The 72,089-nt window shown below is 39.8% G+C and overlaps 3 protein-coding genes and 1 long non-coding RNA gene across 4 annotated transcripts; 2 read left to right on the top strand and 2 right to left on the bottom strand.

Annotated features, from left to right (window-relative positions):
- Nucleotides 1-6,779: 6,779 nt before the first annotated feature.
- Nucleotides 6,780-9,194, bottom strand: LOC104120220 (uncharacterized). The gene is made up of 2 exons (XR_691612.4): nt 8,706-9,194; nt 6,780-7,060 (listed from the first exon to the last, which is right to left on the bottom strand). It is a non-coding gene; the product is annotated as an uncharacterized lncRNA (long non-coding RNA).
- A 5,991-nt stretch (nt 9,195-15,185) lies between these two features.
- On the bottom strand, nt 15,186-15,910 carry LOC104120221 (14 kDa proline-rich protein DC2.15-like). Its single transcript, XM_018779056.3, has one exon. It carries the CDS (start codon nt 15,837-15,839, stop codon nt 15,363-15,365), a length of 477 nt encoding a protein of 158 aa, XP_018634572.1. The 5' UTR covers nt 15,840-15,910; the 3' UTR covers nt 15,186-15,362.
- An 11,033-nt stretch (nt 15,911-26,943) lies between these two features.
- Nucleotides 26,944-44,537, top strand: LOC138908013 (uncharacterized). The gene is made up of 3 exons (XM_070198643.1): nt 26,944-27,104; nt 27,696-27,837; nt 43,359-44,537. The coding sequence occupies exons 1-3, from the start codon at nt 26,944-26,946 to the stop codon at nt 44,535-44,537; spliced, it is 1,482 nt and encodes a 493-aa protein (XP_070054744.1).
- Nucleotides 44,538-46,098: 1,561 nt separating this feature from the next.
- Nucleotides 46,099-46,662, top strand: LOC138908012 (uncharacterized). The gene has a single exon (XM_070198642.1). It carries the CDS (start codon nt 46,099-46,101, stop codon nt 46,660-46,662), a length of 564 nt encoding a protein of 187 aa, XP_070054743.1.
- The last annotated feature ends 25,427 nt before the right edge of the window (nt 46,663-72,089 follow it).

The following is a 72,089-nucleotide window of genomic DNA, read 5'->3' as shown; positions in this document are numbered from 1 at the left end:
AATATAGCTTCTGCCCAGGCAGGTCGCATCTTCAAAATGCGACCTACTTCAACTTATTTCCAACCAGAAATTGCAGTGAAAACTGCAGTACCAGGATTCAGTAAATCGATCATAACTTTCTGTACAAATGTCTAAATGATGAATGGTTTAACGTTGTGGAAACTAGACACCAACGGTTATAACTTTTATGTTTTGCTCATCTCCCATATCCTTACAGATTGCGAGATATAAGCTCCCAAAGTCATCCCTGTGCAGCAGAAATTTTTGGCGCTGCACACTGTTGTAGCCAAAATCTGCAGTACCAGCCTTTAGCCAATCGATCATAATTCTTTATACAAATGTCAAAATGATGAATGGGTTATCATTCTAGAAACTTAAACCAAAGAGCTACAACTTTCATGTTTTGATACTTTCCAGATTCCTTATAGATTTCGAGATATAAGCTTCCAAAGTGAGCTCTGCGCATCAAAACTTTCGCACATTGTTGTCAAAAACCAGCAGTTAAAAATGATCCGAAACCACTCTGGAACTCACCCGAGCCCCTCGGGACCCCGTCCGAACACACCACCAAATCTCCAAACATATTATGGACTTAGTCGAGGTCTCAAATCACATCAAGTAACGCTAAAACACAAATCACACCCCAATTCAAGCTTAAGAAAAACTAACGAATTCTAAATTCTACATTTGATGTTGAATCCTATCAAATCAATCCGGAATGACCCCAAATTTTGCATGACACTCATAAATGACATAATGGAGCTGTTTCAATTTTCAGAATTAAATTTTGACCCCGATATCAATAAAGTCAACTCCCGAACAAACTTTTCAAAAATATTCTATTTTCCAACTTTCGTCAAAATACGCCGAATTGTCCTACGGACATCCAAATCCAAATCCGGACATGCGCCTAAATCTGAAATTACCATACAAAACTATTGGAATCATCAAAATTCCATTCTGGAGTTGTTTGCTCAAAAGTCACATTTCGGTCAAACTTTAGAAATTCAAGCTTTATAAAATCGAACCTTTTGTTTGTTTTTCAAAAACTAACGAAAAACGTGCCTACACAACTCAAAATAACTTCAAATTTTGTACATAAGTCATAAATATTGTTACAAAGCTGATCGAACTGTCAGAATCCAAATCGGGACTCGGTATCAATAAAAATCCAATTATGGTCAAATTTAGGAATTCTTTAAACCTTTAAATTTTTAGTTTCCTTCAAATGGCGATAATTCAAGCTAGGGACTTCCAAAATTGATTCTGGGCATATGCCCAAGTCTCAAATCACGATACGGACTCACCGGAACTGTCAAAATACTAATCCAAGTTCGTTTGCTTAAAATATTGACCGAAGTCAACTCAAATGAGTTTTAAAGGAAAAATTTCACATTTTCTTTGGTTTTTCACATAAAAAGTTTTCGGAAAAATATACGGATTGTGCATGTAAATCGAGGAAGGCTGAATGGAGCTATTCGAGGTCTCGGAATACATCAATGAAGGTTAAAATTAAAAATGACCTATCAGATCATCACTTAAAGATGACAGGAAAAGCACAAGTGAAACTTGTCAACTACTTGGAAAATTGCTTATTTCCTGAAATAGTAAGAAACATGGATCAGTTGCATTATCTACAATTGAAGCTGAATACATTGCCATGGACAACTTGTAATGACCCGACCGGTCGTTTTGAGTATCACAACCTTGTTTTCCCATTTACTGCTCAACTTATGCTTTACAGTTGTTTTATGACTTACTGGGTTAATTGGTTCGGCTCCGATGAGATTTTGGAATGAATTGGAACACTTAGTTCCAAGGTTAAAAGCTTAAGTTGAAAATGTTGACTTATGTGTAACGACCCCGGAGAATCTTTGCTAAGAAAATTAAGGTTTTGTGGTGCCGAGGTAGATCAATTAGTACAATGCACTGGGAAGTAAAGAAAATGTTTTGCTGGAAAAAGTCATTTCTGCGGCTCACTATGCGGTCGCAGAATCACTCTGCGGATCGCATAATGTCCACAGAGTGAAGCATGTGAGGCGAGTTTGGAGACCAGGTTTGCGGCGCATTATGCGATCGCAGACCAGTTCTGCGGTGCATTATGCGATAGCAGAATAGGTCTGTGGGCCGCATAATCACTGTAGACCTAACCAGGCGACTCCCGTTTTTGGAGCTTCAATTATGCGGTCAGTTTGAGGATCGCATACGTGTTATGCGACCGCAAATCTGCGTCGGGGTTTCAATTCTTTCTAATTTTTGACCCGACCCAATTTATAGCCCTTAAAGCTTATTTTAGAGAAAAAATATGACATTTTTAGAGAGAAGGGAGAGTGTTCTAGAGAGAGGAAGAAGCTCAAGTGCTTTGTTCATCAAGATCTTGTTCAAGCTTTGAAATCCAACAAGGAAATATCACAAGATCTTCACCCAAGAGGTAAGGTTCTAACCCCTATTCTTCAATTTTTAGTTTGGGTAAAGATGGATGATTAAGAGTATGATTCTTGGGTATAAGAGTATTATTTATACGTATTAATAAGGTTTATGGAAAGATTGTTGAGTTCAAATGGGTAAAGATTGGGTTGAAAATGGTAGAAATCTTCAAAGGTTTTAATTGAAGATTTGAAGGTCGAGTTGATGTCGGAATTTGGTGAAATTTATATGGTTGGACTCGTGGTTGGATGGGCGTTCATATTTTATAACTTTTGTGGGGTTCTGAGACATGGTCCCCACAGGAAATTTTTGAGTTAATTTCAGATTTTTATTGGAAAATTAGTATTTTCTTGTGGAATTAATTACAATAATTGGTATTGACTGAATCAAATTAATTGTAGCTAGATACGAGGCTTTCGGAGACCAATTCTCGTGGCAAGGGCATAGCGGAGTAAATAATTACACGGTCTGAGGTAAGTAACACATCTAAACTTGGTTCTGAGTATATGAATTCCCGAAATTTGGTATGATATAAATTGTTTGGAGGTAACACACACGATAGGTGACGAGCATGACCACAGAAATTGTGTCTTGAATAAATCCTGTGAAATTGTAAAATTAATGAATCATGTTATTATCTGAACATGTTCCACGTGTTAGATAAATTGAGCCGAAGTTCTTATTAAATATCATGTTTAGGCTATGTGCCAATATTTTGGGACCCATGGTGGTCATGTTGTTGTTGAATTAATTGTTTCAAAAATATACATTTCACACTCAGTCATATTCGTCCATTGTGAGGATATTTATGGGATCGAGCTGCACGCTGCAGCAGGCCATATTGGCTTTATATATGTTATCATTAAATGGATCGGGGATGCCCGCCTGCAGCAGACAAGAATGGCTTTATACATTATTATTATTGGAACAGGGTTGCCCGTCTGCGGTAGGCCTTATAGGCTTTACTATTTTATGGATCGGGGTTGCCAGCCTGCAGTATGCCTTATAGGCTTTGTTATTATACGGATCGAGACTGCCCGCCTGCAGTAGGACATATCAGCTTTATTACACGCTTGGGCTGTAGGAGCCCCTCCGGAGTCTGTACACACCCCTAGTGAGCGTAGATGATTATATATATTCGGGATCAATTTTCCTAGGGCATGAACTTGCCTTACTTATTTATATTATAATGAATTTTGCCTGGACATGGATCTTGTCCGTATTATTTACATTTGAGGATAAATTACCCCAGGGCTGAATTGGCCTTATACGGTACTGAGTGACTGACTGTTAGTCGATGTGTATTTATATACGGATTGGAACACCCCTGGGATGGATTGGCCATAAACAGTACCGAGTGACCGAATAATTTGTGACCAATATTTACATGAGGTCTTTCTACTGAGATGCCATATTCCTCATATCATGCAGTATTGATCTATTTCACTTGTACTGAGTTTAACTGTTGAATTTGAAAGCATGCCTACATTTTTGTACCATTATTTATACTGGACTGTACCTGCGTAGCTCGTCACTACTTTCAGCCCAGAGGTTAGCCTTGTTACTTATTGAGTTAGTTTAACTCATACTACACTCTGCACCTCGTGTGCAGATCCAGGTGCTCCCGGATACAGCGGCTACTAGATTTCGAAGTTAATTCTATTGGGGACTATCAAGGTAGCTGCTTGACGTCCGCAGACTTGATTTCTTTCATGTTTAATTATTGTACTTTTCTATATTTTCAAACAGTGATTTTTATCCGTCAGACTTTGTATTCATATTAGATGCTCATGTACTCAGTGACATCGGGTTTTGGGAGTATTATATTTGAAATTGTAAGTTTCTTCCGCTGAATTTAATTATTATGTTTTTAAATTTAAAAGATATGATGGTTTGTTAAGATTCTTGGCTTGTCTAGTATTGAGATAGGCGCCATCACGACATGTGAGATTTTAGGTCGTGACACAACTACTTTGGATGACTCATCAACTAAGTGACTATGATCTTTTCGTTAAGCCTGTTAAAATTTTCTATGATAATTCTCGTGTCATCGGTCTATCAAAAAATCTAGTGCATCATTCTAGGGAAAAGCATATAGATATCAAGCATCATTTTATTAGAGATCATGTTCTTAAGGGTGACATTAAATTGTCATTTGTTAGCACTGAAAATCAATTAGCTGATATTTTTACTAAGCCACTTCTAGAGGTCAGATTTCAAAATCTTAGGGATTTACTTGGCATTATTACTTTTTCGAAATAAGGCAATTTTGGTACTTTTCAAAGATTGCGTGTTTTTATGATTTTGGTAAAAAAATAATTTACACCGTGTATCTCATTATTATTGCCTGTAGCATTAATTAAGTGGCTCCGTTTTTAGCACTTCTTTCCACCTTTTTGGTTTATCGAGATGGAAACTGAATCAATTAGTCGTGCATGTTGCCTTTCTCTGCCCCATCAATCACGTCGGTTCAGTCCCGTCTCTTCACTCCTCCCTCCATCTCTATAAGTCTGCCTCTTCTCTTAGTTTACTCTATGCAATCTCCACTCAAACACTCTAATAGATAAAGCTTCGAAAACCCCCTCTGCTTCCACTCGTAAAAGCACCCGGTCCAAAGGGAAACCCCCTTCTCAACCGTCAGAACCAGTCACTATAGGCTCTGACCACTTTGAGGGTTTCTCATCTTCTCAAGAAAACCTCTCTGACGATGCTCAAAAGACACTAGGAAAGCGCCCTATAGAAGAAGGAGTAGAAGCGTTCACCCCAAAGAAAATGAAGATAGACCTGGACAGTCAATCAATTGCTCATGGAAGAATCATCATCCTGGAAGAGATGGAAGCCCTAAACTACAAGGTAAAAGATTTCTTCACTTTTCAAGGATGGAAAAATTTCTTTGCCCTAACCCCTCTAAAAGTCTATGAAGATCCGGTTCGTATGTTCTATGCAAATCTTCATTCCCATAAATTTGATAAATGGAATCACTCGTGCTAGGTCAGTGTATCATTCTAGATTGTTCTACTTTTGATTCTTTATTTAAGTGTAAGAGTTCTGGCTACTCTGCTCAGTTGAAAAACTCCTGGCCTGATGATTTTGAAGTGTCATTTGAACAAGCCAAACAATGTCTTATTGATTCCCTGTCTGATCCTCTGCCAAATCAATTAGGACCTACCGTCTTCCCAAAACAATGCCTTCCCAGAACATGTTCCTACTGTCACACTTTCTTTTTCCGAAGAATAGGGAGTTTTTTCAATTAAAGTGACATTATCGAAATGAGATTATTTATTTAATTAGAGTCGCCACTTGAAATAATTATTATGGTGTCCCAAGTCACTGATTTATTTTAAAATCTCAAATCGAGAAAATTGACTCTATTTATGGTCCGTAAACATAGAAGACCGGGTAAGGAATCCTGTTAACCCGGAAGAAAGTGTGAGATACTCCTGGATACCGTAGTTTTAGCACGGTCGCTTTACAATTACACCTTGCTTAATTATCTAAATCATTACATGTTTAAAACCTTTTATGCATTACCGCTTTTAATGATTTTTAAACAATTATGGAATTTATTTAAACAAGTCGTGGTGTCACACACTTGTTATTTTTGTACACATCGCAAATCACGCCACGTGAAACGTACCCGTGATTCACAACATGTTTATTTAATTATTTGAAGTCAGGGTCAAGTCGCGTGAAACGCACACTTGAATTTGGAGTTACGTATCGTGACTATGCCACGGGAACCGTACCCATAATCACGATAACTTATTAATCGCGCCTCAAACAAGCTACGAGTGTTCGGAGGTTTCTTCATTTCCAAGATTTGTGATTGTTTATGAGGTCACTGATTATGGATAAACATTGTGAGAGAAGGATTATGGTTGTCGATAATATACCAATTTGCTAACTCGGGTATCTGGTCTATGTACATCTATAGCATTTGATATCTATCTGTTACGGAAAGAATATGGCCGAGCACATTTGTTTTAGGCCTAATGCTAACGGTCCATTTTAAGATGACAAAGATAAGAGTAACCTAAGGCCCAAACTTCAACACTCTTTTTGCATTATACTTGCATGTTCAAAAAAAACCCAACGCAACTGACATGTCAAATTACTACTACCTCAGCACCCCCCTCTTTTTGAATTATGACAACATCTAGTGATTATAAGAAATGGGCTAGGTGAAGGGCCCAGTACGATGAGGAAAAAGTTTAACCCACATATGTTATACATGAATAATTGTCATTAAACCCATTTCTACACCCGCTTCAAATTCATATATTAATGCAAAATTGAATTAATCAAACAAACATAGTCAATCATTTCTGAAAAATCACAGCACGAGCATCCACTACTGTCGAAGAACTAAATTAAACCAAACCCAGTTTTCAGTTTAACACAAAAGCATCCGTTTGTCAAATGATTCTCATATTACAAACCAAATTGTATTAAATAAAATCAAACATTACATAAAGACTACTTTCAAACTCTGTGAAATTCCTGCATTACGCCACAAGCGCGGGTCGTAGCTCCAAACTTATCACAAACACCTCAGTATTTCGTCTCTAATGACAGATTTAGCAATGAAACTTTGAAAATCTCACACGCGACCCTGATTAAGCTAGGGACAGTTCTGATAACAAGAAATCACATGTATCATAAGTTCAATTATCATACAAATTTGTGATTCGAGTTTTAATGCCATGCTTTTAGATGTCAGTTGTATCGAACCAATCAACACTAACTAGGAAATGTGACCAACATGAAAGAACACACAACAGACATGTAAATGAACATATTACAGCAGATTATGACATTTAATTAACAATTATAGCAATTACATTGTTGGAGACTTGAAGTAAATAGCTTAATCGGCAGTAAAACAATTAGAAAACCAAGCAGGAGCTGAAATCAATGAACTGGAACAATCAGCTGCAGCAAAAGACAGTGAATCAACCAGCAATGAAATTTTTCAGCGCTCCACTGAATTCGAACATGTCCAGAGAATATAAAAAGAAACCCAAACTGTGAATCAGCCCTGTAACCTTTTATTTCAGCTTTTGTTGTGTTGTTTTCTTAAAGGATTTTGAAACTCTGATCTGGAATTTGAGAGTTTCAGCTGCCCTCTTTTTTAGGCGTCTAGTGAAAATGTGAGAATGAAGACTAATAGACTTTTTTTCAAAAGCGCTTTTCAAACATGTAATTTTGATGAAAATCGGTTTGTGTTTGGCTAATTATTTTAAAAAGTAATTTTAAACAGTAATTAGTGTTTGACCAAGCTTTTGAAAACTGCTTCTAAGTGTATTTTTTTCAAAAGTGCTTATGGTGAGAAGCTATATTCTTCTGCTTCTCAAAATCTGCTTCTACTTCTCCTCAAAAGCACTATTTTTCCTTCTAAAAGCTTGGCCAAACCCCTCAATTTTTGGCCAAAAACACTTTTGACAAAATAATAATAATAATAATTTTTAGCCCAAAAAAAAGCTTGCCCAAATAGGCTATAATTCTCTGGAAAAAAAATCGAATGAGTGTGTGTTTTTCTCTAGAGTGCAAAGATATAAGTTTCCCTCGTAAGAGACTGTGTGTGCACTTTTATACAGAAAAAATCAAGAAATGTGTGAGAGAATTTGTTAGCCCTGTAAAATAGGGGAAAACATCTTCCTTAACATAATTGGACAGTTGTCCATTCAAATTATTCCTTCCTCTTTAAACAGCCCCTTTAACTTCTGAATTTATCCCTTTTTACCCCAAATTTGACCCATTTTTTCTCGTTTTATTACATTTTAATCCCTTCTATTCCATTCTAGATCATTCAGGTTGTTACGAAAGATTATTTCACATTTGATTCCCAATTGACCCCTTTATCTTCTACTATTTACCATTTTTCTTTTACTTTCTTTTTTTACCTCTTCCTAATTTCAGAAATCCTAAACTGGGCTTAAATCAAAAGGACTCCAAACCCGCTGCCCGGGCCCAAGTTTTCATTTCTTTCAATTAAAACAAATCAAACTATCCTAAAGTGATTAATCAACAATAAAACCTTATCTTAATCAACTATGGGTATGACAAAACAAATAAAACAAAAAATCACTTAAGTGACTAGCAAATCAGCGATTAACAATAAGCAATCAAGCAATTAACACCTAAAAATGCATGTACGAGTTTGATTATCTACCAATTGAAGAAAACTAAGAAATAGTAGAATTGACGGACCAGCAGACATGAGGCAACGAAAGATCAATAACAAACAATTGTAAGCAGAATGGGGCATAGAAATATACCTATTGAACCAAACGAGACAGTGAAGCGATTTCTGGAAAACAACGGGGATTGTAACACGAGCACTGGCCGGAATCTCTTCACATGGCTAATGCTACGTGTAGCAATTCTCATCGCATACCTGAAAAGCGAAAGAGACGGAGGTTCGAGGTGGTTCTGGCCGGATTCTGATAGCTTCAAAATGAGCTAAAACTTACATTAATCTATTACTATTGATAAGAGCAATCGATCAATGTCAATTTCAAGTCAAAACGATCAAGGGCCACTGAAGAAATCAAAGAGTAATGAAACTAGGTTTTTGAAATTTCTTAGATCTGAAACTCAAGGAAATCTAGGGTGTTTTGAATGAAATTGAAAGGGGATATGGGATGGGAGAGGACGGGGATTGTAGGGTATTAATTTGGGTTTATTTGGTGGTGATGTTTCACCATGGGCGATTTTCGGCGCCGGCTGGTGAGAGAATGAAAGAGATGATAAAGTGAGAGATCTATAGGGTTTTGGGGGGGGGGGGGGGGGAAGCTTTACGGACAGTTATATGACGGGTGAGAGCTTAGGCGGATCCAGGATTTGAAGAGGATGAGTGCACTATTATGAAGAGGTGGATCTAGAATTTACACTTGACTTGACGGGTTTAACTTTAGTCTCTTACCATGAACCCACTACACTTTTGAAATTATAGGTTCAAAATTATATTCTTTTTAAAAAATTTCGTAAGCTTCACATATATATATCTATACTCCGTATCGAAAACAAGACCGTTTGAAGTGGGATTTAAACTGCCAATATCACTTGTAGAGGTGCACCCAATAATAGTTGCATCATATGAGTCTTTGAGCATGGGTGCACACACATATATTTAAATAATTTTGAAGAAATATGACATTATTATATATGGTTAAGGGAGAGGAGTATGGGTTCACGTATCCCTTAACCTAGATATGCCTCTGGGTGAGAGATGAGTTCCGGTCCGTTAGATCTGAGGTGATCAACGGTGGAGATGGAATAACGTCATACAGCATCGTTTGGACATCAACGAGGCTGGACCGGATTTATGGATTGGGTTTGGGCTGGGGTGGATTTGATTAACTTGGCTGCTGAGATGTTTGGCCCATTTTGAATATAGCAACCCTATTTTCCTTTTCTATCTTCCTTCACTTTAATTTTCAAATTTAACCATTTTTATTCTTAATTCAAACTAATTTGCACCATTAACCTAAACTGTAGTTTTGGGAATTTCATTTGACAATGCATTTGATATATAATTAAATCCTAAAAAATGTAATTAAAACCTAAAATGCTATTAAATAAAGATTTGAATATTTTTATGGATTTTCTATAATTTTAAAATATTAAATATGCACAAAAATGCAAATAAATGCAAACAAACAAATAAAGAGAAATTCTATAAAAATAAAAAATAACTAGAAAACTATATTTTTTTTTGTGGATTTTGTAGCAGTATTTTTGTAGGACGAAAATTACGTTCTCACACCTACACTACACTATCTCAAAGGGACACCTTTTTGGTCTACTGTCTTCTCACCAAGCACAAGGTGAAATTGTCCTCCTGGATAATCAATTTTATGATTGAATGTGATAAAGATCCTTCAAGTCTACCTTACGAGATGGTCATCACTCACCTCTTCGAGACCTTCAATATCTCTCTCTCAAACTATCCTTATGTATGTATTTGTAACGACCCGACCGGTCGTTTTGAGAATTTATGCTCCTTTCAACTATTTGAGGTCTTGCATAACTTCTTACAAGGTATTATGACTTGTGTGAATTATCATTGGTTTTAAGGTATTTCGGAGGTTAGCTTGAAAGAATGAATTTCATGTTGGAAGCTTAAGTTGAAATAGTTGACCGGATGTTGACTTATATGTAAACGACCCCGGAATAGAGTTTTGATGATTCCAATAGCTCCATATGGTGATTATGGACTTAGGAGCGTGTCCGAAAAATTATTTTGAGGTCCGTAGTAGAATTAGGCTTGAAATGACAAAAGTTAAATTTTTGGAAAGTTTGACCGGGGGTTGACTTTTTGATATCGGGATTGGAATCCGATTTCGGAAATTGAAAAATATTCATTATGTCATTTATGACTTGTGTGAAAATTTTGAGATCAATCGGACTTGATTCGATAGGTTTCGGCATCGAATGTAGAAGTTGGAAATTTCATAATAGACTAAAGTTCAAGTGAGTTCGCACAAGACCCAACTTCAAATGAGCATAACTCTTATGATACAAAGTGTTATATGGTGTATTACCTATCAAATGAAAGATATTTGAATTTAGTTTCTAACTCTTCATACCGTTCATCATTTGGACATTCCTACAAGACATTATGACCAAATTACCAAAGGCTGGGAAAATCCAATTCTGCAACCAATTATGCGATCGCAAAACTACTTTTGCGACCGCAAACTGGTCGCAGAATGGACCAGAAGAGCCTAGTTCTGGGCACCAATTTTGCGATTAACTTTGCGGCCCGCATACCCATTTTGCGGTCCATTATGCGATCGCAGACCCGTTTTCGAATGGTTAATTTTTTCTATTTTTATAACCCGATCCCATTTTGATAAATAGGCTTTGGGACTCATTTTGGAGCAAAAATATAACATTTTTAGAGAGAAGGGAGAGTGTTCTAGAGAGAGGAAGAAGCTCAAGTGATTTGTTCATCAAGATCTTATTCAAGCTTTGAAATCCAACAAGAAAATATCACAAGATCTTCACCCAAGAGGTAAGGTTCTAACCCCTAGTCTTCAATTTCGAGTTTGGGTAAAGATGGATGATTAAGAGTATGATTCTTGGGTGTAATAGTATTATTTATACATATCAATAAGGTTTATGGAAAGATTGTTGAGTTCAAATGGGTAAAGATTGGGTTGAAAATGGTAGAAATCTTCAAAGACTTTAATTAAAGATTTGAGGGTCGAGTTGATGTCGAAATTTGGTGGAATTTGTATGGTTAGACTCGTGATTGGATGGGCGTTCATATTTTATAACTTTTATCAGGTTCCGAGACGTGGGCCTCACGGGCAATTTTTGAGTTAATTTTGAATTTTATTGGAAAATTAGTATCTCCTTATGGAATTAATTACAATAATTGGTATTGACTGAATCGAATTAATTGTGACTAGATACGAGGATTTCGGAGACCAATTCTCATAGCAAGGGCATAGCGGAATAATGAATTACACGGTTTGAGGTAAGTAACAATTATAAATCTGGTCTTGAGGGTATGAAACCCCGAATTTTGATATCATGTGATTATTTTGGAGGTGACGCACATGCTAGCTGACGGGCGTATGGGCGTGCACCGAGGGAATTGTGACTTGGTCCATCCCGGAAAACTGTAAAGTTGAATAATTTATTGTTAGCTATATGATCTCTATGTGTTGATAAAATTTGACTGTAAATCATGTTAGAAATCATGCTTAGGCTATGTGATAGCACCGTTGGGATCCACAGAGGTCGCGTACTTGTTGAATTGCCTGCTAAATGCTATATGTACTCAGTCTCAATTTTTACTTGCATATTTTATTTCAGTCTCTGTTATTATTATTGATACATCATATCATTGTTGTTTGGACTGATTTCATGATTATTGAGAGCCCGAAAGACTGGAGAGATTTATGACTGAGTGAGGCCGAGGGCCTGATTGTGAGATATTGATATTATAGCACGTGAGTTGTCCGTGCAGCACATGAGTTGGCCGTGCAGATCCTTATATTATACTATAGCATGTGAGTTGGCCGTAGAGATCCTTATATTATACTATAGCATATGAGTTGGTCGTGCAGCACGTGAGTTGGCCGTGCAGATCCAGATATTTATATTATGGCACGTGAGTTGTCCGTGCAATATGTGAGTTATCCGTACAGATTATAGCGCTTAGACTGTAGGTGCCCCTCCGGAGTCTGTACACCCCCAGTGAGCGCGGGTACCCATTGAGTATGAGTGATGAGGGTTGGGAGCCCAACGAGTGATGAGGATTGGGAGCCCAGTAAGTGATTGTTGTCTTGAGAGGTTGTACTTGATTTTCATTTGTTGTTACACCTAGTTGCTATCTGTCATTGTTGTGAAATCTCTGAAAGATTTTATATACGGATTACATGAATATGAACTGTATAAAAATTGATTTGACATTAAACTGCAGATTTGAAAGCATGTCTATTCTTTGATGGAACTACTGAATATGAACTGTAGTTGTGTAGCTCGTCACTATCTTCAGTTCTTTATTTATTATTATTACTTACTGAGTTGGTTGTACTCATACTATACCCTACACTTCGTGTGCAGATCCAGGTGTTCCCAGTCATAGCGGGTGTTGATTCTCTCGCACAATTGACTTTTTTTTGGAGATTCAGAGGTAGCTGTCGTGTTTCGCAGACCTTGTCTCTTCTTCCCTATCTCCTTGTTTATTGTATTTGATCTCAGACTATTATAGACCATATTTTTCAGACTTGTATTCAGATTAGATGCTCATATACTCAGTGACACAAGGTTTTGGAAGTGGTTGTATTAGTAATTGTAAGATTTGTGAATTTTATTGAAATATTATATTTTCAAACTTAAGAGAAATTGTAGTTTATTGAGATTTTCGGCTTGCCTAGTATTGAGATAGGCGCCATCACGACGGGTGAGATTTTAGGTCGTGACAGTATTTCCAAGTGTTATAACAATAAGGCATTTGTTAGCATGGGATATGTTGTTGTGGATGGTACTTGGATAAAGGAGCAGGAAATTGAAGCCAGAGTGATTCCCTCCGGTTCCAAGGTAAAGGTTGATACCTCTTAGGCTGTTGTCAATAATTCGGAGTTGTTTGCAAAGATAGCTGCACTTGATGACAAGCTGACTACCATCAAAGACCTACTCCTGGCCACCCAGACCTCAGTTGGATATATCTATGCAGTTGCAAAGGAAACAAGATCTAACGTGTCCAAGCTAAGAGTCATGGTTCTGAAAACCGCAGAAAAGCCAGTGAAAGCTTTCGAGAAAGTTCATGATCGTGTTGATGGAATCTCAGTCAAAATGAATGCAAGTTTTGATCGCCTCAAAGAAGCTATCTGCAACACCCTTACCTATTTCCTTCATTGATGATATGTGTTGGTTGCTTAGACAATTTCTTTTGATTTCTCTAGATATTTTTTTTTCTTGCATATTTTTTTTGGATACTCTATGGATGACTGTAATTAAGCTTAATATCTACTAATCTTATTTACTAGTAGTTAAACTTGTTTAAACCTCTTTTTGATTGATGCCAAAGAGGGAGAATAGAGTACCACTAACTTGCAAGTAAGGTTCAGTCAACTAACTGAACAAAAGTCAACTACTAGGCAACTAAATGAGGGGGAATCGACTCAAAGTACCTGACAACAAGTTGAGGGGGAGCCGACTAAAGCCACGAAAATCTCTGACAGCAAGAGGGGTCTATAAATAGGGAAGTGTAATGAATTAAGTTTTTTTGTCATCATCAAAAATGGGGAGATTGTTAGATATATGTTTTAACGATGGAAAATAACTTAATTCTAATTGTAGGAAATCAATCCCAAATAAGGAAGCATAAGAATTAGAAAGATTCTAGTAAAAGATCTGAAAGCAAGAATCAAGGAGTCAAACGTGCAAGTCAAGATCCAGAAGCAAGAATCAAGGAGTAAATATGTTGTGATTGCGAGCTTCATGGAAAACAAATATTCGATTCAGTTATTTACGGAAGGCATCAATCAATGAGTGTAGAAGATCTACAGAGAATATTTAATCATGCATCAAAGAGAATATTCAATCACAATGGCTTGCGAAGAAAAGGAAATCACGGAAGCAACAGTTCAGTAAAGGAAGTCCCATTCTATTCTTGGAAGCAAATCATCTTGATTGATACTGAGGATCAACTCCCTTAGGTTGCCCTACGGCAATGGAACTGTCACGCCGTGAAGAATGGAGCCCAATTCTTATATATACAATAAAAGATGCAAGTGAAGAATATACTTTGATCGAACCAATATCAATCTCTTTGTTCTACTCCAAATAAACATTGTAGTCTACTCTAGATTTATTATGTTACTAGGGAGAGAAGAAATAGAGAAAAATTACTAGTGAGGCATTGTATCAAGAAGAGAAGAAAGAACAAATCTAGTGACGAAGTTGTTGGTGTATAACAATACCAACCAACCTGTACCAAGAAACTTCATACTTGAAAAAGAACACCCTTGCAACCCAAGAGGACTGGACATAGGAGATCATTCTGAATCCGAACCTATATAAAACATTCCGTGTCATTTACTTTCTACAGTTTACTTTTCTGTATTTAGTTTACATCTCATATCAAAAGTCTAGTCGACTAAAAAGCAATTTAGTCGACTACCTCGTAAAAGAAAAGAAAAATTATAATTCACCCCTCCCCTCTTGCACTTTCACAAATATGCTTATGAAACAGAAAATGATGGTACATATATTAATAAACCTCCAAAGTACACATATAAAATCAACTGTGCTTCATGACCGTGCTATTTAATTTTGCTAGTTCTCTTATTAATTAGAACCGTTAGCATAACACAATTGACAAAGTGATCATAAAAAAAATTCATGCAAACGCCAAAATGACTGACATAACAAAAGCAGAATGAGGATTAATATAATTAATCGCGTACTTCGGCTTAGCAAATGAAGCCAGTAGGAGGATTCCTTCCACAGTTGTTGAGAACAAGGCTAAGAGAGAGTGGCACGTTGAGATTTATTCCCAACACATTTGCTCTTATGGCTGTGCACAAGCAAACTGCCGCCTCTAAATCCGCCAGCCCCGCGATCAAGCTGCAGCATGGCAAAGTTGGTGGAGAACCCACTATCGCTCCCACTAATCCACCAACTAAATTTGCACATACCCCCAACTTCAGAGCATCTCTCGGGCACCTGCATTGTCTATTGCCACCTCCGCCGCCATTGCCCGAACCACCTCCATTGCCGGAGCCGCCACCATTGCCCGAGCCACCAGTGTTACCTCCATTGCCACCACCATTACCGGTGCTAGGAGGATTATGATGACAAGATCCACAATCAGTTCCACTGACTATGACAAAGAAAAGGAGATTCAAGGGGAGGAAAAGGGCAACTGAGGCTCTTGTTTTGGAAGCCATGATATAAGGAATCCAAGGCAGAATTTCCTCCCTACAAAAATTGTAAAGAGAAGTAATTGCAAAGATGAGATGGTATAAGTCTGGTACTAATGTAGGCTATTTATACTGCTAGGAGGATGAGTAATTTACTAACAATCCCTCTTAAGCTTAGGAAGAAATATTAAACTAGTAACGCGCATGCGGTGCATGGTGTTGAAAATAAGTTTGTCATTCTTACCAACCCTTAACTCTTAGCTGATTTACTACTTTTGTTGTTTACAGCTCCTCTTTCACCTAGGTAACTAGGGAACCTTCTATTATAGTATCTAAATTACGGGTTCGCCCCGACCAACAACTACTAGGTTTCCTCATCTCTTCTAATTACTTTTCTGGTCTTCTGACCGTGAAGATGTGGAATTTTGCCAAGGTGGAGATTTGTTGAAATTGGCAAAAGTACCACATCGGTGGATGACAATTTTGAATGAGAATTTCACCCTATAAAAGGAGGCCTAATGTTTAGGATTTAAATACACCTCTCATTTGCCTTTTATCTTCTTAAGGCATTTGTATCTTCTCTCTTTAGTATTATTTCACTTGTAATTTTGGAGTGGAATAAAATATTGATTGTGTCCGAGGAAGTAGGCAAAATTGGCCGAACCTCGTAAATTCTGGTGTTCTTTTATTGTTGTCTTATTGTCTTGTTTATTATTTAGTGGTTGTCATAATTTTTGGTATAGTAGTTGTGACTCATTCACACTATATACATTTGGCTTCCGCAACAATTGGTATCAGAGCCAAGGTACTGTCTAAGTATGCTCTGTGGTTGCAGCATAGTCTGATCTTCCACATCAGAAAAGATCTATCTTGGTAACTGAGTCAAGGTTCTGTCTGAGTATGCTCTGTGGTTGCAGCTTAGTCTGATCTTCCACACCAGAAAGGAAATAATCTTGATTTGTGTCGTCAGCTACTAAATAATATTTGTGTCAAAATGGGAGACAGTAAACAAGAAGAATCTACATCAAGTGTCAATAATACGTCATCGTTGGCATCTTCGCTTATGACAAGAATTGTGTCAAATGCGAAATTTGCGGTAGAAATTTTTGACGGGTCAGGACATTTTGGGATGTGGCAAGGCGAGGTTCTAGATGTTCTTTTTCAACAAGGGCTAGATCTTGCCATTGAAGAAAAGAAGCCAGATGTTATTGGAGAAGAAGATTGGAAAATTATCAATCGTGTTGCTTGCGGTACCATTCGATCCTACCTTGCTAGAGAGCAGAAATATCCATACACAAAGAAAACTTCTGCAAGTAAATTATGGAAAGCACTGGAGGATAAATTTTTGAAGAAAAATAGTCAAAATAAATTGTACTTGAAGAAGAGACTGTTTCGCTTTACCTATGTTCCTGGTACCACAATGAATGAACATATTACCAGTTTCAATAAGTTGGTCACAGATTTGCAAAATATAGATGCAACTTTTGATGATGGTGACTTGGCCTTGATGTTGTTGGGGTCACTTCCTAATGAGTACGAGTACCTTGAAACTACTCTACTCCATGGAAATGACGAAATTTCTCTCAGAGAAGTTTGTTCGGCTTTGTACAGCTATGAACAAAGAAAGGGAGAAAAACAGAAGGGCGGAGAAGGAGAAGCACTAATTGTGAGGGGTCGTCCTCAAAATCAAACGAGGACTAAGAAGGGAAGATCCAAGTCGAGATCTAGACCCAGCAAAGATGAATGTGCCTTTTGTCGAGAAAAGGGGCACTGGAAGAAAGACTGTCCGAAGTTGAAGAATAAGGCCAGACATAACAATGGAAAGGCCATTATGGATTCAAATGTAGCTGATTGTGATGATTCAGACTTCTCATTAGTTACAACAGAGTTATCAACATCATCAGACATATGGTTGATGGACTCGGCTTGTAGCTACCATATGTGTCCCAACAAGGACTGGTTCGTGAATTTTCAAGAAGGAGAATATGGAGTCATCCACACAGCGGATAACAGCCCTCTTACCTCATATGGCATTGGTTCAATAAGATTAAGGAACCATGAAGGAATGATCAAAACATTAACAGATGTTCGATATGTATCGGGTTTGAAGAAGAATCTTATCTCTGTGGGAGCCCTAGAATCAAAAGGGTTCAAAATCATTGCAGAAAATGGAGTGATGAGAATATACTCCGGTGCACTAGTGGTAATGAAGGCCAATCGGAAGAACAATAACATGTACCGCTATCGTGGTAGTACAGTTATTGGGACAACAATAGTGACATCCAGTGATGACAAAGAGGCAGAAGCAACCAAGCTATGGCACATGCGCTTGGGACATGCTGGAGGAAGATCCTTGAAAGCTCTATTTAATCAAGGGTTGTTAAAAGGCGTAAAGACTTGCAACTTGGAGTTTTGCGAGCATTGTGTCAAAGGGAAACAGACAAGGGTTAAATTTGGTACAGCGATCCATAATACTAAAGGCATTTTGGATTATGTACACTCTGATGTTTGGGGTTCTTCCAAAACACCTTCATTGGGTGGGAAGCACTATTTTCTAACCTTTGTTGATGATTTTTCCCGAAGAGTGTGGGTGTATACAATGAAGAGGAAAGATGAAGTGTTGGAAATTTTTCTCAAATGGAAGACGATGGTGGAGAATCAAACAGGCAGGAGGATCAAGTATATTCACACAGACAATGGAGGTGAATACAAAAATGATCATTTCAATAAGGTCTGTGAAAATGATGGCATCGTCCGACACTTCACTGTCAGAAATACACCACAACAGAATGGAGTGGCAGAACGTATGAACCGGACTTTACTGGAGAAGGTACGGTGTATGTTGTCCAATGCTGGCTTGGGCAAAGAATTTTGGGCTGAGGCAATTACATATGCATGCCACCTCATTAATCGTCTACCATCTGCTGCTATTGATGGCAAGACACCATTTGAAAAATGGTATGGAAAACCTGCTGTAGATTATGATTCTTTGCACGTGTTTGGCTCAATTGCATACTATCATGTGAAAGAGTCAAAATTGGATCCGAGAGCAAAGAAGGCTATATTTATGGGGATTACTTCTGGAGTCAAAGGATACCGCTTATGGTGTCCAGAGACAAGGAATATTATATTCATCAGAGATATTACCTTTGATGAATCTGCCATAACAGATAAGGTGACAGTTGAAGATGTCAAACAAACTGGTGGTGCATCAAAGCAGGTGGAGTTTGAGGGAAAATTTATTTTTCCTACACAAGAAGCAGATGAGGAAACTCATGAAGATTACCCTCTGGAAGAAGAGCTAGTAGAGAGGGAGATTCCAACTCAGGAACCTCGATAACAACTTGAATCAATAGCAACAAACAGGCCAAAAAGGATAATAACGAAACCTGTTCGTCTCATAGAGATGGTTGCTTGTGCAACTTTAATTGTAGCTGATGGTGTTCCTACCACTTATAAAGACGCAATCCAAAGTTCAAAAGAAGATAAGCGGAGGATTGCCATGAATGAAGAAATGCAGTCCCTTCATCAGAATCATACATAGAAATTGGCCAATCTCCCGAAGGGAAAGAAAACAATTAGGTACAAATGGGTATTTGCAAAGAAAGAAGGATTTCCTAACCAAGAAGATGTTCGTTACAAAGCAAGACTGGTGGCCAAAGGATATGCTCAGAAGGAGGGAATTGATTACAATGAAGTATTTTCTCCAGTTGTAAAACATTCCTCCATTAGAATTATGTTGGCTTTGGTAGCACAGTTGGATTTGGAACTAGTTCAGATGGATGTAAAAACTGCGTTTTTACATGGAAACTTGGAGGAGGAAATCTACATGAATCAGCCAGAAGGATTCAAAGTTGTTGGAAAAGAAAATATGGTATGCAAACTTGAAAAATCATTGTACGGATTGAAATAATCTTCTAGACAATGGTACAAGCGATTTGACAAGTTTATGTTGCGGCAAGGGTACAAGAGAAGCAAATACGATCATTGTGTTTATTTGCGCAAACTTAATGATGGTTCCTTTGTATATCTTCTCCTATATATTGATGATATGTTGATAACTTCCAAGAATTCGGAAGAAATTGATAAGTTAAAGATTCAATTGAAGGAGGAGTTCGAGATGAAGGATCTGGGTGAGGCAAAGAAAATTCTTGGCATGGAGATAATAAGAGATAGACGTTCAAAGAAACTCTGTTTATCTCAGAAAGAATATTTGAAGATAGTACTACAGCGTTTTGGAATAGATAAGAAGACTAAGCCAATTAGTACACCACTTGCTCCCCATTTTAAGCTAAGTACTACTATGTCGCCAAAGGATGAAACTGAACAGGAGTATATGTCAAGGGTACCATACGCAAATGTTATTGGTAGCTTGATGTATGCAATGGTTTGTACGAGACCTGATATTTCACAAGCCGTTAGAGTTATTAGCAGATATATGCATAATCCAGGAAAGGAGCATTGACAAGCTGTGAAATGGATTCTACGGTATATTCATAGTACTGTAGATGTTGGGTTAGTTTTTGAGCAGGAAGGCAATCGGTCTGTAGTTGGATATTGTGACTCAGATTTTGCGGGTGATCTGGAAAAACGAAGGTCAACTACTGGTTATGTGTTTACTTTTGCAAAGGCACCAGTTAGTTGGAAGTCTACTTTGCATTCAACAGTTGCTTTGTCTACAACAGAGGCAGAGTACATGGCTATTACAGAGGCTGTGAAGGAGGCAATTTGGCTTCAGGGGTTGCTAAAGGAGCTTGGTATTGAACAAAATAATATTATAATTTTTTGTGATAGTCAAAGTGCTATTCAATTAGCGAAGAACCAAGTTTATCATGCAAGGACGAAGCACATTAATGTTCGGTATCATTTCGTAAGAGAAATCATAGAAGAAGGTGGAGTCACGGTGAAGAAAATTCATACTACGGAGAACCCTGCTGATATGCTGACAAAAGTGGTGACTGCGGTCAAGTTTCAACATTGTTTAGATTTGATCAACATTGTTGAACACTAAAGATTGAAGATGAAGACACAACCAAAATTTGTTATTGAGAGAAAATTGAAGATATGGAATTTTGCCAAGGTGGAGATTTGTTGAAATTGTCAAAAGTCTCACATCGGTGGATGACAATTTTGAATGGGAATTTCACCCTATAAAAGGAGGCCTAATGTTTAGGATTTAGACACACCTCTCATTTGCCTTTTTTATCTTCTTAAGGCATTTGTATCTTCTCTCTTTAGTATTATTTCACTTATAATATTGGAGTGAAATAAAATATTAATTGTGTCCGAGGAAGTAGGTAAAATTGGCCGAACCTCGTAAATTCTGGTGTTTTTTTATTGTTGTCTTATTGTCTTATTTATTATTTAGTGGTTGTCATAATTTTTGGTATAGTAGTTGTGACTCATTCACACTATATACATTTGGCTTCCGTAACAATACAATTCAGAGGTCAAGCCCTACTAGGAGAAAGGGTGCGATTTATGTCAACTAACACAAAAAAGATACAGTTCACTCAATGATTGTCTTTGGGTTACAAACTTCTCAAGGCTTAAGGGGAAGGGCCTGAATCAATAACTTTGCTTCAAATTTTATATTTATCTTAATAAATTTATTGAATAATTATTTATTTAGACACTGGTAATTTAATGGGACTAAAATCCCGAATGCATAAGGTTTAGCTCCGCCTATGCAAGCTATATATTGTAACTCCTATAATTATTACGTTCATTTCTGATTTCTCTCTTCTTTATTATAATTTATAGTTACTTTACTACGTCTGTTCAATATTCCTCTGTTCCCTTCTTTCTTTTAGTGTAGCTTCCGCAACCCATGTAAACCGACATTATTTTCTCGATGAAGACAAACATCTTATGCTACGAAAGTTCATGTTAAATAAATCAAACACTGCAACTTTATTACGAAAATTCATGGTAAATAAATCAAACATTGCAACTTGATTACGAAAGTTCTCTCTGATTTGATTTATTTGCAGTACCGACTAAAAACGTTTTTGGTGTTTGAATAAACAATAATAATGAGACAAATTTTGGCGTTGATTTCATGTGGTTGAATAACAAATTATCAATCTTGTTACTGAGAGCGATTTCTGCGTCCATCACCATCTTCGACTCTCATGTGAAGTTTGGAATGTAAAGGCCATCATTAGATAGGAAACAACCTAACTATACACTTAGATATTTATACTAAACCAACTAATGCAAAATATAATCTACCTTATCACCTTCCGGATAATTTAATATCCGTAGAATTTGTAATAACTATATAGCCTTGAACATTCACCTAATACATTTCATTAGTCCTAGCCAGTGCGGAGCCACATTCAACCAAGGGATGTCAATCGATACCCATTCGTCAGAAAATTACATTATATTACTAGATAATTTTTTTTATTTTATGTATATTTACTATATGTTGACTTCTCTTGACTTTTTGATGTATCTAATTTTTTATATTATGACACTCCTTGATAAAAATTCTGGCTCCGCTACTCATATCGCATGTGCACGGAACATATATAATTGGAGGGTCATAATTATCAAACAGAGGTCTCAGCAGTAATTCATCTATATAAACCACTTGTACATCTTCTGACTTTAAATAATCTCCATATAATGATCCGACCGGTCGTTTTGCCTTCTAGATTCCCGTTCCCCTAATTAAGACTCCCCATATGTACTTTTACTGCTTTATGACTTACGGGGATAGTTAGTTCGGATTTGGAAGGGTTCGGGTTGAAATCAGAACACTTAGTTACTTAATATTGGCTTAAAATGGTTAAGTTTGACTTGAGTCAACGTTTTGAGCAAACGACCTCAGAACCGGGATTTGACAGTCCCAATAGGTTTGTATGATGATTTTGGATTTGGGCGTATGTTCGGATCGAGTTTCGAATGACCGAGATTTTTTCGCCGCTTAATATTGAAAGTTGGCGCATTAAAGATTTTTCAAGTACTTTGAGTTTGGTTTGGAGTAGAATTTGGTGTTATCGAGGTCCATTTGGTATTTCGAGTCTAGGAATAATTCTGTATGGTCATTTATGACTTGTATGCAAAATTTAGCATCATTCTGAGTTGATTTGATAGAAATCGAACGCGCGAAAGTATTTCTAGAAGTTCTTGAATTTCATAATTTAATTCGTGGATTTTAGCATCTGATTCATGATTTTAGATGTTATTTTGATGTTTTAATCGCGCGAGCGAGTTCGTACGGTATTTTTATACTTGTGTAGATGTTTGGTGTGGAGCCCCGGGGGCTCGGGTGAGTTTTGAGCGCGGTTCGGAGTGTTTTGAAGAACTTCAGTTCTGCTGGTTTTTGGCTGGTTCTTCAGGTCTCGCAAATCCGAGATATTTTTCGCATTTGCGAACCTTGCATTTGCGAGAATGGCTGCGCATTTTCAAGGTTGGGGTGGAACTGATGGATTAGCATTTGCGAAGGATTTTATCGCATTTGCGAAGTCACCCCGGGCGTAGCATTTTTCGCATTTGCAAGTTTTCTTCCGCTTTTGCGAGATGCCATGCTTTGCATTTGCAAGCCTTGTGTCGCATTTGCGACTGAGGCAGAGTTGGTCACGCTTCGCATTTGCGATGCTTTTGTCGCATTTGCGACCTCCGCATTTGCGAACCAGATGTCGCAAATACAACATCTGCGACTGGTGCATGGGCTATTTATTACGGGACTTAGCTTTATTTCCCTCATTTTTTACTTGGTCTTAGGCGATTTTGAGAGCATTTTGTGGGGAAATTTCATCAACATCAAGAGGTAAGTGATCCCTATCTAATCTTTAGCTAAATACGCGAATCATGGGTAGATTTAATATGAAAAACTCTTGAAATTAAAGGCGATTTGTGGAAAAACCTAAGATTTTGGTAAAACTGAGATTTGACCACGTAATTGGTTATGAAATTAAGTAAAAATTATATATTTGAGTTCGTGAGGCTATGTATAACATTTATCTTCAAATATTTCCGAAATTCGGGCACGTGGGCCCGGAGATGAATTTTAAGAATCTTCCAATTCGGTTTGGGTAATTTCTCTAATAACTAAATTATGAACTTGTGAGTGTATATTGATTAATTTATATTATATTTGGCTAGTTTTGGGTTGTTTGGCACTAAGTTGAGGCTTTAGAGCGGATTTGGGACCGGAAGTGAGCTTGAGAATGAGGTAAGCTCCTTTCCTAACCTTGTAAGAGAGAACTCCTCCCCTTACATTTTTCTTGTTGTGTATTTCTTGTTTGGGGAGCTACGTACGCACTAGGTGACGAGAGCCCGTGCGTAGCTATATTCCATGATATGTCCGGGTAGTCTTAGATCACATCATGCTTTAATGGTACTATTGTGTTCATTGTGCATATTAATTGTCTTGAATAGAGATGAGACTAGGGATTTAAAAGTTTCAAAATTTTAATTTAGATTTCTTAATTTTTGGAAGAATCGGAGAAATACATAATAACTCTGAGAAACCCATGTCCTCTCGCGTCGCAAGTACTTCCGCGAGCGAGGTAAACTTTTCTACTCTCATGAGAGCGGGCCGTTCGCCTTGGCAGTTTAATAGATGCATCTATGGTTCGTATCGTTCGACCCTCGGCAGTACACACAATATTTTAGATCGGGTCGTACGACCTCGACATAAATCGTGCGTGATAAAACTCAGAGCCCGATTTCACTTGATATTATTTTACGGCTTGAGAGGTTATAATTTATTTAATGGCCTGAAATTGTTGGAGTTAGCATGTGTCAAGTGGATACTTTTAAATTGACTATTAGTTAAAAAAACTATTTATTCATTGGTGATTATTGTGTTGTTATTATTATTCTTGTACTCCATGCCTGTCTAGAATTTCTGTATTTTTGTTATTGGCCCGTAGTAAGTGTCGATGTTGACCCCTTGTCACCACTTCTTTGAGGTTAGACTGGATACTTACTGGTTACATATTGTTTATGTACTCACGCTACACTTCTGCACTAATCGTGCAAGATATGAGGCAGGTGCATCTGGTATTCATTCAGGCGTGCATCCCCCGTTATCCTGAGGCATAGTGGTGAGCTGCTCTCTGATTCCGTTTTGCAGCACCCGCAATCTCTCTTTTATATTTACTTTCTGTCTATCATATTTCAGACAATGGCTTAGGTATTTTGTATATTCTTCTAGTTGCTCATACACTTGTGACACCGGGTCTTGGAAATATTCTAGTAGACACTTTATGGCTTTGAGTATTTATTTCATCATATTTCCTCTTATATTAGTTTACGCTTTACTTTATTCAATTTTTCACTTTTCATTTACTTAATAAATAAAAATCAACTACTTTAAAATTATTAAAAGGAATAAATACATGGCTAGTTCATCGTTGTCTTGCCTAGCGATGACATTGGGAGCCATCACGGCCTAAATGAGAAATTGGGCTGTGACAATATGGTATCAGAGCACTAGGTTCACGTAGGTCTCACAAGTCATGAGCATGCCTCATAGAGTCTTGCGGATCAGTGCGGAGACGTTCGTACTTATCTTCGAGAGGCAATAAGGTGTTAGGAAAATACTCTTTCTTCATTTCCTATCGTGCAGTTGATGTTGTGCTAAGTATCCTTCTCTTATTCTCTCACATATGGTGAGAACGCATGTGACAGATGTACCCGACCGTGGAGGAGCTGCTCCCCTTGTTGCTAGAGGCTGAGGGAAGGCTCCAGCTCGTGGTAGAGGACGAGGACGTCCTAGAGTTTCCCCAGTTGTGCCACCAGTGGATCCAGTTATTGTGGAGCAGGGCGAGGTGCCTGCAGTGGAGCCAGCACCAGTGAGCGACATGAGAACCCCCAGAACTTTATTGATCGTTGCAGGGACAGGCTGCACAACATGAGGATATTGGAGTCCCATAGGGTGGACTTTACCACCTTTCAGCTGGAGGGCAGGGCCTGTAGATGGTGGTAGTCCTATATTCTCGGTAGTCCAACAGGTTCTCCTCCCTTGACTTGGGACCAGTTCACATGTCTCTTTCTGGATATATATATTCCACCATCTTAGAGGGAAGAGTTGCGATTTCAGTTTGAGCAGCTCCAGCAAGGTCAGATGTTAGTGACAGACTATGAGGCAAAATTCTCTGAGTTATCTCGCCATGTACTTATGATACTCCCCACTGATGCAGAGAGAGTGCGAAGGTTTGTTGCGGATTTGCACTCTGGCATCCAGGCCATTATGGCCCAAGAGGTTGAGATGGGGACTTCTTACGAGCTGGTTGTAGAGGTAGCTCGGAGGATCGAGGGTGTTCGTCAGCGAAGCCGAGAGCAGATGCCAAGGGACAAGCAGTTTTGATATTCTGGAGGGTTCAATGGTGCCTTTTCTAGGGGCAGAGGTCAGTTTGTGAGGGGTCAGTCTAGTAGGACCACAGATCCAACACCGCTGCCTTCTTGGGGGTGCTCCAGTGTGGCCCTATTTCAGCGCCATTCCAGAGAGCTCCTACCGCCCGCCAGCTACTCAGGGTTCCTCCAGTGGGTATTCAGGCCATCAGGGTCAGATGTCAGGTCAGCAGTCCGCCGTTCCGAGGGGTTGTTTCTAGTGCGGGGATCTTGGCCTCATGAAGAGGTTTTGTAACTTCGGTATAAGGCAGTACAACAGGGTCATCAGCCTATGATTACTGCACCAGCTGCCGCACCAGCCGTCCGGCCGCCCAGAGATGGATGGAAGGTGGGTAGGGGTCGTCCTAGAGGTGGAGGCTAGTCAGGTGGAGCTCCAGCTAGGTTCTATACTTTTCCAGCCAGACCAGATGCAGTAGCCTTAGATGCTGTGATCACAGGTATTATTTCTGTCTGCGGTAGGGATGCTTCGATACTATTTGATCCAGGGTATACATATTCATATGTTTCATCTCTGTTTGCTCATTTTCTCGGTGTTCCTCACGAGTCCTTAGGTACTCTTGTATATGTGTCCATGCCAGTGGGCGATTCTGTTGTTGTGAATTGGATCTACCAGTCCTGTATCGTGATTTTCTGTGGTTATGAGACTAGCACAGATCTTCTGTTGCTTGATATGACCGACTTTGAGGTCATCCTAGGCATGGACTGGTTGTTTCTATATCATGCCATCCTTGATTGCCATGCCAAGACTGTTACCTTGGCGATGCCAGAGTTGCCTAGATTGGAGTGGAAGGATTCGTGTGTCAGTGCATCTAATCGGGTTATCTCTTTCCTTAAGGCTCGACACATGGTCGAGAAGAGTTGTTTGGCTTATCTAGCTTATTTTCGGGATACAGCTGCAGAGACTCCAGCGATTGATTCAATGTAAGTGGTTCGGGAGTTCTCCAATATGTTTCCTTATGATCTTCCAGGCATGCCACTAGATCATGATATCGATTTCTGTATTGATTTGGCTCCAGGTACCCAGCCTATCTCTATTCTACCGTACCACATGGCTCCGAAAGAGTTGAAGGAGTTGAAAGAATAGCTTGAGGAGTTGCTAGCAAAGGGGTTCGTCAGACCGAGTGTGTTGCCTTGGGGTGCACCAGTGTTGTTCGTGAAGAAGAAAGATGGGACTATGCGGATATGCATTGATTACCTCCAGTTGAACAAAGTTACCATTAAGAACAAGTACCCATTTTCGCATATTGATGATTTATTTGACCAGTTGCAGGGTGACAGGGAGTTCTCTAAGATCGACTTGAGATCGGGGTATCATCAGTTGAAGATTCGTGATTCAGATGTTTCGAAGATGGCTTTCTGGACTATATATGGTCACTATGAGTTTCTAGTGATGTCCTTCATCTTGACTAACGCCCCGACGATGTTTATGGATTTGATGAACCGGGTATTCATACCATATATTGACTCATTTGTCATTGTCTTCATTTATGACATATTGATTTACTCACGTAGCATGGAGGAGCACGAGCAGCATTTGAGAGTGGTGCTTCAGACCTTGCGGGAACAGAAGCTATATGCTAAGTTTTCCAAGTGTGTATTCTGGTTAGATTCTGTGGCATTCTTGGGGCATGTTGTATCAAGCAAGGGCATTAAGGTAGATCCTAGGAAGATCGAGGCAGTTCAGATTTGGCCTTGTCCTAGAATAATGACTGAGATCAGGAGCTTCCTGGGGTTAGCAAGTTATTATTGCCAGTTTGTGGAGGGCTTCTCATCTATTGCAGCACCTTTGACTAGATTGACCTAGAAGGGTACTCTGTTCCGATGGTCCGATGATTGCGAGGCGAGCTTCCAGAAGCTCAAGACCACATTGACTTCAGCACCAATGTTAGATTTGCCTTCCGGTTCGGGGATGTACACTGTGTATTGCGACACTTCACGCATTGACCAGGGTTGCATATTGATGTAGGAGGGGCGAGTTATTGCATATGCTTCACGCCAGCTGAATCCCCACGAGAAGAATTACCCCGTACACGATTTGGAGTTGGCCGCGATAGTTCATGCTCACAAGATCTTGAGGCATTATCTTTATGGGGTGTCCTGTAAGGTTTACACCGATCATCGTAGCTTGCAGCATTTGTTCAAGTAGAGGGATCTCAACTTGAGGCAAAGCAGGTGGATTGAGTTACTAAAGGACTATGACATTATCATCCTTTATCATTTGGGCAAGGAGAATGTGGTTGCAGATGCCTTGAGAAGAAAGGCTGAGAGTATGGGTAGTTTGGCATTCATTTCAGCAGAGGAGAGGCCATTAGCTTTGGACATTCAGTCCTTGGCTAAATGACTTGTGAGGTTGGATATTTTAGAGGGCAGTCGAGTTCTTGCATGCGTCGTCGCTCAGTCTTCGCTATTAGAGAAGATTAAGGCTCGTTAGTATGACGATCTACACTTGTTGGCTCTTAGGGAGACGATACTATAGGGTGGTGCCAATGAGGTCACTATTAGTGAAGATGGTGTTCTGCAGCTCCAAGGTCGCCTATGTGTTCCTAATGTTGGTGGCTTGAGGGAGAAGATTCTAGAGGAGGCACATAGTTCTCGGTATTCTATTCATCCAGGGGCTACGAAGATGTATCGTGACCTGGGGCAGCATTATTGGTGGCGGCGGATGAAGAAGGACATAGTTGAGTATGTAGCGAGGTTCCTAAATTGCTAGCAAGTTAAGTATGATTTAGGTGGCCTACTCCCGCAGATGGCTATACCTTAGTGGAAATGGGAGTGCATTACTATGGACTTCGTAGTTGAGTTACCGCGGACATTGAGGAAGTTTCATGCAGTTTGGGTCATTATCGACAGGTTGACCAAGTCGGCACACTTTATTCCGGTTGTGACTACGTATTCTTCAAAGAGATTGGCCCAGATTTACATCCAGGACATACTTCGGTTGCGTGGTGTGCCTATTTACATCATATCAGATACATGCCCTCAGTTTACTTTGCATTTCTAGAGGGAAGTACATAGTGAGTTGGGGACTCGGGTAGAGCTCAACATAACCTTTCATCCACAGACCGACAGACAGTTAGAGCGGACGGTTCATATCTTGGAAGATATGCTCAGAGCATGTCTGATTGACTTTAGAGGGCAGTGGGATCGATTCTTGCCTTTGGCCGAGTTTTCTTATAACAACAATTATCAGTCCAGCATCGAGATTGTTCCATTTGAGGCTTTGTATAGTCGGCGACGTCGTTCGCCCATCGGTTGGTTTGAGCCCGGCGAGACTAGGTTATATGGTACTGATTTATTGAAGGATTCTTGGGAGAAAGTGAAGTTGGTTTAGGAGCGACTTCGCATAGCACAGTCCATACAAAAGTGTTATACGGATCAAAAGGCGCATGATTTATCATTTATGGTAGGCGAGAAGGTTCTCTTGAAAGTCTCGCCGATTAAGGGAATAATGAGGTTCGGGAAGAAGTGCAAGTTAAGCCCAAGGTTTATAGGCCCATTTGAGGTGTTGAGACGAGTTGGGGAGGTTGCTTATGAGCTTGCTTTACCTCCCAGTCTATCGGGAGTTCATCCGTTTTTTCACGTGTCTATGCTCCGGAAGTATCATGCCAACAGGTCGCATGTGTTAGACTACAACACAATTCAGCTAGATGAGAGCCTGGGTTATGAGGAGGAGCCAGTTGCCATTGTTGACAGGCAGGTTCGCTAGCTGATGTCCAAGAAGATTTCTACGGTAAAGGTTCAGTGGAGAGGTCAACCAGTCGAGGAGCCGACTTGGGAGACCGAGGAGAACATGCGGAGCAGATACCCACACCTATTCGACACTCCGAGTATGATCCTAGACAACGTTTGTTTAAGAGGTGGAGAATGTAACTACCCGACCAGTTGTTTTGCCTTCTATATCCCTGTTCCCCTAATTAAGACTCCCCGTATGTGATTTTACTATTTTATGACTTGCGGGGATGGTTAGTTCAGGTTTGGAAGTGTTCGGGTTGAAATCGGAACACTTAGTTCCTTAATATTGACTTAAAATGGTTAAGTTTGACTTGAGTCAACGTTTTGAGTAAACAAACTCAGAACCAGGATTTAATTGTCCCAATAGGTTTGTATGACGATTCTGGACTTGGGCGTATGTTTGGATCAGGTTTCGGATGACCCGGGAGCGTTTCGACGCTTAATATTGAAAGTTGGTGCATTGAAGGTTTTTCAAGTTCCTTAAGTTTGGGTTGGAGTAGAATTTGGTGTTATCGAGGTCCGTTTGGTATTTCGAGCCTGGAAATAGTTATGTATGTTGATTTATGACTTGTATGCAAAATTTGGCATCATTCCGAGTTGATTTGAAAGGAATCGGACGCGCGGAAGTGTTTTTAGAAGTTCTTGAGTTTCTATATTTAATTTATGGATTTTGGCATCTGATTCATGATTTTAGACATTATTTCGGTGTTTTGATCGGGAGAGCGAGTTCGTACGGTGTTTTTAGACTTGTGTGGATGTTTGGTGTGGAGCCCCGGGGGCTCAGGTGAGTTTCGAGCGCGGTTCAGAGTGTTTTGAATAACTTCAGTTCTGCTGGTTTTTGACTTGTTCTTCAGGTCTCACAAATATGAGATATTGTTCGCATTTGCAAACCTCGCATTTGCTAGAATAGCTTCACATTTTCGAGGTTGGGGTGAAACTGATGGATTCACATTTGCGAAAGATTTTATCGCATTTGCGAAGTCACCTGGGCGTAGCATTTTTCGCATTTGCGAGTTTTCTTCCTCTTTTGCGAGATGCCATGCTTCGCATTTGCGAGCCTTGTGTCGCATTTGCGACTGAGGCAGAGTGTGATGACCTAAAATGTCATCTTTAAATTTATAAGTAATTCTGTGTTCTAAGACCTCAAAAAGCACCATTTATCATTCATCGACTTGCGTGCACAGTCCGTACAATTTTTCGAAAAGTTTTCATGTGAAAAATGGATTAAAATGTGAAATAGAGCCTTAAAACTCAACTGAGTTGACTTTGGTCAACATTTTGAGTAAACGGACCCAGATCAGTATTTTGATAGTTCCGGTAGCTCCGTATTGCATTTTGGGACTTGTGCGTATGCCCAGAATTTAATTTGGAGGTCCATAGCTCAAGTTATGACCATTTAACGGAAACTAGTAATTTAAAGGCTAAAGATTTCTAATTTTGTCCACGGGTTTGACTTTTTGATATCGGAGCCGGAATCCGATTCTGGAAATTTGAACAGCTCCTTTATGTCATTTATGACTTGTGTGCTAAATTTGAAGTCATTCTGGATTCATTTAATATGTTTTGGCACGAGATTTGCAAATTGAAAGTTGAAAACTCAAAGTTCGAATCGGGGCGTGAATTGTAATTTCAGTGTTGTTTGACGTGATTTTAGACCCTGAGTCAGTCTGTATTATGTTACGGGACTTGTTGGTATATTCGGACGGGGTCCCGAGTACCCCGAGTGTGATTCGAATCGAAATCGGAACAAGAATTGGACTTAAGCAAAATCTGAAATTTTGGGTTCTGGTGTAATCGCACCTGCGGATTTTTGACCACAGGTGCGAGCTCGCATAAGCGAGCCTTCCATCGCAGATGCGGGATTGGGCTGGCCTAGCCTGGGGTTTTCGCAAGTGCGGCCTTTTTGGGCAGATGAGGATGTTGCAGGTGCGACAGGGGTGTCCGCAGTTGCGGAACTTCACCTGGCAGCCTGGCATCGCAAATGCGAGCTTTGTCTCGCAAATGTGAGTCCGCAAATGCGGAACTTTTATCCGCAGATGCGAAATGACTGGGCAGAGCCCATAAATTTGGAAGTCGCCATTTTTACTCAATTTTGAGTTTTAAGTGTCGGATTTGGACGATTTCCAGGGGGATTTTCACGACTTTGAATTGGGTAAGTATTTTTTTAACCAAAACTGATTATATTTCACAAATCCATGTCTATATTCATCATTTATTTCGGATTTAGATGGAAGAAATTGGAATTTTTGTAAAACTTTTCAAAAACGAAAAATTAAGATTTGAAGGTCCATTTGATATCAGAATTGGACAAATTTTTGTATGGTTGAACTCGTCTCGGAATGGGTGTTCGAATTTCGTATATTTTTTCGGAATTTGAGACGTGGGTCCCACTTCCAAATATTTTAATGAATTTCAGATTTTTATCCGAAAAATTTATAAATTCATATGGAATTAATTCCTATGATTCGTATTGAGTATATCAAATTGTTTGTGAATAGATTTGAAGCTTTTGGAGACAAATTTAAAAGGAAAAGCTGTGGTTGAGTAATTGATTGGAATTTGCAAAGCGAGGTAAGTGTCGTGGTTAACCTTGACTTGAGGGAATAGAACCTTTAAATTATTTGTTATGTGAATTGCATGTGAACGATGTATAAGCGAGGTGACGAGTGTCTATACGTCGTCAAGTTAATTGTTTGCCTGCTTACTTGAAAAATCATAAATTTTTTTTAATCATAAATTAATTATTATAATAATAATTTCTCTCTTATTCTTTGTCAAATATTAATTCTTAAATTCCTGCATTAATTATTACATGCTATTTGAATTATGTGCCTTAATTATTATTTGATATTTAGTATATTAAATATTAAACTGCCTATTTGCTCCCTGATTTCCATAATAATTTGTTATTTGTCATTGTTGCTTCATAATTAAACCATAATTATTACATGCTTGTTGTCTTATAATTTTATATTAATTGTTACATTTATTGGAAAAATTTCTTCTATAAGAATTGGTAAATGAATATGTTGGAGGAGCGGGTTGCACGCCGCAACATGATTGATTATAATGAATATACTGGAGGATCGGGTTGCACGTCGCAACAGACTTATTAAAAGTCTATATTGGAGGATCGGGTTGCACGCCGCAATAGACTTATTAAAAGTCTATATTGGAGGATCGGGTTGCACGCCGCAACAAACCTATTAAAAGTCCATATTGGAGGATCGGGTTGCACGCCGCAATAGACTTATTTAAAAGTCAACATATATATATATATATATATATATTGGGGGATCGGGTTACACGCCGCAACATACTTTATTAAAAATGAATATATTGTGAGAGCGGGTTGCACGCTGCAACAGAATTAATGGAAATGATAATTGGTTATGACTGCTGAGTTGCCTTCAATTATTATAAATAAATTACCTGATTTATTTCTATTATTGTTGTTGATACTAATATTGCGTACATATTAATGTAAGTGAACCGCCTTAGCCTCGTCACTACTTCGTCGAGGTTAGGCTCAACACTTACCAGTACATGGGGTCGGTTGTACTGATACTACACTCTGCACTTCTTGTGCAGATTTTGGAGTTGGTCCCAGCGGCTTACCATAGACTTGCTCGGATTTCAGCTACCAGAGGAGACTTGAGGTATAACTGCGTGGCGTCCGCAGTTCTGAAGTTCGCTTATATTTTACTTTAGCTGTGTGTTTATTCCCAGACAAATTTATTTTATTCATACCTTATTTGTATTTATTCTAGAAGCTCGTGCACTTGTGACACCAATTCTGGGATGGCATTTAGACACCGTTGTTTTTTTATGGATTATTCACTATTTTTCAAACTTTGTTTCCGCTTTTGTTTCCTTGATTATTAATAATTTAAAAATTATTTAAAAATTGATTAATATTATTCTAACGTTGGCTTGCCTAGCAAGTGAAATATTAGGCGCCATCACGCTCCGAAGGAGGGAATTTCGAGTTAGAGCACTAGGTTACATAGGTCTCACGAGTCACGAGCAAGCTTAGTAGAGTCTGAAGGATCGGTACGGAGACTTCTGTACTTATATCTCAGAGGCTATGAAGTTTAGGAACAATATCACCTCTTTCATTCCTTATCATGCGACATTGATTTTGCTTGAAACCTATATCTCACATTCCTTTGTATCTACTCGTGTATGACATTGCGCTGCCGGTATCAGTTGTGCGTCGACGGTTCGTGATGCCACAGATGAACTACGAGGGAGCCAGAGATGCTCAAATATTGCTTTAACGTATGATTCTGACTGAAGATGCGGACGTATAAAGAGATCACCTAGTGAATAATGTGGGGGGTGCAACGTACCTTGGTGCAACATGCCTTGGCATCTGGTTGATTTATACGAGTTGTGAAGGTTAATATTGTGGACCATCAGACGAGGTGAACTATGACTTCGCGCTGAGTGGGGGAGTCCACTATCAATGAATGGATTGCGAGTCATGTGTTATATCAGTTTTGGCCTGAAATGTATATATGTGGTACTGAAAGGTTCTCCCTAAATTTACATGTGTTTAAGGCCTGAGATCTTGTAGAGAATAAGGTTGGGACATGCGGTATGTCCGCCTCCGAAATAATCTTATACTTCAGTACCGAAGGAGTTAGAGAAACAACATTAAATTTACAGAAGGCCTACTCAGCGTGGATGTCACGGTTGCAGATTTTGGGGTGCTTCGGAGGAAGTACAGTGGTTGACGAGATTCTGGACTAAGAATTGTCTGTATGGAGCTCTACTTTTGTGATCATTGTATATAAATAAGGGTAAAGTTTACCCCAAAGAAGAATCGAAGAGTATGTTAAGAAATGGGTCTGCTCAACAGTGTTGAGTCAGCATAACGAAAGAAGAAATTGGCCTTGGGAGAGATAATTCTCCACAGGTGTCTGTGGCAAGCCTATGAAGAGGGCAGACCAGCCAATACAACACCGCCCACTTGGCTCGGTTCTCAGAAATACTGTTGAAAGAGTTTGTTTCCCGTACTCTCCTTAATGCATGGCGCATAAGGTTTGAACGATTGCGTCAGGTCACCATGACGGTGTCATAATATTCTATCAAGTTCAATAAGTTAGCCTATCATATTCCTACTTTGCTTCCTACAGTCAGAGAGCGAGTCCACATAATTATTAAAGGACTCAATTATGATCGTAAAATTTTGTATGAATCGGGAGCTACAGGTTGATACTTCATTTCCACTAGTGGTAGAAATTGCCAAGATATTAGAACGTGTTCGGGGGTGAGGAAAAAGGAAACTAAGGAGAACAAGACATCTCGAGGTTCTGGGGGATTCAGTGAATTCTACTCTGCGAGTATAAATTATTATGGCGGGGGTTCAGGTAGTCGGCTAGCCCAGTTCGCACATCGGATTAATCGAGGTGCTCCAGTAAGTTCTCTTAATGCACCACTGACATAAGTGTCCTACAAAGGTTATTCCAGTTATCTGGCAGAGACTCAGTATGAGCAGCCAAACTCGCAAATGGGTTGTTATGAATGCAGTGATACCAGGCACATCATGAGAAAATTGTCCCAGACTTGGGAGAGACATATTTCATCAAAGCAGTCAGGCTACATGCCCTATTATAGTTACTACACCACCCACACGACCAGTTAGGGGTGGAGGACAGGCGGGTAGAAGGCGTCATAGAGGTGGAGGCCCAGCCGTTGATACAATTGTTTTATGGTATGGCGGAGGTCGATACATCAGATGGTGTCATTACAGGCGCGACCTCGATTTAATATAAAGGAATAATTTCCTTAACTTGATTTGGTTCTGAGTATCGAGACGAGTCCTCCTATTGTGCTCTATTTATGAGCGAGCTTCGTAATTCTATAATCTACTTATGTGTTTACTCATGTTGGGAGATTCTATGGAGATAACTACACCTATCATTCCATGTTGGTCACTAATAAGAGCTGTGAGGCTAAAGGTGGCTTTCTATTACTCATATCAATAAGTTTTGATGTAATTTTCGGATAATTAATTACAAATTATGAATTATATGCCCTACCGGTGTGGGGTTCATTATGTGTTGTGATTTTGTGTAACCGAAATTATTTAAAAGGAGAAAATGGAAATTTTCGATTGGCACGATGTGCATATTACTTGTGATTCAAAATTGAGGACGAGATCCTCGCATTTTATTATAAAATGATATGTTTAAACCGGGCTACGAGCTGCAGTGGAAGTTATATAAGGACGAGATCCTTGTAATAAAAATCCTTGTGTTTAAATCCTCCCTTATGAAATTAAATTTGTACTATAGTACTAATAGGGAGTCATGCCTGCTAGGCTTATTTTAAAATATTTGTATGAAATTCTCTGTGCATACTTGCCAAATTCGTATTGTAATATTGAGTTGTAACCTATGAGGTAGGTGCCCGCCCAGATGGCATTAAATGTGACTAGTTAATTCGAGTAAACAATTATGAGGTCTTCATGCCTCGCATCTCATTATTAGTATTGTGAAGGTTTGAAACGAGATTTTTGTTAACATGAAGTTAATTGATGCTTTTGTAATTGATTATGAACAACTATTAAGACCAGATTGACCCAGAAGGGTACCCCATTTAGATGGTCAGACGAGTGTGAGTTGAGCTTTCAGAAGCTTAAGACCGCTTTGACTACAACGCTAGTGTTGGTATTACCCCACAAGTTCAGGATCGTATATGGTATATTGTGACGCCTCTCACATTGGGCTTGGTGTAGTATTAGTGCAAGATAGCAGGATGATTGCATATGCGTCGCGACGGTTGAAAGATCACAAGGAGAATTATCATGTTCATGACTTAGAACTGGCAGCCATTGTTCATGCACTGAAGATATGAAGGCATTACCTCTACGGTGTCTCGTGGAGGTATTTACTGATCATCGTAGACTTCAGAACCTGTTCAAACAAAAAGATCTTAATTTGAGGCAGAGAATATGGTTGGAGTTGTTGAAAGACTATGATATCACCATTTTGTATCACCCCGGAAAGGCCAATGTGGTGGCCGATGCTTTGAGTAGAAAGGCTGTGAGTATGGGCAGTCTTGCGTATATTCCGGTTGGTGAGAGGCCATTAGCTGCAGATGTTCAGACTTTGGCTAATCAGTTCGTGAGGTTAGATGTTTCAGAACCCAGTCGGGTTCTAGCTTGCACAGTCGCTCGGTCTTCTTTATATGAGCGCATCAGAGAGAGGCAGTATGATGATCCTCATTTACTTGTCCTTAAGGACACGGTGCGGCACGGTGATGCCAAACAGGTTGCTGTGGGGGAAGATGGAGTTCTGCAAATGCAGGGTCGTATTTGTGTGCCTAATGTGGATGAGCTTCGTGAATTAATTCTTGAAGAGGCACACAGTTCCAGGTATTCTATTCATCCAGGGACCGCTAAAATGTATCTAGATTTGTGGCAATATTATTGGTGGAGGAGAATGAAAAAGGATATAGTTTCACATGTAGCTCGGTGTATGAATTATCAACAAGTTAAGTACGAGCATCAGAGACCTGGTGGTTTGCTTCAGAAGTTAGAAATTCCTGAGTGGAAGTGGGAGCGTATCACTATGGATTTTGTTGTTGGGCTCCCACGGACTAAGAGAAAATTTGACGCAGTTTGGGTCATTATGGACAGGTTGACCAAGTCAGCCCATTTCATTCTAGTGGCAGTTACCTATTCTTCAGAGAGGTTATCTAAAATTTACATTCGTGAGATTGTCCGCCTTCACGGTGTGCCCGTGTCTATTATTTCAGATCGAGGTACGCAGTTTACCTCACATTTCTAGAGGGTTGTACAACGTGAGTTAGGCACGCGGGTGGAGTTGAGTACAATATTTCATCCACAGATAGATAGACAGTCAGAGTGCACTATTCAGATATTGGAAGATATGCTTCGCGCTTGTGTTATTGACTTTGGAGGTTCTTGGGATCATTTCTTACCACTTGCAGAGTTTGCTTATAATAATAGCTACCAGTCGAGCATTCAGATGGCTCCATATGAGGCATTATATGGAAGGCGATGCCGATCGCCAGTTGGTTGGTTTGAACAGGGAGAGGCTCGGTTGTTGGGTACCGATTTGGTACAGGATGCCTTGGATAAGGTCAAGATTATTCAGGATCGACTTCGCACAGCTCAGTCTAGACAAAAGAGTTATGCCAACCAAAAAGTTCGTGATATTGCATTCATGGTTGGAGAAAGAATATTGCTCCGGGTTTCACCTATGAAAGGTGTAATGAGGTTCGGAAAGAAGGGCAAGTTGAGCCCTAGGTATATCAGACCCTTAGAAATTCTTGAAAGGGTGGGTGAAGTAGCCTACAGGCTTGCATTACCACCTAGTTTATCAGCGGTTCATCCGGTGTTCCATGTGTCTATGCTCTGGAAATATCATGGTGATCCATCCCATGTGTTAGATTTCAGCTCAGTCCAATTGGACAAAGATTTGACTTACGAGGAGGAGCCGGTGGCTATTCTAGCCCGGCAGGTCCGACAGTTGAGGTCAAAGAGTTATCCTTCAGTTTAGGTGCAATGGAGAGGTCAGCCGATGGAGGCATCTACCTGGGAGTCTGAGTCGGACATGCGGAGCAAATATCCACACCTTTTCTCCAGCTCAGGTACTTTTTCTAACTTCGTTCGAGGACGAACGTTTGTTTTAGAGGTGGAGAATGTGATGACCCAAAATATCATCTTTAAATTTAATAAGTAATTCTGTGTTCTAAGACCTCGAAAAGCACCATTTATCATTCCTCAACTTACGTGCACAGCCCCGTACAATTTTCCGAAAATTTTTCATGTGAAAAATGGATTAAAATATGAAATAGAGCCTTAAAACTCAACTGAGTTGCTTTGGTCAACATTTTGAGCAAACGAACCCAGATCAGTACTTTGATAGTTTCGGTAGCTCTGTATCGTGATTTGGGACTTGGGCGTATTCCCGGAATTTAATTTGGAGGTCCCTAGCTCAAGTTATGACCATTTAATGGAAACTAGTAATTTAAATGCTAAAGATTTCCAAGTTTGACCATGGGATTGACTTTTTGATATCAGAGCCGGAATCCGATTCTGGAAATTTGAACAGCTCCGTTATGTCATTTATGACTTGTGTGCTAAATTTGAAGTCATTCCGGATTCATTTAATATGTTTTGGCACGAGATTTGCAAATTGAAAGTTTAAAACTCAAAGTTCGAATCGGGGAGTGAATTGTAATTTTAGTGTTGTTTGATGTGATTTTAGACCCCGAGTCAGTCTGTATTATGTTACTGAACTTGTTGGTATATTCGGACAGGGTCCCGAGTACCCCGAGTGTGATTCGAATGGAAATCGGAACAAGAATTGGACTTAAGCAAAATCTGAAATTTTGGGTTCTGGTGTAATCGCACCTGCGGATTTTTGACCGCAGGTGCGAGCTCACAGAAGCGAGCCTTCCATCGCAGATGCGGTACTGGGCTGGCCTGGGGTTTTTGCAGGTGCGGCCTTTTTGCGCAGATGCGGATGTCGCAGGTGCGACAGGGGTGTCCGCAGATGCGGAACTTCACCTGGCAGCCTCGCATCGCAAATGCGAGCTTTGTCTCGCAAATGCGAGTTCGCAAATGCGGAACTTTTATCCACAGATGCGAAATGACTGGGCAGAGCCCATAAATTCGGAAGTCGCCATTTTTACTCATTTTTGAGTTTTAAGACTCGGATTTAGGTGATTTCTATGGGCCATTTTTACTCATTTTTACTCACAAATCCATGTATATATTCATCATTTATCTCGGAATGTGTGTTTGGATTTCGTAAGTTTTTTCGGGATTTAAGACGTGGGTCCCACTGCTGAATATTTTAATGAATTTCGTATTTTTATCCGAAAAATTTGTAAATTCATATGGAATTAATTCCTATGATTCGTATTGAGTATATCGAATTATTTGTGAATAGATTTGAAGCTTTTGGAGATAAATTTAAAAGGAAAAGCTGTGGTTGAGTAATTGATTGGAATTTGCAAAGCGAGGTAAGTGTCGTGGTTAACCTTAACTTGAGGGAATAGAACCCTTAATTTATTTGTTATGTGAATTGCATGTGAACGACGTATAGGCGAGATGACGAATGTCTATACTTCGTCAAGTTAATTGTTTGCCTGCTTACTTGAAAATTCATAAATTATTTTTAATCATAAATTAATTATTATAATAATTATTTCTCTCTTATTCTTTGTCAAATATTAATTCTTAAATTCCTGCATTAATTGTTACATGCTATTTGAATTATGTGCCTTAATTGTTATTTGACATTTAGCATATTAAATATTAAACTGTCTATTTTCTCCCTGATTTCCATAATAATTATTTATTTGTCATTGTTGCTTCATAATTAAACCATAATTATTGTATGCTTGTTGTCTTATAATTTTATATTAATTGTTACATTTATTGGGAAAATTTCTTCTATAAGGATTGGTAAATGAATATGTTGGAGGAGCGGGTTGCACGCCGCAACATGATTGATTATAATGAATATATTGGAGGATTGGGTTGCACGCCGCAATAGATTTATTAAAAGTCTATATTGGAGGATCAAGTTGCACGCCGCAACAGACTTATTAAAAGTCTATATTTGAGGATCGGGTTGCGCACCGCAACAGACTTATTAAAAGTCAATATTGGGGGATCGGGTTGCACACCGCAACAGACTTATTTAAAAACAGAGGTGGAACCTCTAGTCATTGTACAAAAACAGAGGGGTCCGAGATTCTCATTTTTGGACATTTCAAACACAGGTTGAGGCGATATTTTAGAGAGAATTCACGGAAAATCTTGAGGTAAGTCACTTATGATCATTGTTAGTCAATAATATTGAATTATAATCGATTATTCCGACTAGATTACGTGTTTTTGAGGTGTAATTGGAGGATTTGGGCCTTGGGATTTGAAAATAAGATTTGAGGATTTAAAGGTCGATTTGATGTCGGAATTTGGTAAATTTTGTATGGTTGGACTCGTGGTTGAATGTGCTTTCATATTTTGTAACTTTTGTCGGGTTCTGAGACGTGGGAACCACTGGCATTTTGAGTTGAAATTCGGAATTTGTTGGGAAATTAGTATTTTCATATGGAATTAATTCCTATAATTTGTATTGATCAAATCAAATTAATTGTGACTATATTCGAGGCGTTCGGAGGCCAATTCCCGAGGCAAGGGCATATTGGAATAAAGAATTACACGATTTGAGGTAAGTAACATTTCTAAACTTGGTTCTGAGAGTAAAAATCCTTAAATTTCGTGTTATGTGAATTGTATGGAGGTGACGCCATGCTAGGTGACGAGCGTGTGGGTGTGCACCATAGAAATTGAGACTTAAATAAATTTTGTGGAGTTGTATAATTAGAGAATCATGTCATTATCAGCATATCCTCCACGTGTTAGGGGAAATTGAGCCGAGACTCATATTAAAGATCATGTTTAGGCTACGTGCCGATATTTTGGGACCCACAGGGTCGTGTTGCTGTTGAATTATTTGATTGAATTGTAAGTTTGTACTCAGTCACATTCATCGTTTTCATATCATATATCAGTCTTTGTTGTCATTCATTAGTACATCATATCATCATGCCGGGTAGATTTTCATGTCATTGAGAGCCCGAGATACTGGAGATTTTGAGTGATATTTATGGGATCGGGCTGCATGCCGTAGCATGTTTTATTTATTTATGCCTGGATCTGGCTATTATAGCGCTTGGGCTGAAGGAGCCCCTCCGAAGTCTGCACCCCCATAGTGAGCGCAGTTGATTTATATTGAGGTATGGATCTTCCCTGGACATGGATCTTGTCCGAATCATTTATATCTAGGGATGGATCTTCCCCTAGGCTGGATTGGCCTCATATAGTACCGATTGACTAATTTTCAGTTGATGTGTATATATGCGAGATGGATCTTCCCTTGGCTGGATTGGCCATATACAGTACTGAGTGATTGCGTATTTTTGATATTTGTGAGTGCATGAGGTTTTCCACAAAGATGCATCACATACATCATATACATTGGCATGTAGATATAGAGATGTCACATTCCTCATATCATTTAGAATTGATCTATTATATTTGTACTAACTTAACTGTTGAACTTGAAAGCATGCCTACATTTATGTACCGTTATTTCTATATTGGACTGTACCTGTGGAGCTCGTCACTACTTTTAGAAAAAAGGTTAGTCTTGTTACTTATTGAGTACATATGGTCGGTTGTACTCGTACTACTCTCTGCACTTCGTGTGCAGATCCAGGTACTTTCGGACATGGCGGTTGCTAATTTTTGGAAGATTATCTGTTGGAGACTATCGAGATAGCTTCTTGACGTCCACAGACCTTGACTCTCTTTCTTTCGGTTATTTGTACTGTTCTACATTTCTAGACAGTGTTTGTATTAGTCAGACTATGTTATCATTTAGATGCTCATGTATTCAGTGACATCGGGTTTTGGGAGTGTATTTTATATCAATATATGTGGGGGTTTTCTACTAAATTTATATATTATGTTTCAAACTTAAAATAAATTGTGATTTATTGCGATTTTCGGCTTGTCTAATATTGAGATAGGCGCCATCACAACATACAGATGTTGGGTCGTGACAAGTTCATATCAGAGCCTAGGTTACATAGGTCTCACGAGTCATGAACAGGTTTAGTAGAGTCTTACGGATCGGTACGGAGATGTCTGTACTTATCTTCGAGTGGCTGCTGAACCCTTAGGAAAAATTTCACTTTCTTGTATTTTGTCGTGCGAATTTGTTGATTCCGGAAACTAAACTTCTGTTATACTATTCTCTCATAGATGGTGAGGACACGTACTATCGGATTAGACGGTCAGCCACCAGTGCCACCAGTTAGGGCCGCAAGAGGCCGGGGTCATAGTAGAGGTCGAGGTGTAGCTCGTACAACAGTTAGAGCAGCACCTGTAGAACCACCAGTTGCTCCAGCTCATAAGCAGATTCCAGATATAATTGAGCCAGTGGGGCTAGCTCAGGCACCAGCTGTGCCTATTATGATTCCAGGCCTTCAGGAGGCTCTAGCACAGATATTGACTATTTGCACTAGCCTTGCTCAGGTGGTTTCGGCTCAGGCCACACCAGCCACTTCTCAGGCCGAAGGAGGTACTCATACCCCTATCGCCCGTACTCTAGAGCAGGTAGTGCAGGGACTTCAGATACTGGGGGCACTACCAGCTCAGCCGGTTGCAGCTGCTTAAGCCTAGGTGGGTCCTATTATGAATGACGAGGAGCAGAAGAGATTAGAGAGTTTGAGAGACTCCGTCCTCCAACTTTCAATGGAACTGAGTCAGAAGATGCTCAAGATTTCTTGGACAGATGCCAGCGGATGCTTCGTACAACGGGTATTTTGGAGACCAGTAGGGTCTCATTTACTACTTTTCAGCTGACTGGAGCAGCCTTCAAATAGTGGGAGACTTATGAGAGAAGCAGAAAATTTGGTGCAACACCACTTACATGGCAGGAGTTCTCTGTATTATTTCTGGAGAAGTTTGTGCCACAGACCCGTAGAGAGGGACTGCGTAGACAGTTCGAGTATTTACGTCAGGAGGACTTGTCCGTGACTCAGTATGAGATGTGGTTTTCAGAATTGGCTCGTCATGCAGTTTGGTTGGTTCCCACTGAGAGGGAGAAGATCAGGAGGTTCATTATTGGCCTCAACCATCAGTTCCGTATTATTATGACTTTGGGGAATGTAGCAGGTGCTAAATTCAACAAGGTGGTTGACAATTCTCGACGGCTAGAGATGGTCAGTATTCAGGAGCGTGAGGAGAGGGAGGCCAAGAGTTCTCGTGGTCTGGGTAATTCCAGCGGTTTTCCTTCTGGGGGACAGCCCTATCACAGCAGGGGTCGGCCTTATTGGCCCGCTCATATGGCTCGTACAACTCATCGTGGCACATCATCTAGTCATGGTTCATACAGTGCTCGACCGAGTCAGTCTTCTCTTAGTGCACTTCCAGCTCAGAGTTCATCTTGTGCACTATCAGTTCAGGGTTCATCTGTGCCAGGTTCTTCTGGTAGTTATTCTGGTTCTCGGGGTCCACCTCAGTACTTGCCGACATTTTCAGAGAATAGTTGTTTTGAGTGTGGAGATTTAGGTCACATAAAGATATATTGTCCCCACCTTACGGGAGGTTCAGCTCAGCAGAGGAGTCAAGCTACCACATCAGCACCAGTTGTATCACCACCAGCCCAGCCAGCTCGGGGTGGGGCTCAGTCAGCTAGGGGTCGCCCAAGAAGAGAAGGCCGATCAGGTGGCGGTCGGGCCCAATTCTATGTTATTCCTTCCAGGCCAAATGTCGTTGCTTCAGATGTAGTGATCACAATTATCGTCTCAGTGTGCCACATGGAAGCTTCTATATTATTAGACCATGGTTCCATATTCGTATCATCATATTTTGTTCATTATCTGGATATGCCCCGTGAGTCCTTAGTTTCACCTGTTAGTGTATCTACGCCGGTAGGAGATATTATTATTGTGGACCGTGTGTATCGCTTGTGTATGGTAGCTATCGGGGGACTAGACATTAGATTTGATCTCTTATTGCTTAGTATGGTTGATTTTGATGTAATCTTGGGTATGGATTAGTTGTCTCCATGTCATGCTATTCTGGACTGTCACGCAAAAACAGTTATGTTGGCGATACCGGGATTGCCGAAGGTCGAGTGGAGAGGTTCTCTAGATTATGTTCCCAGCAGGGTAATTTCTTACTTGAAGGCCCAGCGGATGGTTGGGAAGGGGAGCTTGTCATATTTGACCTTTGTGAGAGATGGTGATGCAGGCACTCCTACTATTGATTCTGTACCGATAGTGCGAGACTTTCCAGATGTATTTCCTGCAGACATGCCGGGTATGCCACCGACAGGGATATTAATTTCGGTATTGACTTGGTGCCGGGCACTCAGCCCATTTCTATTCCTCCATATCGTATGGCACCAGCTGAATTGAAAGAACTAAAAGAGCAACTTCAGGAACTTCTTGATAAGGGGTTTATTAGGCCTAGTGTGTCTTCTTGGGGTGCACCAGTTCTATTTGTGAAAAAAAAAGATAGTACTATACGGATGTGCATCGACTACAGGAAGTTGGGCAAAGTTACAATCAAGAACAAGTATCATTTGCCTTGCATTGATGATTTATTTGACTAGCTTCAGGGAGCGAGGGTGTTCTCCAAAATTGATTTGAGATCTGGGTATCACCAGTTGAAAATTCGGGATTCGGATATTCTAAAGACGACATTCAGGACCCGTTATGGTCACTATGAATTTCTCGTGATGTCTTTTGTGTTGACCAATGCCTCAACAAGATTTATGCACTTGATGAATAGTGTGTTCCAGTCGTATCTTGATTTGTTTGTTGTAGTATTTATTGATGACATCCCGGTGTACTCACGTAGTCAGGAGGAACATGCATAACATTTGAGTATTGTACTACAGAGGCCGAGGGAGGAGAAACTTTATGCCAAATTCTCCAAGTGTGAGTTCCGGGTTAGCTCGGTGGCATTCTTGGGGCACATAGCGTCCATTGAGGGAATTAAGGTTGATCCGAAGAAGATAGAGGCAGTTCAGAGTTGGCCCAGGCCATCTTCAGCTACTGAGATTCGGAGTTTTCTCGGCTTGGCCGGTTATTATCATCGCTTTGTGGAGAGCTTCTCGTCTATTACGTTGCCTATGACTAAATTGACCCTGAAAGTGCTCCATTCAGGTGGTCGGATGAGTGTGAACAGAGCTTTCAGAAGCTCAAGACTGCTTTGACGACAGCTCCAGTTCTAGTTTTGTCTTAAGCTTCAGACTCTTATATAGTGTATTGTGATGCTTCTCGAATCGGTATTGGGTGTGTCTTAATGCAGGAGGATAGAATGATTGCTTATGCTTTGCGCTAGTTGAAGCCACATGAAAAGAACTACCCTGTTCATGATTTAGAATTGGCAGCCATTTTTCATGCATTAAAGATTTGGAGGCACTATCTCTACGGTATGTCTTGTGAAGTATTTACGGATCATCGGAGTCTCTAGCACTTGTTCAAATAAAAAGATCTAAATTTTAGATAGCAGAGATGGTTGTAGCTGCTAAAGGACAATGATATTACTATTCTTTATCGTCCCGGAAAGGCCAATGTGATTGCCGATGCCTTGAATAGAAAGACGGTGAGTATGGGTAGCCTTGCATTCATTCATATTGGTGAGAGGCCTCTTGCAGTTGATGTTCAAGCCATGGCTAACCAGTTCATGAGATTAGATGTTTCGGATCCCAGTCGAGTTCTAGCTTGTGTGGTTGCTCGGTCTTCCTTATATGACCGCATCAGAGAGAGTCAGTATGATGATCCCCATTTGCTTATTCTGAAGGACACAGTTCTGCATGGTGATGCCAAAGATGTTACTGTTGGGGATGATAGGATGTTGAGGATGCAAGGTCGGATTTGTGTGCCAAATGTAGATGGACTGCGTGAATTGATTCTAGAAGAAGCTCACAGTTCGCGGTATTCCATTTATCCGGGTGCCACTAAGATGTACCAGGATTTGAGACGGCACTATTGTTGGAGAAGAATGAAGAAAGATATAGTGGGGTTTGTAGCTTGGTGTTTAAATTGTCAACATGTGAAGTACGGGCATCAAAGACCGGGCAGATTCCTTCAGAGACTTGAGATTCAAGTGGAAATGGGAGCGTATTACCATGAACTTCGTAGTTGGACTCCCACAGACTTAGAGGAAGATTGATGCTATTTCGGTAATTATGGATCGGTTGACCAAGTCCGCGCATTTTATTCCAGTTGGGAGTACTTACTCTTCAGAGTGGTTGGCTGAGATTTATATCTGTGAGACTGTTTGCCTTCACGGTGTGTCAGTGTCCATTATTTCACATCGGGGCATGCAATTTACATCACAGTTTTGGAGAGCAGTGTAGCGAGAGTTAGGCACACAGGTACAGTTGAGTACATCATTTCACTCTCAGACGGACGGACAGTCCGAGCGCACTATTCAGATATTGGAAGATATGCTACGTGCTTGTGTTATAGATTTTGGGGGTTCTTGGGATGAGTTTCTGCCACTTGCAGAGTTTGCCTACAGTAACAACTACAAATCGAGCATTCAGATGGCTCCATATAAGGCTTTATATGGGAGACGGTGTCGGTCTCTGGTAGGTTAGTTTGAGCCGGGTGAGTCTAGGCTATTGGGTACTGATTTAGTTCAGGATGCTTTGGAGAAGATTAAATTGATTCAGGATCGACTTCGCACGGCGCAGTCTAGACAGAAGAGCTATGCCGATCGGAAGGTTCGCGATGTTGCTTACATGGTAGGAGAGAAGGTACTACTCCGAGTTCGCCTACGAAGGGTGTTATGAGGTTCAGGAAGAAGGGCAAGTTGAGTCCTAGGTATATTGGACCTTTTGAAATACTTAAGAAGATTGGAGAGGTGGCTTATGAATTTGCATTACCGCCTAGTCTATAAGGTGTTCATCCAGTGTTTCATGTATCTATGCTCCGGAAGTATGTCAGAGATCCATCTCATGTTTTGAATTTCAGTAAGGTTAAGTTGGATGGTAATCTGACTTATGATGTGGAGCCGGTGGCCATTTTGGACCGGCAGGTTCGAAAGTTGAGATCAAAGAATATGGCTTTAGTGAAAGTGCAGTAGAGAGGCCAGCCAGTCGGAGAAGCTACTTGGGATATTGATCGGAAGATGCAGAGCAAATATCGACACCTATTTGAGACTCCAGGAATAATTCTAAACCCGTTAGAGTATGAACGTTTGTTTAAGATAGGGAGAATGTAATGACTCGGCCGGTCGTTTTGAGTTTTACATCCTCATTCCTCCATTTACTGCTCATTTTGTACTTTAAAGTTATTATGTGACTGGTCGGGGAGGTTTCAGAATGAATTGGAACTCTTAGTTGCAAGATTTAAAGCTTAAATTGAGATAGTTGGTCGGATGTCCACTTATATGTAAACAACCCCAGAATAAAGTTTTGATGATTCTAATAGCTCGGTATGGTGATTTTGGATTTAGGAGTGTGTCAGAAAAATTATTTGGAAGTCCGTAGTTAAATAAGGCTTGAAATAGCGAAAATAGGAAATTTAAGTTGGAAGTTTGAGCAGGGAATTGACTTTTTGATATCTGGGTCGGAATCTAGTTCTGAAAATTTTCATAGATCCATTATGTCATTTATGAGTGGTGTGCAAAATTTGAGGTCAAACAGACTTGATTTGAAAGGTTTCAGCATCGAATGTAGAAGTTGGAATTTGTTAGTCTTCATTAGGCTTGAATTGGGGTGCGAATCGTGGTTTTAGCATTGTTTGATGTGAATTGAGGCCTCTACTAAGTTTGTATGATATTTTAGGACTTGTTGGTATAATTGGTTGAGGTCCCGGGGGTCTTGGGTGAGTTTCAGATGGTTTTCAAATTAAATTTGGACTTAAGGAAAATTCTGGAAATTTTGGCCTTCTGGTGCAATCGCACCTGCGGAATTTTGCTCGCAGGTGCTAGCTTGCAGAAGCTAGATGAGCATCGCAGAAGCAGCCTGGCGAGGGGATGGGAAGTGTGCGCAAGTGCGGAGCTTTTTCCGTATTTGTGAAGCCGCAGAACATGCTTGTTGATCGCAGAAGCGCTGGAGCCGCAGAAGTGGACTGCTTCTCGCAGAATCGAGTCCGCAGAAGCGGATAGGCGATCGCAGAAGCGGAGGCAAGGCAACCTGGGAAAAACAGCAGAAGCAGCGGATTTTCCAAAAAAGCGGAACCGCAGATGCGGTTAATTATTCCGCAAAAGCGGAACCTCTGGACAGTGTACAAAAACAGAGGGGTCTGAGATTTTCTCATTTTTGGACATTTCAAACACGGGTTGAGGCGATTTTTCAGAGGTAAGTCATTTATGATCATTTTTAGTCAATATTATTGAATTATCATCGATTATTACGACTAGATTACGTGTTTTTGAGGTATAATTCGAGGATTTGAGCCTAGGGATATGAAAATAAGATTTGAGGATATGAAGGTCGAGTTGATGTTGGAATTTAGTAAATTTGGTATGGTTGGACTCGTGGTTGAATGGGCGATCGTATTTTGTAACTTTTGTCGGGTTCCGAGACGTGGGCCCTACTGACAATATTTGAGTTGGAATTCGGATTTTGTTGGAAAATTAGTATTTTCATATGGAATTAATTCCTATAATTTGTATTGACCAAATCGAATTAATTATGACTATATTCGAGGCATTCAAAGGCCAATTCGCGAGGCAAGGGCATATTGGAATAAAGAATTACACGGTTTGAGGTAAGTAACATTTCTAAACTTGGTTCTGAGAGTATAAATCCATGAATTTCGTGTTATGTGAATTGTATAGAGGTGACGCACATGCTAGGTGACGGGCGTGTAGGTGTGCACCATAGAAATTGAGCTGAGACTCATGTTAAAGATCATGTTTAGGCTATGTGCCAATATTTTGGGACCCATAGGGTCGTGTTGCTGTTGAATTATTTGATTGAATTGTAATTTTGTACTCAGTCACATTCATAATTTGCATATCATATCTCAGTCTCTGTTGTCATTCATTGGTATGTCATATCATCATGTCGGGTTAATTTTCTTGTCATTGAGAGCCCGAAAGATTGGAGATTTTGAGTGATATTTATGGGATCGGGCTGCACGCCACAACATGTTTTATTTATTTATGACTAGATCTAGATATTATAGCGCTCGGGCTGAAGGATCCCCTCCGGAGTCTGCACCCCCCACAGTGAGCGCAGTTGATTTATATTGAGGGATGGATCTTCCCTGGACATGGATCTTATCTGAATCATTTATATCTGGGAATGGATCTTCCCCTAGGCTAGATTGGCCTCATACAGTACTGATTGACTGATTGACTGATTGTCAGTTGATGTGTATATATACGAGATGGATCTTCCCTTGGCTGGATTGACCATATACAGTACTGAGAGATTGAGTATTTTTGAGATTTGTGAGTGCACGAGGTTTTCCATAGAAGTGCATCATATACATTAGCATGTAGATATAGAGATGTCACATTCTTCATATCATTCAGAATTGATCTATTGTATTTGTACTGAGTTAACTGTTGAACTTGAAAGCATGCCTACATTTCTGTACCGTTATTTCTATATTGGACTGTACCTGTGGAGCTCGTCACTACTTTCAGCCCAAAGGTTAGTCTTGTTACTTATTGAGTACATGGGGTCGGTTGTACTCATACTACACTCTGCACTTCGTGTGCAGATACAGGTACTTCCGGACACGGTGATTGCTAGTTTTTGGAAGATTATCTGTTGGAGACTATCGAGGTAGCTGCTTGACGTCCGCAGACCTTGACTCTCTTTTCTTTCAGTTATTTGTACTGTTCTCTATATATATATATATATATATATATATATATATGTGTGTGTGTGTGTGTGTGTGTGTGTGTGTGTGTGTGTGTGTGTGTGTGTGTGTGTGTGTTAGTCAAATATAGAATAAAGTTACCATATACTATTGGCATTTATTAGCTTGCCACTTTTCTTAATGTGATAACCCAAAATGTCATCTCTAAATTTAATAAGTAATTCTGTGTTCTAAAACCTCAAAAAGTACCATTTATCATTCCTTGACTTACGTGCACAGTCCGTACAATTTTCCGGAATGTTTTTATGTGAAAAATGAATTAAAATATAAAATAGAGCCTTAAAACTCGATAGAGTTGATTTTGGTCAACATTTTGAGCAAATGAACCCGGATCAGTATTTTGATAGTTCCGGTAGCTCCGTCTCGTGATTTAGAACTTGGGCGTATGCCTGATATTTAATTTGGAGGTCCTTAGCTCAAGTTATGACCATTTAACGGAACTAGTAATTCAAAGGCTAAAGATTTTCAAGTTTGACCACGGGGTTGACTTTTTGATATCTGAGCCGGAATCCGATTCTGGAAATTTGAATAACTCCATTATGTCATTTAGGACTTGTGTGCCAAATTTAAAGTCATTCCGGATTCATTTAATATGTTTTGACACGCGATTTGCAAATTGAAAAGTTTAAAACTCTTAAGTTCAAATCGGGGTGTGAATTATAAGTTCAGCGTTGTTTGACGTGATATTAGACCCCGAGTAAGTCTGTATTATGTTACGAGACTTGTTAGTATATTCAGACAGGGTCCCGAGTACCCCGAGTATGATTCAAATCGAAATCGGAACAAGAATTGGACTTAAGCAAAATCTAAAATTTCGCCTTCTGTTGTAATCGCACCTGCGGAATTTTGACCGCAGGTGCGCATTTGTCCTCCGCAGATGCGAGGCCTCGCCTGACAGCCCCATTTCGCAGATGTGAGAATTTTCTCGCAGATGCAAGCTCGCATGTGCGAGCCCAGGCACCACAAGTGCGGAAATGCCTGGGCAGTGTATATATCGAAAAGTTCGACATTTCTACTCATGTTGGTCATTTTGAGCTCGGATAAGGCAGAGTTTTAAGAGGTTTTTCACGATATCGAAGTGGGTAAGAGTTCTATAACCAAAAGTGATTATATCTCATAAATTCATGTCTATATTCATCATTTATTTCTGATTTAGATGGAAGAAATTGGAATTTTTGTAAAACTTTCCAAAAACAAAAAATTTAGATTTGAAGGTCCATTTAACATCGGAATTGGATAGTTTTTGTATAGTTGAACTCGTAGCGGAACGGGTGTTCAGATTTTGCAAGTTTTTCTGGAATTTGAGACGTGGGTCCCACTGTCGAATATTTTAATGAATTTTGGATTTTTATCTGAAAAATTAGTAAATTCATATGGAATTAATTCCTATGATTCGTATTGAGTATATTAGATTGTTTGTGAATAGATTTGAAGCTTTTGGAGACAAATTTAAAAGGAAAAGTTGTGGTCGAGTAATTGATTGAAATTTGCAAAGCGAGGTAAGTGTCGTGGTTAACCTTGACTTGAGGGAATAGAACCCTTAAATAATTTGTTATATGAATTGCATGTGAACGACGTATAGGCGAGGTGACGAGTGTCTATATGTTGTCGAATTAATTATTTGCATAATTATTTAAAAATCATAAATCATTTTAAATTATGAATGAATTATTATATTAATTGTTTCAATCAAAATTCCTTGTCAAATATTAATTCTTGAATTCTTGTAATAACTGCTACATGCTTATTTGAATTATGTGCATTAATTGCTACTTGACATTTAGCATATTAAACAATAAACTGCCTATTTCCTCCCTGATTTCCATATTAAATTGTTATTTGTCATTGTTTGTTTCATAATTAAATCATAATTATTGTGTGCTTGCTATCTTATAATTTTATATTAATTGTTGCATTTATTGGGATAATTTCTTCTATGAGAATTGGCAATGAATATATTGGAAGATCGGGTTGCACGCCACAACAGAATTGATTAAATTGATTATTTTGGAGGATCGGGTTGCACGCCGCAACAGAATTAATTGAAATGAATATATTGGAGGATCGGGTTGCGCGCCGCAACATAATTGATTGAAATAAATATATTAAAGGATCGGGTTGCACGCCGCAATAGACTTATTAAAAAGACTATATATATACTTGATAAAATAATTATATGAGAGGTTGGAAAATGAATATATTGTGCAAATGGGTTGCACGCTGCAGCGGAAATTGATTGAAATAATAATTGATTATGACTGTTGAGTTGGCTTCAACTATTAAAATGAGTTACCTGATTTATTTCTATTATTATTGTTTTACTAATATTGCGTACATGTTAATGTAAGTGACTCGCCTTAGCCTCATCACTACTTTGTCGAGGTTAAACTCAGCACTTACCAGTACATGGGGTCGGTTATACTAATACTACACTATGCACTTTTTGTGCAGATTTTAGAGTTGGTCCCATCGGCGTACCATAGACTTGCTCGGATTTCAGCTATTCAGAGGAGACTTGAGGTATAACTGCACCGCGTCCGCAATTTTGAAGTCCCTGTCTATTTCACTTTAGCTTTCTGTTTGTTTCCAGACAGCTTTATTTTTATTCAGACCTTTATTTGTATTTATTCTAGAAGCTCATGCACTTGTGATACCAATTCTGGGATGGTATTTAGACACCGTTGTTTTTATGGATTATTCTCTATATTTTAGAATTTAATTCCGGAATTATTCTTTGTTAGTAATAAATTTAAAATTGTTTTAAAAATGGATAATATTATTCTAACGTTGACTTGCCTAGCAAGTGAAATGTTAGGCGCCATTACAGTCCGAAGGTGGGAATTTCGGGTCGTGACAGTTGGTGTCAGTGCACTAGGTTACATAGGTCTCACGAGTCATGAGCAAGCTTAGTAGAGTCTGAAGGATCGGTACAGAGACGTCTGTACTTATCTCTCAGAGGCTATGAAGTTTAGGAACAATATCACTTCTTTCTTATTCTGTCGTGCGATTTTACTCTATCATCAAAAATTGAAACATTCTACTCTTATTTTCTCGTAGATGGTGAGAACACGTAATACCTCTACCGATGGACAGCGACTAGAACCCCTGATGGCAACTATGGCCAGGGGTAAAGGTCGAGGCCGAGGACGTGCTAGAGGCCGAGGTAGAGCTCAGCACAGATCTCGAGCAGCTGCACCTATTATAGAACCTCAGGTGGATCTTCAGGAGAAAGTTCCAGTTCAGAATGTACCATTTGGACCAGTTCAGGTCCCGGAAGGATTCATAGCCACTCCGGTACTTCAGGACGCTCTAGTTCATTTGGTAAGTCTTATGGAGGGCGTGGCCCAGAATGGTACATTTTCAGTGGCACCAGCCATCTCACAGGCTGGGGGAGGAGCACAAACTCCCACTACTCCTACTCTGGAGCAGATGGCTCCCTAGAATCAGGCTCCAGCAGCCCCGCCAGTTGGGGTAGTTCAGCTAGTTATTGCAGCACAGACCGGTGATAGGCCCGCCATGTCTTTTGAGGCCTTATTGAGACTGGATAAGTTTGCTAAGCTCTTTCTAGTTCACTTCAGTGGTACACCTTCTGAGGACCCACATGATTATCTTGAACGTTGTCATGGGGTGCTACGGAACATGGGTATAGTTGAGACTAATGGGGTTGATTTTGTTGTATTTCAGATGATGGGTTCCGCCAAGAGATGGTGGAAAGATTATAAAGTGACCAGACCAGTTGGATCGCCTGCACTTACCTAGGAGCAGTTCTCTCAGCTATTTCTGGAGAAGGTCCTTCCTATCACACTGAGAGAGGAATTCTACAAGAAATTTGAGCGTCTACAGCAGGGCAGTATGACTGTTACTCAGTATGAGTCCCATTTTATGGATTTGGCCCGTCATGCTCTCCTTTTACTACCTACTGAGGGGGAGAGAGAGAGGAGGTTTATTGAGGGACTCACTCACCCTATCAGGCTTCAGATGTCCAAGGAGACCAGAAGTGAGATTTCTTTTCAGGCGGCTGCTAATGTCGCGAGGAGGATCGAGATGGTTCTTGCACAGGAAAGAGAACAGAGGTCTGATAAGAGGCCTCGTCAGTTCGGTGGTTTCAATGGTGCCTCGTCTGGAGGCAGGGGTAATTTTGGTAGGGGTCATCCTCCCAGACCGTTTCATTCAGCACTTCATGCATCTCCTGGTGCTTCAGGGAGTCACGGTCCTATTATTCCTTACTATGGACAGCTAGCATTTAGTGCACATTCAGCTCCTATCAGTGCACCACCAATCCAGAGTTACTACAGCAGTTATCCGGCCCATCTGGGTCAGCTTCAACTTCAGCAGCCACGGCATCAGGATGAGTGTTATGAGTGCGGGAACATTGGTCATATCAGGAGGTATTTCCCTAGATTGGCGAGTAACAGATCTCGACAAGATTCTCGTGCCATCATACTGGCACCATTTGCTTCACCGCCTACTCAGCCAGCTAGAAGTAGGGGTCAGGCAGCTAGATATGGAGGTCAGGCCATTAGAGGTGGAGGTCAGACCGTTAGAGGTGGAGGCCAGCCAGCTAGAGGCCATCCCAGGGATGCAGTTCAGAGTGGTGGGGCCCAACCCAGATTTTATGCTTTTCCAGCTAGGCCTGAGGCCGAGTCATCTGATGATGTGATCACAGGTATTATTCCAGTTTGCCATAGAGATGTTTCAGTTCTATTTGATCCAGGATCTACTTATTCCTATGTGTCCTCCTATTTTGCTTCATATTTGGTTGTGCCTTGTGATTCTAATAGTGCTTCTGTGTGTGTATCTACACCGGTGGGAGACTTTGTTATAGTAGATCATATTTATCATTCGTGTGTGGTTACTATTGGTAATCTTGAGACTAGTGTGGATCTTCTACTTCTTGATATGGTAGATTTTGATGTCATCTTGGGTATGGATTGGCTGTCCCCTTATCATGCTCTATTGGATTTTCATGCCAAGACAGTGACCCTAGCTATGCTGGGGTTACCTCGGTTGGAGTGGAAAGGAACTCCTAGTCATTCTGCCAGCAGGGTTATTTCGTATATGAAAGCTCGGCGTATGGTAGAGAAAGGGTGTCTAGCCTATTTGGCTTATATTCGCGATCCCAATGCAGATGTTCCTTCTATGGACTCAGCACCAGTTGTTCGTGAATTTTTAAAAGTATTTCCTGCAGATCTGCCGGGGATGCTACCCGACAAAGATATTGACTTTTGTATTGATTTGGCTCCGGGCACTCAGCCCATTTCTATTCCACCATACCGTATGGCCCCGCTAGAGTTGAAAGAATTAAAAAAGCAGTTACAAGACTTGATTGATCATGGATTCATTAGACCCAGTGTCTCGCCCTTGGGTGCATCAGTATTATTTGTAAAGAAGAAAGATGGCTCTATGCGGATGTGTATAGATTATCGGCAGTTGAACAAGGCCACTATCAAAAACAAATATCTGCTGCCAAGAATTGATGACTTAGTTGATCTGCTTCAGGGTGCCAAGGTATTTTCGAAGATTGATTTGAGGTCCGGTTACCATCAGTTGAAGATTAGGGCATCTGATGTCCCTAAAATAGCTTTTCAGACTCGGTATGGGCATTACGAATTTCTAGTGATGTCATTTGGGTTGACAAATGCCCCAGTAGCATTTATGGATTTGATGAATCGGGTGTTCAAGCCTTATTTGGATTCTTTTATGGTTGTATTCATTGATGATATCTTGATTTACTCCAGCAGTCGAGAGGAGCATGAGAAACATCTTCGAAGTGTGCTTCACACTTTGAAGAATAATCAGTTATATTCCAAATTTTCAAAATTGAATTTTGGTTAGACTTAGTTGCCTTTTTGGGGCATGTTGTATTGACAGAAGGCATAAAGGTGGATCCTAAGAAGATAGAGGCTGTTCAGAATTGGCCTAGACCTACTTCAGTTACAGAGATCCAGAGTTTCCTGGGTTTGGCAGGTTATTATCGTCGGTTCGTGGAAGGGTTTTCATCTATAGAAAGCACATTGACCAGACTAACCCAGAAGGGTGTCCCATTCAGATGGTCAGACGAGTGTGAGTTGAGCTTTCATAAGCTCAAGACTACTTTGACTACGGCGCCAATGTTGGTATTACCCACAGGTTCAGGATCGTATACAGTATATTATGATGCATCTCACATTGGGCTTGGTGCAGTATTAATGCAAGATGGCAGGGTGATTGCATATGCGTCATGGGAGTTGAAGGTTCACGAGAAAAATTATCCTGTTCATGACTTAGAACTGGCAGCCATTGTTCATGCGCTGAATATTTGGAGGCATTACCTCTACGGTGTCTAATGTGAGGTATTTACTGATCATCGTAGCCTTCAGTACCTGTTCAAACAAAAAGATCTTATTCGAGGAAGAGAAGATGGTTGGAATTGTTGAAAGACTATGATATCACCATTTTGTATCACCCCGGAAAGGCCAATGTGGTGGTCGATGCTTTGAGTAGAAAGGCTATGAGTATGGAAAGTCTTGCGTATATTCCGGTTGGTGAGAGGCCATTAGCTGCAGATGTTCAGACTTTGGCTAATCAGTTCGTGAGGTAAGATGTTTCAGAACCCAGTTGGGTTCTAGCTTGCACAGTCACTCGGTCTTCTTTATATGAGCGCATCAGAGAGAGGCAGTATGATGATCCTCATTTACTTGTCCTTAAGGACACGATGCGGCACAGTGATGCCAAACAGGTTGCTGTGGGGGAAGATGGATTTCTGCGAATGTAGGGTCGTATTTGTGTACCTAATGTGGATGAGCTTCATGAATTAATTCTTGAAGAGGCACACAGTTCCAGGTATTCTATTCATCCAGGTACCGCCAAAATATATCAAGATTTGCGGCAACATTATTGGTGGAGGAGAATGAAAAAGAATATAGTTGCATATGTAGCTCGGTGTCTGAATTGTCAGCAAGTTAAATACGAGCATCAGAGACCTAGTGGTTTGCTTCAGAAGTTAGAAATTCCTGAATGGAAATGGGAGTGTATCACTATAGATTTTGTTGTTGGACTCCCACGGACTCAGAGAAAATTTGATGCAGTTTGGGTCATTGTGGACAGGTTAACCAAATCAGCACATTTCATTCCAGTGGTAGTTACCTATTCTTCAGAAAGGTTAGCTGAAATTTACATTCGTGAGATTGTCCGCCTTCACGGTGTGCCCGTGTCTATTATTTCAGATCGAGGTACGCAGTTTACCTCACATTTATGGAGGGCTGTGTAATGTGAGTTGGGCACGCGGGTGGAGTTGAGTATAACATTTTATCCACAAACAGACGGATAGTCAGAGCGCACTATTCAGATATTAGAAGATATGCTTCGCACTTGTGTTATAGACTTTGGAGGTTCTTGGGATCATTTCTTGCCATTTGCAGAGTTTGCTTATAATAATAGCTATCAGTCAAGCATTCAAATGGCTCCATATGAGGCATTATATGGAAGGCGATGCCGTTCGCCAGTTGGCTGGTTTGAACCAGGAGAGGCTCGGTTATTGGGTACCGATTTGTTACAAGATGCCTTGGATAAGGTCAAGATTATTTAGGATCGACTTCGCACAGCTCAGTCTAGGCAAAAGAGTTATGTCGACCGTAAAGTTCGTGATATTGCATTCATGTTGGAGAAAGAATATTGCTCTGAGTTTCACCTATGAAAGGTGTAATGAGGTTCGGAAAGAAGGGCAAGTTAAGCCCTAGGTATATCGGACCCTTTAAAATTCTTGAAAGGGTGGGTGAAGTAGCCTACATGCTTGCATTACCATCTAGTTTATCAACGGTTCATCCGGTGTTCCATGTGTCTGTACTCCGAAAATATCATGGTGATCCGTCCCATGTGTTAGATTTCAGCTCAGTCCAATTGGACAAAGATTTGACTTACGAGGAGGAGCCGGTGGCTATTCTATCCCGGCAGGTCCGACAGTTGAGGTTTAAGAGTTATCCTTCAGTTCAGGTGCAATGGAGAGGTCAGCCGGTAGAGGCATCTACCTGGGAGTCCGAGTCATACATGCAGAGTAAATATCTACACTTATTCACCAGCTCGGGTATTTGTTTTTTCTAACTCCGTTCGAGGACGAACGTTTGTTTTAGAGGTGGAGAATGTGATGACCCAAAATGTTGTCTCTAAATTTAATAAGTAATTCTCTGTTCTAAGACCTCCAAAACCACCATTTATCATTCCTCGACTTGCGTGCGCAATCCGTACAATTTTCTGAAAAGTTTTTATGTGAAAAATGGATTAAAATATGAAATAGAGCCTTAAAACTCAATTGAGTTGACTTTGGTCAACATTTTGAGCAAACAGACCCGGATCAGTATTTTGATAGTTCTGGTAACTCCGTATCGTGATTTGGGACTTGGGCGTATGCCCGAAATTTAATTTGGAGGTCCCTAACTCAAGTTATGGCCATTTAACGGAACTAGTAATTCAAAGGCTAAAGATTTTCAAGTTTGACCACGGGGTTGACTTTTTGATATCGGAGCCGGAATTAGATTCTGGAAATTTGAATAGCTGTATTATGTCATTTAGGACTTGTGTGCCATATTTGAAGTTATTTCGGATTCATTTAATATGTTTTGGCACGAGATTTGCAAATTTAAAAGTTTAAAACTCTTAAGTTCGAATCGGGATGTGAATTGTAAGTTCAGCATTGTTTAGCCCCATTTCGCAGATGTGAGAATTTTCTCGCAGATGCAAGCTCGCATGTGCGAGCCTAGGCACCGCAGGTGCGGAATTGCCTGGGCAGTGTATATATCAAAGAGTCAGACATTTCTACTCATTTTGGTCATTTTGAGCTCGGATAAGGCGGAGTTTTGAGAGGTTTTTCAAGATATCGAAATGGGTAAGAGTTCTATAACTAAAAGTGATTATATCTCACAAATCCATGTCTATATTCATCATTTATTTCTGATTTAGATGGAAGAAATTGGAATTTTTGTAAAACTTTCCAAAAATAAAAAATTTAGATTTGAAGGTCCATTTGACATCGGAATTGGATAGTTTTTATATAGTTGAACTCGTAGCGGAACGGGTGTTCAAATTTCGCAAATTTTTCTGGAATTTGAGACGTGGGTCTCACTGTCGAATATTTTAATGAATTTCAAATTTTTATCCAAAAAATTAGTAAATTCATATGGAATTAATTCCTATGATTCGTATTGAGTATATTGAATTGTTTGTGAATAGATTTGAATCTTTTGGAGATAAATTTAAAAGGAAAAGCTATGGTCGAGTAATTGATTGGAATTTGCAAAGTGAGGTAAGTGTCGTGGTTAACTTTAACTTGAGGGAATAGAACCCTTAAATTATTTGTTATGTGAATTGCATGTGAACGACGTATAGGCGAGGTGACGAGTGTTTATACGTTGTTGAATTAATTGTTTGCATAATTATTTGAAAATCATAAATCATTTTAAATTATGAATGAATTATTATATTAATTGTTTCACTCAAAATTCCTTGTCAAATATTAATTCTTGAATTCATGTAATAACTGCTACATGCTTATTTGAATTATGTGCATTAGTTGTGTCACGACCCAAATTATCCCTCCGTAAAAGGTCGTGATGGCACCTAGTCTTTACGACTAGGTAGCCTAATATTGCGAAAAATATAAAGAAAACACAACATTTTAAAGATAAACAACATATTATAAATAGCCAAGAGTAGCACCACTCGGCATATATAAAATAGTTTTCCCAAGACCCGAAATATCAATAAGTCACAAGCTGCTATAATCTATGTAGCTCTATACAAAAGTCTGAATATAATAAGGAAAGTCTCTAGACGAGTGAGTAGAAGGGGACTCCGAAGATCTGCGAACGCAAGCAAAAGTACCTTGAAGTCTCCTAGAATCAGCAGCACGCACTAACCCCAAGGCTGATAGCTCGTACCTGGATCTGCACACGAAAACATGTGCAGGAAAGGGCATGAGTACACCACAATGGTACCTATTAAGTGCCAACCCTAACCTTGGTCGAGTAGTGACGAGGTCAGGTCAAGGCCCTACCGGAGTAAATATAATAAATTAAACAGTAAAAGATATAAGTAGAATTTACGGTAACACAGTTAAAGAAATTCTCGAAAATTTAACAGTTAAGGGAGCCCTCGGCTCAAAACAAGGTAAACACAGTGGGAAATCTCTCGGGATACCGTCCCATAGTTTGAAATGAAAATGCAGTATATGGGGATCTCCCAGAATACGTCCGTAGTCCCAAAGTAAATATGCAGTGTTGGGGAATCTCCCGGAATACGTCCGTAGTTCCAAAGTAAATATGCAGTACAGGGGGATCTCCCGGAATACGGACGTAAGAACTAGGTTAGTAGGAGTCGCGAGTCACAAGCCAGTTTATTAGAGTCTTGCGGATCGGTGCAGAGACGTCCGTACTTATCTTCGGGAGGCTATGTAACTGTTAAGAATAATCATATTTCTTTGATTTCCTTGTCGTGCGAGTTATTGACACCAAAAAAATCTAAGATTCTATTCTATTCTTTCTCACAATGGTGAGGACCAGCAATGGGATGACCGATGATCAGGAACCCGAGCCCCTTGCCAGAGCCGCCAGAGGCCGAGGTCGGGGTAGAGGATGACCACGCGGTGCAGCCCGAGCACCTGCGAGAGCTGCTCAGAGGAGCCCCCAGCATCTCCAGCTGGAGGGCCAGCGCCGGATATCCTTATTGCTACTCCAGCCTTCCAGGAGACTTTAGCTCAGTTCTTGAGCATGTTCATCACTCTGGCTCAGGCTGGAATATTTCCGATAGCTCCCGCTACATCTCAGGCCGGGGGAGGGGCACAGACTCCCGTAGCCCGCACCCCTGAGCAAAGGGTCCAGGTTGATCAGGCCCCAGAGTATATTCCTATGCCCCCAGTGGCTACGGTTCAGCATGAGATCAGGGTAGCTGCTTCTGAGGCAGAGCAGCTCAGACTTGAGAGGTACGAGAAGTACCACCCACCTACTTTCAGCGGACTAGCTTCAGATAATGCTATGGGTTTTCTTGAGGAGTGTCATCGTATTCTCCGCACTATGGGCATTGTGGAGACGATTGGGGTTTCTTTCACCGCTTTCCAGCTGAGGGGAGCAGCATATCAGTGGTGGCATGCCTATGAGCTGAGTAGTCTGGACGAGGCAGCCTCACTCACTTGGACTCAGTTTTCAGAGATGTTCTTGCATGAGTATGTTCCTTAGAACCTCAGGGATGCTTGGCGCACAGAGTTTGAGCAGTTGTGTCAGGGTTCTATGACTGTGTCGGAGTATGCAGTCCGTTTTAGTGGGTTAGCTCGCGATGCACCGGCTCTGGTTGCTACAGTCAGAGAGAGGGTTTGTCGCTTCATTGAGGGACTCCACCCCAGTATCCAGACCAATATGGCCAGGGAGTTGGAGATGGACATCACTTATCAGCAGGCAGTGAGCATTGCCAGGAGAGTGGAGGGCATGGTCGCCTGGGACAGAGAGGAGAGAGAAGCCAAGAGGTCTAGAGAGACTAGTCATTATTTAGGAGCTCGTGCACCAGCAGCACGCTATGGTAAGGGTTTTGTGAGTCGACCTGTTCATTCAGCTCTTCCAGCAACCAACGGTGTCCCAGCTCCTCCTAGACCTCAGGATCCCTATTATGCACCGCCAGTATCCAGTATGCCTCCTACTCGAGGTGCTATTATCGGCCAGTCCAGCAGGCCAGATCCGAGTCAGTCTCAGCCGATGTGTCCTCCGAGAGGTTGTTTTGAGTGTGGTGACACTCATCACCTGGTTAGAGATTACCCAGAGCCAGGAGGGGTGCACCTCCAAAGACTTATCAGCCTCCACGTGCTCCACCGGGTCCTCCGACCATTCTTCTAGCACAAGCTGCTACCCCACCTCCTCAGCCAGCTTGAGGTGGAGGTCAGGGAGATTGAGGTCGCCCTAGAAGAGGAGTCCAGGCCAGGTACTATGCCTTTCCAGCCCAATCACAGGTCGTTGCTTCAGATTCAGTCATCACAGGTATTGTCCCTGTCTGTCATAGGGATGCATCAGTATTATTTGACCCAGGCTCTACGTATTCATATGTGTCTTCTTATTTTGCTCCACATTTGGAGATATCTCGGGATTCTTTGAGTTCCCCTATTTATGTATCTACTCTTGTGGGAGATTCTCTCATTGTGGACCGCGTATATCAGTCGTGTTTGATTGCTCTTAGTGGTTTTGAGACCAGAGCCGACTTCTTATTACTCAGTATGGTAGATTTTGATGTTATCTTGGGCATGGACTGGTTGTCGCCCCATTATGCTATTCTTGATTGTCACGCTAAGACCGTGACCCTAGCTATGCCAGATTTGCCGAGATTAGAGTGGAGAGGTACCTTAGAGTATACTCCCCGCAGGGTCATTTCATTTCTTAAGGCTCAATGAATGGTTGAGGAGGGGGGGCGATGCATATTTGGCCTATGTGAGAGATGTCAGTATTGATACCCCTACAGTTGAGTTAGTTCCAGTAGTGAGGGACTTCCCAGATGTGTTTCCAGCTGATCTTCCGGGCACGCCGCCCGACAGAGATATTGATTTGTTGCCGGGCACTCAGCCCATCTCTATTCCTCCATATCGTATGGCTCCTCCTGAATTAAAGGATTTGAAAGAGCAGTTGCAGGAGTTACTGGATAGGGGCTTCATTCGGCCTAGTGTGTCACCTTGAGGTGCTCCAGTCTTATTTGTAAAGAAAAAGGATGGTTCTATGTGTATGTGTATTGATTATCGGCAGTTGAACAAGGTTACAGTGAAGAACAGGTACCCATTGCCTCGTATTGATGACTTATTTGACCAGTTACAGGGTGCCAGGGTGTTTTCCAAGATTGACTTGCATTCTGGCTATCATCAGTTGAAGATTCGAGAGCCGGACATCACTGCTTTCAGGATCAGATATGGTCACTATGAGTTTCTTGTCATGTTATTTGGGCTGACCAAGGCCCCAGCAGCCTTTATGCATTTGATGCAGAGTGTGTTCCGGCCTTATCTTGATTCCTTCGTCATTGTGTTTATTGACGACATCCTGGTATATTCCCGATCTCGGGAAGATCATAGCAGCACCTGAGGACTGCACTTCAGACCTTGAGAGAAAAGAAGTTGTATGCAAAATTTTTAAAGTGTTAGTTTTGGTTAGACTCAGTGGCATTCTTGGGTCATATAGTATCGAGTGAGGGGATCCACGTGGATCCGAAGAAGATTGAAGCAGTGCAGAGTTGTCCTAGGCCATCCTCCGCTACGGAGATCCGGAGTTTTCTTGGTTTGGCGGGGTATTACCGTCGCTTTGTGGAGGAATTTTCATCCATTGCAGCACCTACGACCAGGCTTACCCAGAAGGGTGCTCCGTTCAGGTAGACCGAGGAGTGTGAAGAGAGCTTTCAGAAGCTAAAGACAACTTTGACTACAGCCTCAGTATTAGTATTGCCTACAGGTTCGGAGTCCTACACTGTCTATTGTGATGCCTCGAGGATTGGCCTTGGAGCGATATTAATGCAGGACGGTAGGGTGATTGCCTACGCGTCTAGACAGTTGAACGTGCATGAGAAGAATTATCTGGTTCATGATCTCGAGTTAGCAGCTATTGTTCATGCCCTGAAGATCTAGCGTCATTATTTGTACGGTGTTCCCTGTGAGATTTACACTAACCACCGGAGTTTGCAGTACTTGTCCAGGCATAAGGACCTTAATTTGCGTCAGTGGAGGTGGTTGGAGCTACTTAAAGACTATGATATCACTATATTATACCACCCGGGGAAGGCCAATGTAGTGGCCGACACCTTGAGTCGTCGGGCAGAGAGTTTGCGGAGCTTGGCATATCTTCCGGCAGCTGAGAGGCCCTTAGCCTTGGATGTTCAAGCCTCAGCCAGTTAGTTTGTAAGATTGGATATTTCAGAGCCTAGCCGGGTATTAGCTTGTGTGGTTGCCCGGTCTTCTCTTTATGACCATATCAGGGAGCGCCAGTATGATGATCCTCATCTTCTAGTTCTTCAGAACATGGTTCGGCGAGGTGATGCCAGAGATATGACTACTGGTGATGATGGTGGGATAAGGATGCAGGGTCGGATCTGTGTGCCCAATGTAGATGGGCTTCGGGAGTTGACTCTTGAGGAGGCCCACAGCTCACGGTACTCAATTCATCCCGGTGCCGCGAAGATGTACCAGGAATTGAGACAGCACTACTGGTGGAGGAGGATGAAAAAGGATATGGTTGGGTTTGTGGCCAAGTGTCTCAACTGTAAGCAGGTTAAGTATGAGCATCAGAGACCGGGTGGATTACTTCAGAGGTTAGAGATCCCAGAGTGGAAGTGGGAACAGATCACCATGGACTTTGTGGTTGGACTTCCTCGGACTTTGAGGAAGTTCGATGCTATTTGGGTGATCGTGGATCGGCTGACCAAGTCAGCCCATTTCATTCCGGTGTTGACTACATACTCTTCAGAGAGATTGGCTGAGATTTATATCAGAGAGATTGTCCGCCTTCATGGTATTCCAGTATCCATCATTTTAGACAGAGGTACACAGTTCACATCCCAGTTTTGGAGAGTCGTACAGCAAAAGTTGTGTACTAGGGTAGAGCTGAGCACAGCCTTTCACCCTCAGACGGACGCGCAGTCCGAGCGCACGATTCAGATTCTTGAGGATATGCACCGTGCCTGTGTGATGGAGTTTGGAGGGTCATGGGACCAATACTTGCCACTGCAAAGTTTGCTTACAACAACAATTATCAATCCAGCATTCAAATGGCACTGTATGAGGCTTTGTATGGTAGGCGGTGCCGGTCCCCTGTGGGATGGTTTGAGCCGGGCGAGGCCCGATTGTTGGGTACAGATTTGGTCTAGGATGCCCTGGATAAGGTGAAGGTGATTCAGGAGAGACTTCGCACAGCCCAGTCCAGGTAGAAGAGTTATGCAGACCGTAAGGTTCGTGATTTGGCATTTATGATGGGTGAGCGGGTCTTGCTTCGGGTATCGCCTATGAAGGGTGTCATAAGGTTTGGGATGAAGGGCAAGCTGAGCCCGAGGTTCATTGGTACTTTTGAGATATTACGCCGGGTTGGGGAGGTTGCTTATGAGCTTTCCTTGCCTCCCAGCCTAGCAGGTGTTCACCCAGTATTCCACGTGTCTATGCTCCGGAAGTATCACGGTGATCCGACTCATGTATTGGATTTCAGCTCAGTCCAGTTGGACAAATATCTATCTTATGTTGAGGAGCCAGTAGCCATTTTGGACAGGTAGGTCAGAAAGCTCAGGTCAAAGAATATTGCTTCAGTAAAGGTCCAGTGGAGGGGTCAGTCGGTCGAGGAGGCGACTTGGGAGACCGAGTAGGATATGCGTAGCCAGTACCCTCATCTTTTCACAGTTTCAGGTATGTCTTTATACTCGTTCGAGGACGAATGATTGTTTTAAGAGGGGGAGGATGTAACGACCCGGCCGGTCATTTTGAGAATTTGAGCCCCGATCCCCTAATATCTGCTTTCCCCGTATTTGTTTCTGCTTTTGGGAATTTGCCGGAGTGTTTGGCTATGGAATTCGGGGAGTTTTTGGGACACTGATTCCCTAGTTGTGAGTTTAAGCCTTAGAGTTTGGACTGTAGTCGGAACTGTATGAAGACGGATCCGGAATGGAATTCCGTCGGCTCCGTTAGCTCCGTTGAGTGATTTTGGGGTTAGGAGCGCGTCCGGAATGTGTTTTGGAGGTCTGTAGTAGATTTAGGCTTGAATTGGTGAAAGTGAGTTTTTCAGCGATTTCGGCCGATAGTGGAAATTTTGATATCGAGCTCGGAATGGAATTTTGAAAGTGGTTATAGGTTTGTAGTGTCATTTGTGACCTGTGTGTAAAATTTGAGGTCATTCGGACTGGAATTGATATGGTTCGGCGTCATTTGTAGAAGTTGGGTCGTGACAAATTGCTACTTGACATTTAGCATATTAAACAATAAACTGCCTATTTCCTCCCTGATTTTCATATTAAATTATTATTTGTTATTGTTTGTTTCATAATTAAATCATAATTATTGTGTGCTTGTTGTTTTATAATTTTATATTAATTATTGTATTTATTGGGTTAATTTCTTCTATGAGAATTGGTAATGAATATATTATAGGATCGGGTTGCACGCCGCAACAGAATTGATTGAAATGAATATATTGGAGGATCGGGTTGCACGCCGGAAAAGACTTATTAAAAAGTCTATATATATACTTGATACAATAATTATATGAGAGGTTGGAAAATGAATATATTGTGAAAATGGGTTGCACGCTACAATGGAAATTGATTGAAATAATAATTGATTATGACTGCTGAGTTGGCTTCAACTATTAAAAATGAGTTACCTGATTTATTTTTATTATTGTTGTTTTACTAATATTGCGTACAGGTTAATGTAAGTGACCCGCCTTAACCTCGTCACTACTTCGTCGAGGTTAGGCTCAACACTTACCAGTACATGGGGTCGGTTATATTGATACTACACTCTGTACTTCATGTGCATATTTTAGAGTTGGTCCCAGCGGCGTACCATAGACTTGCTCGGATTTCAGCTATTCGGAGGAGACTTGAGGTATAACTGCACCGCGTCCGCAGTTCTGAAGTCCCCGTCTATTTCACTTTAGTTGTGTGTTTATTTCCAGACAGCTTTATTTTTATTCAGACCTTTATTTGTATTTATTCTAAAAGCTCGTGCACTTATGACACCAATTCCGGGATGGTATTTAGACACCGTTATTTTTATGGATTATTCACTATATTTCAGAATTTACTTACACAATTGTTCTTTGTTAGTAACAAATTTAAAAATTGTTTTAAAAATAAATAATATTATTCTAACGTTGGCTTGCCTAGCAAGTGAAATGTTAGGCGCCATCACGGTCCGAAGGTGAGAATTTCGGGTCGTGACACTTAACCACAATGTTAATTATATATGGTAAATTTATTCCTTTAATATATACATAGATAATTTTAAAAACTCTTTACTAAAATTCAAAAATATCTTATCTTTTTATTTTGAAAATTACATTATATTTTTTTAAAAAAATCCCATTTCAAATAATTTGTTTACATTTTTTAAAAAAATATTTCACGTCATACCAATTTTTTGTTTTTAAAATATATTTTGTTACACTTGAAAATCTCTATAGAAACTATTAATTAGAAACTAATACTCCTCTTGTTGAATTCAAGAAAAGAAACTTTTCACATAATCTAATGATGAATTCGAGAAAAAAAACCTTTCACATAATCTAATGATTCAAAACTAATATTCTTCAACGAAAAAAATATTATACATTTGCAATGTTGGCTTGACTGCAGCTAAATGAAGAGGTTTCAGCTTATACCCTTCAGTTCCTAGAAGGTGCTAAATTAAAATTAATGATAGCAATTGTACAACCAAAGTTTTGTTATTTGTTTGATGTCCATCTATAAAAATTTACTCTTCAAACGAACACTCTTCAAAAGATTTTTTTTTGAATATTGTCTGATTTTTGTGATGTTTGTTTCTCCGGCATGTAAGTTTACTTCATTATATATGTAAGTAAACTTTTATTCGATTTTTAAACTCTTTTTTGTTATCTAGATAAACATAGACGTGTACCATATATATATATATATATATATATATATATATATATATATATATATATATATTCAAATCTAGCTATAGTGTTTTAAAGAACTATAATTATAGGATTTTAAATGTGAAAGAGTTTTATAGTTATATGGAGTAGTTTTTTTTTTTTTTTGCTAGAGGCGAAGTAGTATTTAAATAATTAGAAAAGATAACAAAAGTTCCTAACATGATTGTATATAAACATTAACCAAATTAAGTATGATAACATGATAATAAAAGATAAATTTTTTTTTTGTTTTAATTCAAAATTAAAAACTTTATCTATAAATTCAAAATTATCCTTTAATTCAAATTCAGTTTTATATATATATATATATATATATATATATATATATATATATATATATATATATATATATATGTCAAATATAGAATAAAGTTACTATATACTATTGGCATTTATTAGCTTGCCACTTGACTTAACCACAATGCCAATTATATATGGTAACTTTATTCCTTTAATATATGTATAGATAACTATCTCTTTCTCTCTTTTTTAGTCTATTTTAATAATTTTTTATATTTAAATATAATTTAACTTACCATTTAAACTTCATATGTTATAAGTTATGTGCCTTTGTATTTTGATGATTTAACAAACTTCATCTAAGAACCAGATAAGGAACCTCATACAAAGCCTCTCCATGCTCGGAACAACAAGTCACATGTCTGGCACAAGTTCCAATGATATCAGTTAAAGGAACATCAGAGGGAACAAATGGCTATCAGTTCCTCCGGTCAGAGTACATGTCAACTCTTTACAGCTGTTAAAGTTACTGCACTAGAGATGCAACAATGCAACAGTCACTGTTGAAGCATGTTATGGACCGGATACTAGCTTGCATCATCCTAGTGACCTCACATATATATTATCAACATGAGGCAAGAAATTCATACACATTTGCAAACCCTAAAACATTATTCTCTCTCAAGTGTGCAACCCCCTTCATTTACTCCAAGGCTTGAAGAACAAAGTAGCAACAGAACAAAGGACCAGATCCCATCACTGAGTACATCGTATGTCCTTTACTATTGTTATATCTTTATTAATGTTATTCACTTGTAATTCTTACTCAGCTTAGTTAGAAGTATCTCGTAGGATATCTTTGTAAACTATAAATCTTGTGTTTGTGTTTGACTAGAGTTAGTCAAAGTGATGAGTTTTGTAATAGAGTTATTACAAAGAGGCTTGCAATAAAGTTATTGCAAATAGGCGAGGAGTTCAGAGTTTAATTCCTATATTACAATAGGTTGTAATCTAAAGTTGCTCGGTTAGTGAAGTGAAAATCCTACGAGTGTAGGTCATGATTTTTAATCCCATGAGCTGGAAGTTTTTCACGTAAAATACTGTTGTGTTATTTACTTACCGCTCTGTGTGTGTGTTCTGTAAGAACTGATAGAGAACCAGGTTCTCTATACAGTTTGGTGGACTCTTAATTTACATCAATATGACATGATTTTATAATCACAAATATATCATGATATTTTAATATCATAAGTTTCAAAAAATAAATTCCCTTAAACTGTCAATCCAGTATATAAAATGAATTGGAGGTAACATAAATTTATATGTAAAAATTGAAAAAACCTGAAAGATAAATTTTTGATATTGTTTTTACTATGACTCGGATCATCTACTGTTAGACAACAAAAAACTTAATAGCATACCCTCTAAACATGTCTACGAAGGGGTTGAACATATTTTTGGAGAGCACGGAGCTGCCGTGAAAGCCGGAGTTCATAGGATTTTATCTTTCTTCCGCCAAACTTAATAATTTTTATATTTCTTTGGATGATTTATTGTTTGGCTACCATGTCTATGTGGAGCTAAACTTCATGTTCTAGGGTTGTGGTACGTTCATGACTATTGTTATTCGATTATTGATTTTAATTTCTTGATTTACCATATTTGTTTATTTATTCAATTTTGCACTTAATTATTTGAGTACTTGATCATCAATTGAATACTGATCTATGAATCTAGAATTGAACGCGAAAGTGAAAATTCTAGATTGCAAATAAGATTGGGTAGAGAAAGTTCTTGAACTTGCGCATCGGAGAATAGATTCACGGTTAGGATAGATATATACTAATTGCTTTACTTGGTTATTATACATGAATTATGAATACATTCTTGTTGATTCTAACCCTATAGACATATAAGCGTTAGGTTAGCTTGAATATGCGACTAAGAACTCGACAGACTCTTATGAGCAATATAAACTCTATTAACTAATAAATCAAATAAATTAAATAGTCAATTCAAGTGAAGAATACAATAGGATTGTTAGATAACCCATAACCCAAAATCGTTTTTATCACATTGATAACATAAAAATATGCTCTTCCTTTGTTCAAAATTCACTATTTGTTTTTCCTTTATTTTAATTAGTTAAAAAGCCAAACACTTCTAAGTTTATTTTTTGTTGAGGTAATTAGGATAGTCTAATGTAGAGAGTCTTTGGATTGACTTTTAAGCCAGTCAAATCATCGTTTTAGCTTTTTTCAGTATTTGGCAAGGTAAAAAATTCCTTAAAATAAGTTAAAAACTGCTTAAAACAAGCCAAAACAATAAGTTGGGCAACCCCAACTTATAATTTTTGGCTTAAAAGCTATTTCTGCTAAATAACCACTTCTTTTAAGCGAATCCAAACGAGCTCTTAGACAATAGTTGATAACAAGTTCTCATAGGTTCAACATACGACTTCTAGTAACTATATTACTTGACGACCCCGTATACTTGTGTGTGCATTTGGTCGCAAAAAACTCCACTTATATTTAGTAGTTTTTGTTTTATGCCTCTGCGATTTGCAGCAAATTGAGAACATTTGATTTTTCCTAATTGTGATCAAATCCGCTCTATCTGTCTTTTTATTTTCATTTTTCTATAGGACTGGAAACAACTTATAAGTGCCTTCTTTTTTTCCCTTCCTTTTTTGTAGGTTCAAAATGGAGTACAAGATTTAGAAGGGTATTAATTTGGACAGATGCCTAATTTGATAAGTGATATATGACTCCTCGCAAGTTTCCACTTGTTTGACAATTAGTGTGGGTTCGACAATAATACTGAATGAACATTCCCCAGTTGACATGTCTGATGTACGCTGAAATCGCTCTCAGTACTAAGATTGACAATTTGTTACTCAAGTACAATATGATTTCAACTCCATAATTTGATTTATTAGTACTGTTTTTCAAACAGCATAAATATTTTATGCAGTATCGCAAATAAATCAAAATGAGAGAATTTTTCTAATTTATCAAGCTGTGGTGTTAGACTTATTTAGCATGAACATTTTTAGCATAAGGTTTGTCTTCATTGAGAAAATAAAGTATGAACGGTGTGAATCGGTTGCCAAAGTCGCACTTATGTAAAGTAAACCAAAAGAAAAAGGAAAAGAAGCGGACTAGGATTTGTCAAGACTTGACTTCGATGAGGAAGAATAATGTTTATCAAGTTGGTACACGAAGAAACTGATCAAATCAATGAGTAATCTTTACTAAATCCTTAAAAATTCTTGTTTGAAATTTGCGTATTGGATCTAGTCGATCTTGTATGTTATTTACATTTCAATAAACTCCACCAATATGTGGTGGTTTTAATTTTAAAAATAATAATGTGAAGAATAATGTAAGTAGGAACGAGATTACGAGGCAAGTATGTTGACATTAAAGTAGTTCTACTGAGGAGGTTAATTTGTTATTTACATTTTAATAAACTCCACCACTATGTGGTGGTTTTAATTTTAAAAAAAATATAATGTGAAGAATAATGTAAGGAGGAACAGGATTACCAATAAGTATGTTGACACTGAAGTTGTTCTAATTATGAGGAGGTTAATCTGTTAAGTAGTGGGAAACAGGAAAGGGACATGGCTTAAAATATATGTCATGCAGATTTCAGATCACGGGCATCAGTACTGTATGTAGTATAAGGTTGTCTATATAATGATCTAATCGGTTATTTTGACTTTTAGAATTTCGTTCTCCTAAATAAAACTTCTCATATGTGCTTTATTAATTTATGACTTACGGGGATGATCGGTTCGGGACATGGAAGTGTTCGGGTTGAAATCGGAAAACTTAGTTCATTAATTTGGCTTAAAAACCCCAAG

The sequence above is a fragment of the Nicotiana tomentosiformis genome, chromosome 3 (genome assembly GCF_000390325.3).
Source record: "Nicotiana tomentosiformis chromosome 3, ASM39032v3, whole genome shotgun sequence".
NCBI lineage: Eukaryota > Viridiplantae > Streptophyta > Magnoliopsida > Solanales > Solanaceae > Nicotiana > Nicotiana tomentosiformis.
Note: the sequence above shows the minus strand (reverse complement) of the source record. Positions and strands in the feature narration are given on the sequence as shown.

What these genes read in the sequence shown, in the direction of transcription:
- LOC104120221 (XM_018779056.3), bottom strand. Translation starts at nt 15,839, where the DNA reads ATGGCTTCCAAAACAAGAGCCTCAGTTGCCCTTTTCCTCCCCTTGAAT.
- LOC138908013 (XM_070198643.1), top strand. Translation starts at nt 26,944, where the DNA reads ATGCCAGAGTTGCCTAGATTGGAGTGGAAGGATTCGTGTGTCAGTGCA. An exon ending in ACTCCAGCGATTGATTCAAT is followed by an intron (nt 27,105 to 27,695) that starts GTAAGTGGTTCG and finishes TTACTCACGTAG; the next exon opens with CATGGAGGAGCACGAGCAGC. An exon ending in TATCAAGCAAGGGCATTAAG is followed by an intron (nt 27,838 to 43,358) that starts GTAGATCCTAGG and finishes GCCTTCAAATAG; the next exon opens with TGGGAGACTTATGAGAGAAG.
- LOC138908012 (XM_070198642.1), top strand. Translation starts at nt 46,099, where the DNA reads ATGGGTAGCCTTGCATTCATTCATATTGGTGAGAGGCCTCTTGCAGTT.